Source organism: Cinclus cinclus, chromosome 19 (genome assembly GCF_963662255.1).
Source record: "Cinclus cinclus chromosome 19, bCinCin1.1, whole genome shotgun sequence".
Lineage (NCBI taxonomy): Eukaryota > Metazoa > Chordata > Aves > Passeriformes > Cinclidae > Cinclus > Cinclus cinclus.
In genome coordinates this window covers 1616819-1682265 of record NC_085064.1, presented here as the reverse complement: position 1 = coordinate 1682265, position 65447 = coordinate 1616819, and the positions used below count along the sequence as shown (strand labels likewise).

The 65447-nt window shown below is 43.1% G+C and overlaps 1 protein-coding gene across 7 annotated transcripts; it reads right to left on the bottom strand.

Annotated features, from left to right (window-relative positions):
* Positions 1–8418: 8418 nt before the first annotated feature.
* On the bottom strand, positions 8419–59966 carry STRBP (spermatid perinuclear RNA binding protein). Of its 7 annotated transcripts, none has more exons than XM_062505633.1 (19): positions 59905–59935; positions 40117–40237; positions 37912–38087; positions 35542–35759; positions 34637–34802; positions 32812–32956; positions 27437–27531; positions 26927–27022; positions 26117–26228; positions 25439–25536; positions 24868–24979; positions 24076–24168; positions 23038–23237; positions 20124–20285; positions 19231–19365; positions 18554–18694; positions 17889–18012; positions 15932–15976; positions 8419–9506 (listed from the first exon to the last, which is right to left on the bottom strand). In XM_062505633.1, exons 3-19 carry the CDS (start codon positions 37912–37914, stop codon positions 9502–9504), a joined length of 1950 nt encoding a protein of 649 aa, XP_062361617.1. In that variant the 5' UTR covers positions 37915–38087; positions 40117–40237; positions 59905–59935; the 3' UTR covers positions 8419–9501. The 7 variants fall into 7 exon arrangements, with proteins under 7 accessions (XP_062361617.1, XP_062361616.1, XP_062361613.1 ...); XM_062505632.1 differs by lacking the exon at positions 8419–9506 and adding an exon at positions 9846–12092; XM_062505629.1 differs by lacking the exon at positions 8419–9506 and adding an exon at positions 12992–13440.
* Between the last annotated feature and the right edge of the window lie 5481 nt (positions 59967–65447).

Below are 65447 nucleotides of genomic sequence, written 5' to 3'. Positions count from 1 at the left end.
TTTATGTGTGTAATTTATCTTTTAAGAAAATAAACATCCAGTTTTTCTAATTAGCTAAATACTGGAAATTGTCCAGATTTCTTTTTGGAGTGAAACTTGCCTTCTCTGGGCTTTTTTGGTACTGCTTCCAAGGCAAACCCCCAGAGGTACTTGTGTGCAGCAGCCCTCGTAAGCTGCAATCAGGTAATGCTCTATTCACTTTCACCTCTGTGAAGGAATGCATTCTGCTTGTTCCAGCATAAATGTGCTTTCTGTTTGCATCTCCAAGTCATCTCTGCTGACACTGCAGCCTCCAGGAGCCTGTCTCTCCTTTCTGCTGAGCCTGTTACCTGACTCAGGTGCAATGGACCTCTGTGGTTTGGCATCCCAGGCTTCCGGAACCCCTTGGAAGGCACTTTGTTCCCTGTAACCAACCCCCCCAACCAATCATTAGGCCATAATTCCTGTTTACAGAGATAAGTCTTTATTGGAGCTATTGGAAGCAAATGGGACATGGTTCTGGTTTTATATACAGAGAAGTCTGTAGCGTTGGGTTACAACCAGTGGCAATGACCCGAGGTTACAGTGCAGATCGTGTTGTGTACAGTCAGTAACAGTGGCTGGCGTACAAACCACAGCACAGAAGCCAAATGAAGCCGAGTGTACGGGGTACAGCAGCACAGGAGGAAGCAACTGAAGGTACAAAGAGCGTTCCCTTTACATTTGCAGGCTTTTTTGGCTAGTGAGTAGATACAGCTCAATTCAAAATTCACTGTGCAGTTATTTTTCTTCCCACTCAACTGCTACCAAATTTAGAAAATTCGAATGTTCAAGTTACACTTTTGGTGCTATAAATAGCCACGGTTGTTGCCAAATTACTTTATTTGAAATTGCTTTATTTATAGTTGGGAATGGTTCAGTCATCATTGTTCTCTACTGATTACAGATTGGGAGAAAACTGAAGTATTTTGAAAGTAGTCTGTAATTAGACCACAAGGATCTCTTGTACTTGATTTGGAAGTTCAATTCTGGGTAACATCTTTGAGAGAGATTTATTGGGAAGAAAGGTGGAATCGTCCACCATATTACTCATTTGTGGAATTCGTTCATTGTATTTAAGGTTTAGCTAGTTTAAAGGTCATACTTCTTTTTATTCAATGCCATATCCAATCTTAGTTCAAAAATAAACACTCCATCCTCTGTGGATAAATAAATCCATCTCTTGGCTGCAGGTCAGACCTCTATTGGTGAAAGAGATTTAGAAAAATAGACCTTTCTTTAACGTTTAATACGCTGACTCACAAAGGAAAAGTGAAATTCATTCAAGTCTAGAAACAAATACAGTACAAGTGATTTAGAGAATTGCATTCCTTCCCTTTACAAACTTGCTGAGCATGAAACACTGCCCCAAAGCGCTGCCTCTGTATTTTCCTTGTCTTGGAGAAGTAATTATCATCAGAAAAGTCACATCAGACTGCACTGCCAGATCTCCTGTCAGAAGGGCTCTGCCTCCTGAGGAGTCTTTGCGTAGACATTCTTTAGATGCATGGATGGTGGTAGTTTGGGTTACACAAAGGTGATATTTTAGCCCAAATTAGCAGCAATTTTAATTGATTTGGTTGATGGTGATTTTTGGTGGGTGGAAATTCAACCATTAAAAAAAAAGCCTGTGAGTTGGCCTTGGAAAGCACCAGCGTTCCCTCAAAATCTCCACTTCTGAGACTGCTTCCCACTGATGCCCTACTCGGCAAGGAGCTGGTACATTTGGCAGTACAGGTTTCATGCTCAACTTTGTCATTAAGAACTGGACAGAACTTTAAAAAGCATACAGCCCACTGGGACTTGCTCTGCTGTAGTACTTCAGTGCTTTGGAGAGCCCCCACCCCAGCAGTGTTGCTCTCTGAGAAGTGCAAGTGTCCCAGCCTGGCTCTGGGGCAGCTGGAGGACGGTGACATTCCGGAGCAGAAGCAGTAGTTAAGCACCAGTTACTGGCCCCTGCAGAGGCTCAAGAGAACAGAATTGCTTCGTAGAGAGCTGGTTGGCCTAAAAAGCTTAGTCAGTTTGATCAATAAATATTGACTTAGGGTTAGGATGAGAAATAAGACACTGCACCTTGGAACTGGAAGACAGAGTCAACTTCCTCCTTTTTCTGTCCAAAAGGAGACTGGCTCCAAAACATTTGTCCTTAAGGACCTCTGTGATGCCTGACAGGTAACTCAATATGCGTGTATGAATGTACCTGTCCCCTTTTGCAGGGAGGGGTAAATGTATGAGTGGACAAAGCTTGGAGGCTTTTTTCTGTAAATTTTTTTTTCAACCATCTGCTCTGTGTCATGTTGTCCCTGAAGGCATAGTTACCCACTCCTAAATTATGCAGCATTGCCCAGAGAATGGCTCTGTAGTTGAATATGCCCTCTGCAGTACAGCCTCCCTTTTCTTCCAGTGTATGTGGATTTCCACACAATAGATGTTATTAGAAAACTACACTTGTCTTTTATCTGTTATTTTGAGCAGGGAAACAGTGATATGAGTTTAAAAACACAGGAAAGAATCTGTACTGCAAATCAGAATTTTCATAATTAAATTCATAGGATTGCTAACTTTTCAAAAGCTGTACTGCTCTGAATGTTCCCTAGCCCACCGTTATTCTCCTTTGAGCAGAATGACTTTCCATCTGCTTAGAAACAGTTCTTTGTGAAAATAATGACAGAAGAATAAATACTGTCTCTCCTACCCTGACTGTTACTTTACAGGACACCCTTACAAGACTCACATTCTGTTGGGAGTGCAGCAATACACACATTTCGGTATGCATAGATCATTAAATTGTAGCAGTGCCAGTAGTAAAGCAAAACTTGCCAAGATGGCCTGTTTCTCTTAATTAAGCTTGAGTTATGTGTGCCTGTTGACTTAAGATGCAGTTAGTGTCCACTGCAGAGATGATGCAGTACCCTGAGTAACTTTGTATTGATTACGCTTACGCAAGCTTGTGCTTTTGCAAGAACACAGAAATGAAGCTCGAAGAAAATAAAGTACATCAGGTTGTTTCCATGGAACACTGTTAATCTATTCATAGCAGCTTCAAAGTATGAAGTTAAAACTTACCTTCTGCTCTACGCCCTTCAAAACAGATGAGTGCTATGATTAACTCCCTTTTAGCTTAAGAAATAGAAGTGGATAGACTGTCAAAATACACTTTGCTGGTAAGATGAACCTACTTTGTCATAAGGAGTTACGCCAATATTGGTGACCTGAAATGTGTACATTACCCAGGTCACTGTGGGAGCAGCATCTGCTTTCCCTTGTTGCCATGCTCCACTGTGAAAAGGCAGCTTGTCTAGAATACTGTGGGCATTGCAGAAATAACTAACTACTATTCCTTCTAAGCAAATTACTGTTATTCCTTTCCCTCCCAGAATTCAACTGCATGGCTTGTACACTGCCTGGAACTATCTCCCTGTTTTAGGTAGGGCTGCAGGAGGAAACAAAATCTGTCCATGGGATTTCTTGCTCTCCTCCTCTGGAAAACCAGCAATCCTGGACTTGTTTACTGAACAGAAAAAATAAATTCATCTCCTGTATCAACATCATTAACGGCTTTTATCCTGTTGTATGGATGGCTTAAACCTCTTGGCTGATTTCTCACTAACTATTGAAAAAGCAATCCCATCTCTCCCTGCTCATAGTACACAAGGCTGCTGGCTTTCCCCAGCACACATAAACCTCCTGGTTTTACCACAGACTCTTAGTGGACTTGGAAAGGCAGTGCAGCTTTCCCTCCGACTTGTATCTATGATGCTGTACTTCTAAAACTGCAGGACATTCACTTCTGTTGTTATCTTCTCTCTCTCGCCTCAGTGTATTCTGCCAGAACCAGAAGTGTTCAGAAATCCTGTGTTCAAGCTGATGCTGCACTACACCTCATGAACTGCAAAGCAGCATAAGGCAGCTGGAGCTTCTAGATCCTGGTCAGAGGTATGAATGAGGCTTAAGTTTAATTAATTAAAAATTAACTGCAGCTCTTACTCATTCCAACTCTCTTGTACTAACCAATGAAGGATAGTCATTTACATTCAATTAATGCCTTTTAAAATTAAGTGCTGTTTATTCTGGTGGAAATAACAGTCCAAAGGTTTTCACAAACATGCAATTCTGGCTGGTGAGAAAACATTTTGAAGTTGTTTACTTATACAGCATAGAAGTGACTGCAGCTTTAATTATCTTACTACCCCAAACCTTTGAAGTTAGAAATCAGATAAATTCAGTCTCAGATTAATTCAGTCTCTGCAGTTAAAATTTTTAAATGCTCTTTACGTTCTTATAACTCTCACTTCTTGGTGGATTATTAATTAAACATGGAAGAGTACTCCCCCTGAGAAGGCTTCAGTCTGTACAAGAATTTTTATCGACTAAGCTTGATGGGTTCTTTTCAAGTACACAACTACTAAACTACCTGTGGTACAGTATATATGACTTTAAATTGTACAGAGTTAAGGCACCAAATACAAGATAAAACAACATCCAAAATAAGAGATATGCTTTAGAACTGCACATCTCCCCATACCACTTTTGGACATTGAGCTCCTCAAAAACATCAAGGTAAACAATGTGGTCTGAATGGTTCATGCAATCATCTCAGGATCTGGAGAAAAAATCCTCTTTACTGAATTTAAACTTTACTGGCTGATGAACTTTTCTCTTACCTAACTCACAGCACTCACAGTAAAGCCTTGCCTATGCAGCATCAGATGGGTCTGGGAGGGAGAGCTCCCTTTCTCCTAGGAAACTCCAGAGGGAAGAGAGACAGATGTGTTCTACTTGTGCTTTTGTATTATGTCACATATCAGTTACAAACCAACAAGTGAATCCCATATCTATAAGCAGAAATAGCAAGCACTCTAATACCTGGACATAAATAGGTATGGATTCAGATGACACAATTAAAGCTAAGGAGACATCACTATGGGGTTAAGTAATAAAACAGTTTAGTGATGACAATTCTCCTAATGCCAAAAGCTTAACCACTAGCTTAAGTGGTTTATGTTCAGAAGAAGGTGCACGTGAAACTGCTGCTGTGGTCCATAGGCACAGGACCTCAGTGCTGGGTTTCTCTGGTGAAGTGCTCTAAAATGACTTCAGCAGAATTTCCACTTCCAGTGGAATTAAACCAACAAGCCCTTAGACAAGCTGTCTCCTGTACTAGGACAGCAGATTCAGCTACCCTGTCTCTTGGCTCTGCTTTAAGCAAGTCAATAAAATATCTCATTTTTCACTGGATTGTTCAGCAGGAAGCCCAGGAGGGTCTGTGTGCTGAACATTTGAGCTGAATTACTGTTTTTTGAGGCACAACAGCCATTCCTAACAGAGCTCCTCGGTGTGCCCAGCACAGAGCTCATTTTCATTCTTTTGATGCCGAAGAGGAGAGATCTTAGTCAGCTCCATGACTGAGAACAACAATCTGAATTTCATGTTTACACATCTCGTCCTGTATCCAAAGGAATCCCCAGCAGCAGAGCTCCCGTGCTGTTTCCCAGAGCCACTGGAAATAGGAGCTCTTTTTGTGAGCTGCTTTGTGGCTTGGAACTCAGTGAAGCTGGGACATAGTTTTCCTTTCATTAAGTAACAGGCATCTGTCTTAGAATTTAGCTGAAGGTAAGAAGTTCTAATACTGAGTGAGCATATCTTAGTAGACGAAGCACAAGAGGCAGAAGGAAACTTGTAATTATGTCTGAGTAAAGACTGAAATACTGTGTTGTCCTTTATACAGATCTGGAGAGATGTTCAGGAATCCCTCCTCTAGACTGGCTCAGAAGTACAGATGCAGAATTACAAATGAAGCAAGGGACTTTATTTCAGGGAGCTGGTGGCAGAAAAACCAGGGAGCGGCATGCGCACTCTCCAAGGGACATTGCCAGGACTGGATCAGAGATGGTATGTTAAAGCTGCTCACATTTATTACTGTCTTGGAGATAAAGAAGTGACAAGACAATGATGTCCCATAGCTAAACAGCCAACAAACACAAGAGATTTTTCTTAGACCACTTGAAAAATCTTCATGCCCCTCCTCCTGCATTTTCTACATCCTAATAATCTGAGGAACTTGTTGTCAGAGAAATTCTTCTCAATAGCTCAGTGAAAGCAAAAAGCCTCAAATAATTTTAGATTTGTGCACTTTCCCCCAGTTAAGTTCTTTCAGGGGCTTGAGGGCACAGTCTTTTATTAAGACACTCTTTAAATCTTTATTTCCTACCGGAAGGCAAGTGTTCTCAAAGAAAGAATCCTTGTCTCCAGAGATGAGAGATACTGGAGCAGTTTTCTGATCTTTGTTAATGAGTAGAAATAGTCCTCTGGCACATGAATAAGTTGAAATATTTGTAGGAAAACTAGTTTCTCTGAAGTGCTTCACAGTCTGATTAAAAGTTTTTAAGATTCTAGATGCTTACATGTAACAATTGCATAATTTGAGAGAATCAGTTATTTACTGGGATACTAGAAGATGATCAGAAAAGGCAGGGCAGGAGGACAGAATTCACAGAAGCAAAGGTATTTAACAGCAGTGAAAGTTGTGGCAGCAGCATTTACAGCACGTTAAGTGGGGAGCCATGACAATTGCTGAATCATCTAATTAGCTCACACTGGCTACACGACAGCAAATTAGACAGATTAGGAACCACCTAGCCAGGCAGTAAAATGCCTTTGTGAGGGTTGGATTGTGCACTGTGTCCAACAGAAATTGCTTGGGCAACCGAGGCCTCGTGTTCCACATTCCCTTCAGGAGCACAGGCTGGCCTCCCTCCATCCAACTGGCGAAACGCCCAGCAATAAGGTCACCGTGTTCCAGCTCCTGCATGTGTGCTTAAGGAAGACAGCAAGCACTGGCAGAGAGAGAACACGATGGCAGGAAGCACCATAAACCATGCTTTGAGCTAGCCAAGCCCTCCAACCCAGCCTGGTTACTCTAAACCCTTCTCTAGGTAGAGCATGCCTGAAGGAAACTCATGTGGCTGGCAAAGTAGGACTGAAGCAGACCTGAAAAGCTCACGGGTGCTATTCCAAAGTCAATGATGATGCCATTCATTTCCAGTATAGAGAACACATTAAACACGTTAGTTCTTCATTGTAAATCTCTGGCTTTTAATCCTTTAAGTGCCAGACACCATCTCCCAAAATACACACGATCATCTGGTTAGCTAAAACTAGCGTTAAGGTGGGTAGTGTATAAGCACAGACTTTCCCTGGTCTGCTATTTATAAATGTACTAATTGAAAGGAACTTTTTCAGAATTCTCTTCCATGAACCAGAAATTCAAACTGTAAAATACCATTTCTGCTCCACTGAAAAGGTACTCCAGAATTGGTAACGCTACGGACAGCTGCACAGAGCATACAGAACCAGACTTATGTGTTTGGCTCTTGGGCACGTGCAGAAAGACAAAGCTCAGTGCTGTAACACAGACCTCCAACCTCACAGAAAAGGCAATTCAGACCAAGGTCCTGTGAGGAGGCTTTTAAAAGGAAACCTACAAGAAGAAATGAGTTTCTAGTTCTGCCTTAGCAAAACTGTGCTTATTGAAACACTGATGAAACAGATGTTACCCAAATTACTCATCAGATAATGGCCTGATATTAGGCTAAAACCTACTGATAGAATTGGCTGCTCTCTCAAATGTGAATACATCAGGCACTTCAGATCCTATTCTGTGACCCTTCCATACATGGGGCTATTTTGCTTAAGTTCCAGATCAATGAGAGGGGTTCCCAGGCAATCGTGCCACCTTAGGGTCTTATCTCTGATTCCAAGTGCCTGCAGAACCCAGGATTTAGGAGTCTTAAGTACACTGTGTGTTTCACATACCAGAAAATGGTTCTCTCCTACCAAAAAAGGGGGCAGCGAAGGCAAGGGACCATCTCAGACACAAACACTGCAATGCTTTACTGCATTAAAAACAGCAGGGTATTAGAGAAATCTAGAAAAAAAATACAACGAAGTTGAGATCATTAAAAAAAAAAACAGCAGGAGAGTGGAAAGCTTAGATTTTAAGAGTTAAAAAGAGAGATGACAGAAAAATACAGAAATTCACAGTTAAAGCAATTCTGCTGGAAAGAAATACAGATGGATTAAGCTGCCAAGCACAGTCCATAATGAAGCAGATCAAATGAGAGTCAGCAAGATGTTTATTATCAGTCCTTGAAGTGGACAGTGCTTGTCAGGCTGACAGCAGTGAAGCTTAGGAGAGGAATATTCAGGAGAGGTTCATTATTATGCACCTTGATGCATATAATATCCTGTCTGAAGGAGCAGAGCAGCCTGCTGCTCCAGGATCAGCACTGCTGGGCCTGCCAGGCTCAAAAAGGAACTGGACTATAGGTGAGCTGCAGATCCAGCCCTGAGTTTGCACCTTGAAGATAACAGCAGATGGAAACCTGCCCCCTGAACAGGCAGGACGTTCTGATTGCTCATCAGTTGTCCTGCAGATGTCATGGAAGGATTATGTGTTTCCAGGGCCAGGCCCTGGAACAGCTCCTCAGTTCCAGGTGCAAGTTCCTGCCCACAGGAGCAAAGTTGACACTACTGAACAGCTCTTTTCCTCTTACCAGCCTATGAATTACATCCAGAACTGTCCTGAGGAATGGATAACTTACACATGCGCTTACTTAGTCAGTTTGATGATTGAATATTAAAATCAAATATATTTTATATTTGCTGTTAGTGTTCTGATGCAGACCTTAGGGCTTGATGCACTACTACGTATTCTGTAGCAAGTGGTTTTCTGTTTGACACCAGTGTCAGCTGTTACTGCTCAGGGGTTGTTCATGTTTTCATCTCTGAATTGAGACCCTAAAATGCTAATACATCAGCATTTTTCTTGTTCCCTTTTGCTTTTTTATTTTTTAACCATTTTTATATAAAAAGAGTTGTTTCCAGCAACTTCAAGTACTGCAAGTACTGCACTTCTGGAGTACTGTACTGTGCAACTTTGCATAACACAAGGTTTAAAAGACAAATAAAAAAATAGTACTTTAAAACTACACATATCATGTGCACCAGTACGTCATAATCCAAACCCATTTTAATCTAAGTAAAGTATTGTTAAAACAGCTACTACAGAACTAAAAACAATTATTTATGGATGGCTGTATCCTAATTTCCAGCTGTAGGAAACCAAGGCTAAGCAAAGGATTCACACAGAGATAAATCCCTGCCTGTCTGCCCTCCCATCCTGCACAGCACTCACAGGAGGGAAGCAAACCTGGCTGCTTCCTGAATTAATTTGGCCTAATGTAATTTGATCTCTGCCCTTTTTAACTGCAGTATCATCAAATTTGTTCATTCATCATTTGGAGTTTCGCTTTAATAATTCAGGGAAATAATTTCTCTGGTTATTGTGTCACCCATTGCACACAGCCAGAACCAAGGTGTGGCATTCAGAGCAGGCCATGGCCTGGCTTTGGTACCTACCCAAACGTGTCCACAGGGATGCAAGGAATGCAGTGCCTGACACAGCAGTATCAACACAGCTTTTTATGCTACACAGGAGAAAAATCACAGTCTGTTGATAAAACCAAACAATTTCTTAAGTGTTAGTTAATATTTTCTTTTTTAACTGAAACTGGAGTATTTGAATTGGCCTTAAGAATACAAAGTTGGTATTCAGACCTATGTATTAGCTCTTCAAACACTGAGTTAACAAGACATAATAAAAATGTGCCATATACAAGATTGTCACAGGTATATGAGATTTTTAGAAAAAAAGCAATAAAAATATTCTTTAAGCTGAAAATAAAATCTCTTACCTTTTATATCACGATCTCAGCTTAGAGTCACTACATTTCTGCTTATTTTATACAAGTGCATATGGCTATGAAGGTCCGGAGAGAATGAGAATAAAGTGGAATTAACCTGCTGAAAACTGCTTAGAAGTCTTAAGCTGCAACATATAGATGTTCCAATACCATTTAAAAAAACATTCACCTTTCAGTTATTGCTGATTGACAATCTCAAAATATCAACATACAAATATTCAAGAGGGGAAAAAACTCAGTAAATTTAGAGCAGCAAAGGGTTTTGAACTGGATGTTTCCCAAATACTGTTTTCCTATCATTTGGTGATGATTTTAAGAGACACAAAAGCAATCTACTTGATTTTCAAGTTCAGGCCTACCATTTTTGTGCCTCATATCAATGATGTGGAGAAGAGAGAGAGAGAATATAGACTTCAGTTACATTTTGGAAAAAAAATAATATGTTCTACTTTTTTTCTTCTGCCACTTTGCTACATTTCATGTCTGCTGACATGCACAATGGTACAAAGCACTGCTGCTTCAGGAGTGACCATTGCACACCTCTGTAGCAACTTTTATAGGAAACATGCAAATACAGTGAAATACTAAAATTCTGAAGGACTTCAATTGTGAAAGTAAAGGCAGATCTCAGTGCTTGAAGCAGCACTCGACCCGGGTTGTGCCTTGGTTTGGTGTTTGGTTCCCCCCTCAACACACCAGTCCTTCCCCTTCTAGTGTAAAGAAATAACCAGGAGTATATACACATCTATTGCTATGTACCCAAAGAGAGGACTGTGGCTTGGACTAAGTATTGCTTTTCTTTTCATGGAGTAAAGTTCAAGAAGTGAAAAAAACACTTTAAAAAAAAAAAGGAAAAAAAGCTCAGATTCCATGTCTGAAGTTGAGAAACCTCAAAACAAGCCATGTTTTTCTTGCTTTTAAGACATATACAAAATGCCATTTGAAGCCACACAACCTGATGGTTCTAGAAGTCAGAGAAGAAATCTTGAGGGCCCAAGTGAATAATAAAAGGTGCGATGCTGAGAGGCTGGCAATAGGGACTGTCAATGAAAAAACCACCTACAGTGGGAGAAGAGCAGAGAAGCAAAAACCTCACGTTAATTTCTGAGACTGGCTGAAGCTAAAGCTCCATTTAAATTTCTCTGCTCTTTCAGCTGCAAGTGGAATTTTCATTGTAAAATGGGCACTTCGAATTCTTTGAAGGTATTGAAACATCTAATACTTCCAAGGTTACCACTTTCTAAACAAAGAACTGACAGCTCATTCATATTTTCAGTAAAGCAGAGAAATGTAAAATATGCAGCAAGGGGGCAAGTTTACAATGTGGTTAGTAACTCCCAACAAATGACAAAAAATAAAAAATGACTTCTATAAATCATCTGAAATGACTGCCATCATGTTGGAAAAGAGCATAGCGCCCTTCTTGTCTTTGAAATAAGAACAAGTTTTTGGCTTACAAATGTTCATTGTATAGAATTGGTTCAAGGAATATTTTGTTTGGAATTTTACAAAACTGGGGATTCAGAAAAAAAAAGAAAAAAGGAAACTACAAACAGTTGCCAATCAGGGGAACTCCAAAAGAGACGGGGGGGGGGGGGGGGGTAAAAAAAATGTGTGCAGAGGAAAGATTCCTTTAATGAATATTTGATTAACAAAAATGGGCTCTGATCAGCCATGCTTTTTCTGCTCCGTGATGGCTTCCTTTCATCCATAGGCCAGCAAAACAGGTCAGTGATTTCTGAGCACCTCAATTTGGCTCCATCCCCGGCCCCTGCTCTGTGTTCCCTGGGTGACACCAGGCTCACCCTCCACGTTTTATTAAAGTACCACCAACACCAAACGGAAGCAAGAGCTACGGCCGAAGAGAACTGTGGAAATGTAAACACATTCCTAAGCACAAATACTTAGCTTAAGAAAAACAGCTGCAGTTAATCCCAGAGAAAGCAGCTTGTTCTATAAGCCACCCCTTATTCAGCTTTTCTGATATTTCTCTCCCTCTAAGGGGGCTGTGGGGAGGAGGAACTTTACGTTGCTTTAAGCACCCGCTCTTAGAACACCCTGAACACAGATACAGCTCCCCTTGCCTCAGCAGCGTCTGTTAGAGAACAGGGGATAAAGGCAAATCTTTGGAACAGCAGCAACTAAAGCCAGCCTATGGAAAAGCAACGGGCGAGGGCTGAGGAGAGAGTGCAACCAACAATGCTGCTTATTTGTGGGGTGATACCTTAATAAAGACCACTGGAATCCCTTGTTAGAGCCCACAGAAGTCCACAATCCATGGAGACTCCAGTCGTGGAGCTGGGGCCTCTCCTGGAATTTCAGACAGGTGCACACACCCTCATCAAAAAGAGGACTCTGGGTTTGAGCACCGACTCTTGAAAAAGTACTGGCCTATGGCTGAAGTGTGTCACTTTTCACAGCAGCACTCAACAAGAACTGGGACAATTAAATAGCAAGTTTTCATGGGGACCTTGTTGCTGCTTTAGATTCTTATAAATGTAAGGGGGAAAAGGAGAACCTTTGGTTTAATATACAATTGACAAATAAAATGCTTTCTGTAGAAATGGTGGATGGAAAATCAAGGGTGGGCAGACAATCTTAAAAGTGAAGAAGGCCACAAGAACAAGTGGAATTTTTTTTTCTTTTTCTTTTTTTTGTAAAAACAGAAAAGAAAGGAAAATATGTAGTTTTTGAGTTCTAAAGAACCTGGTTGTAACATTATTGTTGTCCTTTCTCTGGGCAATACAGGTGTAAGGTGTATCCCTGGAATTGCATCTTTCTGTGGGAACTTCCTTTAATACTTGTTTAATACTTGTTTCACAGAATGCAGCCTTATACAGAGACAGACTAATTCCCTTTGTTTCATCTGTTTTTCAGCATTTTGTGTATGAGTGAAAAGTCTTCTTGGATAATTAAGACTGTGTCTAAAATCACAGTTACAGTATGCTGATCTATAAGGAAACTCAGGTACTGATGCTTAACTATAAAAAATAAGATAAAACAATATTTTAACCCATATTTTACTAAGTTTATTACACACCATAATATTTACAAAGTTAAATGTTAACTGTAAAGTTTCTATCGTGTGGGGTTTTTTTAAATTTTTCTTTTTCTTTTTTAAAGAACTATGCCCTGCATTTAATAACCCTACAGCAAATACAGGTCATTAACTGAGTCTGTGTGACTGCATTAGGAAACAGGCAGTACTCTTGTGTTACAACAAAACAGTTTATTTGTGATCAGTGTTTTATATTCTATACATCCTTCACAAATTTAATTTTACATAATCGGATACTTCATTTAAAACGTTAAGATTTAAGCTTCTACTTCTTCCCTATAACAGAAGGCTGGTATAAGTTATTTGAAAATGAGGTAACATTTCACAGAACATTTTTTTTTCAAGTTTTAGAGAACTAAATTTGCATTTTGTTAAAATCAAAAAGTAGGAAAAAGATGTTTCTTTACAAATGACCTTGCTCAAGTATGTGTTCAAAGAAAACAGGATAAAAAGGCTTTTTTTCTTCTAACATTCTGTACTGTACTGTGTTGTTCAATCAATAGGAATTAGCTTCTGCCATGTGCTAAAAGAATGAGTAGTGGGGAACGGGGTAAGTTGGGAATTTCATAACTGGTAACAGAACCATTCTCTTGGGTAAACCTACAGAGAGAAGAAAGGGAGAGGACTCCAAATAAGTTCAGCAAGCCAAGAAAGTCAGATAAGAGCTTTACAGTAGTGTTCTCATTAACCTTTTCCAGATCAGTCAGTCAATGTGATGTCAGGGTGCAGAGTCCCATAAACAGTAACACTTCACCACTTTGCACTATTTCAGACAGATGGCTATAGCTTAAAGTCTGCTTTATTTTTGTCCTGGTGTTTGATAGAATTCAAGGAAGTGATAGTCTCAAAAGCAGAGTGTGTATTTAGACTTGAAGCTCTATTTCATAATCTTAATTAATCTCTACTAGCTTGTTCTATGTTGAGGTAATTTCACAGGCCAGTTGCAATTGCAGATATTCTAGACAGGCACTGCTGTGCATAAAATACAACTCACAGGGAAACTGTTCAGCAGTTTTGGTCAGCATCCAGGTAGGTCAGCCAAAAAATCAAGCACCTACAGTAAATTCTGCATCTGCTTCCTTATTCTGCATTTCCTCTCCTGTGTTGAAGGAGTAAATCTGGAAAGATTGACATCTGCCTGATTTCATTATTATTTTAGAGTTCTTGTGGCCTCACAAACTTCTGCACAATTAAACGTTTGTTTGGTTTTTTCATCTTGCCTATTTAAATTCTAGTATTTAACCTATGTATCCATTTAGAAATCACAAAGCAGCAACAGCAGGTATTCCAGAGCACCAGATGATCAAAGTGAAGTTTCCCAACATGCAACAGCTTACAAAGGCAAAGAGACATGTTTACCTTACAGCCAAAAAGCATTATCCCAGAACTTTGCATCACAATCATAAGACATTAAGAACAGAAACTCTTTATGTGAAAAATGGGGGCAATCCAATTACACAATGCTTTGAAGTCAGTGATATGTCATATATACAGCTAAGTGCTTAAAATCCAGCTCTCAAAATAGGTATAATGAGAAAAAAAAAAAACAAACCAAAGAAAAAAAAGTCCCAGAGGAATGAATGAAAAAAGCAAGAAAAGCTGCAAGGAAACTTGGTAACAGTTGTATTCCTGCCTTCAGCAGGGAAAGGATTCCTCATGTTACACTATGTCACTGCTTGTAAAAACACAGACATGCAGATACCAGTAATCCTAGTTGCACTCTGAGACTGATGCTTGAAAAGAACCAAGGGGTTTTAAAAAAAATCTATACCCCAAACTAAATTTCCTCTCATTTTTCTCTGAGAAAACGTGTTGCTGTTCCTTGTGTGGTGCACCACAAAGGACAACACTCCATGGGACAGCCCTGCTGTCAGAGCACGGGGCCAGTCAGCAGGTGTAAAACCAGAGAGGTTATTCCAGTTCTGGGGGCAGAATTCCACACTGAGCACAGCCCGTGGGCCCATTCTCCCTCTCGGGACAGAACTGGACCAGCTGGTCCCAGTCAGGCAAAGCAAACTTTTCCCATAAAGCAGCAGCATTTTTGCCCTGCTGGAGGCTCATACCTCTAGAAAAGTCAGGTAATTGACATTTCAAAATATTTTTAACTTTTATAATGATACCAGGGGAGTTGGTATTGCCCAAGTTAGACAGATTTGGGAGGAATGACTTATTACAAATGCTAAAAAGCAGAAGTTTCCCATATGAAAAATGCCAGGCCTTGAAACATGGCGGTGATTTGAGCAGCAGACTCACCGGTCCTTGCCACAGCAGAGGCTGGGGGGACTTGTCTTGGTGGGCTCACACTGTGTGTGCCAGGACATATCACTGACTCCAAAGTACCCTGCTCCCATTGCCACATAAACCTCATTCAAAGTAACCAAAAGGGCCGGTTAGAGGAATGCATTGTTAGTCCAGCGTAAAACAAGCCAGTGGGGAGGGAGAAGCTGAGTTAAGAAAAACCCTTCCAATACAGCTCTCTGGTTATCAGCTCATTTAACAATCTCCATGAAACCAGTGCTTTGCCAGCCTAATAGAACATGTTTCATAGTGAAGAGCATTGTGGCAAATGACCGTGTCCTGGCTGCCTCACAGACTGATTGCTACCAGTACCAACTACCCAACCCCATCCTGGTGTCCCAAGCAGTGGTGGAGGTATTTGCCCATAGACTTCAAAGAGTTGACAGCATTAAGGGAGCTTTGTCCACAAGTCACTTACACTTGGGGACAAACATTTCACCAATGCCACTGTAATGCCATTTAGCTAAATCTGGGTCAGAGATGCTGAAATAGGCCCTTCGGTAGTCTTTGAATGGAGCACAGACTGGCTGTAAAAAGTAAGGGAACTACTTTGACTGGGTTCCAGTATGAAGGGAACAGGCAATTAGAACAAGCAGTCCTTCCACAGACCAGGCAAAGCAGAGGCAAAAAGCTACTCCAACCAAAAAAGAACCACAAGGTTATGGCATAAAAGTGGTGTTGTCATGGTTTAAGAGCTTAAATCTCTTTGAATTTCTCCTCAGACTGCCACATTTGGACTGCCACAACAGTTTCTGCATAATTTCAAACATGTTAATTACAGGGCTGTACGTACCGTAGGCTGGTGCCGCTGTGCTGTATCCATAGGGTGCTCCATAGCCTGCAGGGAAACAGAGGAGGGAGGGGGTCATTCCCTGCCCTGCCTGTCAGTGTTTGCACACCTGCACATGGGCAGGGACCCTGTGCCTCAAGCAGGAGCACAGCAAAGCCAAACTCACACCAATACATACAAGTATTGCTGAAAGCACTGAAATGTTCCTATGGGGTGGCCTGAAGAATAAGCTGCCAGGGACCTTCTCAAGCCTCAGCATCAAGGAGTTAAAATTCCCTATTTCATTTCCTCAGCATTTTCTTTTCCACCAAATCCCTCAAGTCTGCACTGTCAGAGCATGGAGTTGGTGTGACACAGACATGCCACATTTGCTTATGTTCTTAAAACACAGATGCAGTCTATGCAGAGAACAGTCGTTTTCCTATATTCCCTTTAAAAACTCTGGATGCCTGTGGCAGATGCCACGTCCCCCTCAGCAAAGCTCCTGTGCATTCTGCTTTCTCTTCCATTTCTAACAGACAGAGTTCCACAGAAGGCATGCGAACACCTCCACACAAACAGATAGTTTTTCCCCAGAGAGCAGAGGGTGATTCTGAAGTAATTGAGAGAAAAAGTACCACAGGTAACACCAGCAATGGTTTCTACATGTCAGTAGTTCATGAAGGCTTTACAGTTGTTGTTTGTTTTTTTTTCTGGAGAGACTGCTGGTGTCACTCCAAAAAGTAAGAGATTTCTGAGAAGAATAGGGGATGGAGAGAAATAACCTGCGAAGGCCAAGGCAAATAAAAGCTTAACTACAGCAACTGGGAAATTAAACTTATTTCTGGAATAATTCCACACTGGCAAGAAGCATGCCCCTGGCAGATTAAAGTGTCTCTTAAATGGCTCCTCAGGCAGACAGACAGTTCCAAAAACAATGTTAACAGCCATTAAAAATGAATTACTGGGTTTTAATATTTAAAATGACATGACCATACAGGGACAATGAAGATGACATGCTGCCAGTGGTGCCAGGGAGGAAGGCTCCCAAACAACAGGGCTGCACTATTAGCACGTGTGAGCTGCTGGAGGGTGTAATTAGAGCTCATGCTGTAATCTGAAAACCTGAGCATGAGGACTGGAAGTGTTATTTTTTGGAAGCTACTACTGGATTTGCTTTGACTAAGGCATCTCCAGCATCCCATTCTTAAAAATCTGTGGTTCTTGTAACAAGTGAAAACAATGTCTGGATTCCTTTCACATGTCACCCGCAAACCTCAGACATGCTATAGAGTCACAAAGAAAACACACTTTGAAAAGTAATTTGAGGATGGAGAAAGTGACCATTTAATGAACATTTTCTTGTGAAAATGTGAAATGGGAACCAAGAAGCCCTTGGATTTCAGAAGCTTTCTGTTAGTTTCTGCTAATCAGAACAATGCAGTGTGTATGATGACTTCCCATCAGCCAGAGTATGGAAAGGAATTATTTTATTTCTGGCCACCACAGAAGCTACTACTAGATGCTTCCAGGTGGAATTCATGTAGAGGGGTTTTGGGAGCTCAGAATTCATGTAGAGGGCTTTTTTTTTTGAGCCTGCTGACTCCATGTTCACAGAGGATTCTTGGAAAAGGCTCTCCTAATGCTAACCAGCACATGATCCAGAAGGTTCTTAGGTAGGAAAAGAGTTTTGGGAATTGTGCCATGGCAGTGAACTATGAAGACAAATCATAAAATAATAAAGCCAGGAAAGCCATTATGCCCATAACTGTGTGCTCTGAGAGGAGAGCTTTGAGCTCTACATTCATAAAGGATACACTCTGCCAGCTTTCCAGCTCTCTGATTTATTTAAACCTCCAAGAAGCCTTCTGCTCCATCTCAGATGTTTAAAGAAATCCCTTGCACAGGTGAATAACACACATGAAAAAGAACACCCCAGCAGACAAATACTCAACTATCTGCTACAAGTGTGGTGCCTTACCTGGTGTTATGTATCCAGTAGCAGCAGCTGCCCCAACAAATGCCCCTCGTGTTAAAGCACCTCGTCCTCTGCCTCGAACAGCCTGGACTGCTGCAGAAACAGCTGTATTGACAACCCCTTTAGTCTGCCCAGAGTGACAAAAAATAGCAGTTCAGAGAGTGAAAGTCTTGCTGGAATACAAGGCCACCTGCATTAAATCACCCCCTTTGAGAGGGCTCTGTAAACATGTCTGATGTGCCAGGGTGGCTGAGCACAGACCAGAGCGTGCTGTGCCAAGGGATGTGAGTGACAGGGACACAGTGAGTCCCTGGCCCTGTCACTGCCTGCAGAGCCCAGCACATTCCCTGTGCCCAGCCCTGGCAGTCCCTTCCCGCAGACTCTGCCTTATTTACCTCGGATTTGGACATGATTGAACACTGCTGGCTTCTGAGCCTCTCTCTGCTCCCACGTCCTTACAACTTTCCTCGACCTGCAGCACTGGTTTTACATCTCCCTTACCCTCCTGAACCCACAAAACTGCAGCAGGGCTAGGATTTCAACCCCAGACAACCAGCTCACAGCAACACCAGCCTGTGCTAACCTCACTTTACTAGAATGCTGCCTTCTGTATCAAAAACCAACCCAGAGATGGGATAATGGTCCAAAAAGCAAGTGGCAGTTCTTACCTGAGGAAGAATCTTCTTTTTCTTGTTATTTGCTGCATTAGGCCCAGAAAACAGTTTTTCAAGTGCTGCTAGTGCAGCACTTGCTTTTGCTACTTTCTTGTTTGGGCCTGCACCTCTGAACTTCTGCCCATCTACTTCTACCTGAAAATTAAGACATAAGTTTATGCCTAGTATTAATCCACAGGAACACCACGCTGCACCCACTCAGCTGATGAGCCACCCATAAGGAACTTAAGGAGGAAAAAAACATCCTTAGTGTTTTATGGGACAAATTTTTATTGATTCTAGATTTGAAACTGCAGGAGGATACTAAGGTGATCCTGGGAACCAGTGTGTCACAGATACTGGGAATCTGGGAACTACAAGTACAACTCAAAGAGGACCAGCATATCTGTTGGATTTAGCCCATATCCTGTAGTATTCCTTGTCATGAAGTTTGGGGCTTTCCAAGGAATTCCCAAGGAGTCCAGTTTTAATTCTCACTGTATTTTCCTAAAGTAGAAAGGCTATTCCTTTCCCCAGCTCAGTCATCACAACAGCAATGAGATACATAACCTGAGAAATCACTACCACAGATGTGCATTGCAAAAGGCAGAACAGACAAAATGTGAGCTGCAGCAGCAAGTGATTGCTACACCATTGTTAACCCCTCAGCAGCTGCACCTCGCTCCACTCACCTCCATCACAAAGCGCTTGTCATGGCTTCCCCCTGTCTCGGAGATGAGCTCATACTTCAGACCTCTTCTCTTCTCATTGAGCTCCATCACCGGGTTTTTGCCACTTGCTGTGAGTATGGGACCCTGAGTTCTTACCTAGAGAGACATGCAGGGTTACTTCAGAGCCTTTCTTCAAAAGGCAGCCAAACCTCTGCACACCTGTGGCGGTGGCACAGCAAAGGGCAAGGCTCTGAAGAAGGGCAGGAGGACAAACAATGGTGTCACAGAAGTCACACCCATTTATTTCTGTTGGTGAGGGCTGCTGTCCTTTTGGCTGGTCTGGTGCCTGCACAAACTAAACATGACACTAGCTGCACTCGGAATTGCAACCCTGAGAGAATCCAGATCTGAAGGTGGGGCCATGGTGTCCAGTTCCTTGAAGTAGAAGGCTTTCACACCAAAAGGAGACACTGGCCTTCCCAGCCTTGCACACATCCTTGCTGTTCCATCTAATTATGGCACTACCTGGCACTACCAAGCTAGACTGAAGAAATCTCATGCCCCGAGTCACATGTTTCAGTAGAAATGTCTGTAACTCTTTGGAAAGCAAGGTAAAGCTGAGGTCTCAGCACATCAGATGAGGCTGCAATAGAATTCTCTCAGCCATGGATAAAAACAGGGCAGTTCCATTAAAAATACTCAATTTCCATGTTATGGAAATTTCTCAGTGGGTTCCACATGTATGTGGTTTGAGTTATCCATGATTACACACTGGAAATTGTCTCCCAACTGAAGAAATTTATGTTTTACCATTCTGACAAGTAGAACAGAAAAAAAAACCAAAACACCAAAACCCAATGAAAAGTGAAACCCCAACCCCCACACCTGTTTTTTACTTTCAGTGCAATCCTCACCTCTAGGGTAGTGGAGGTGTCAGCTGTGGAATTGCCTGTATTATTATTGCTTGAGATTGAAGACGTTGTTTCATTTTTACCTTCAGTATCTGATTTTTCATCAGAACTTACACACTCCACATCTGCATCGAAACCTGTTGGATACCCCATTGCTTGTAAAACCTACAACAAAGCCCCATGAAATGAACTGTGACAGAGGCAGCAGAACAGGAACAAATACAAAGCTGATCACAACACAACAAATATTCCATCACACTCTTAAAAAAAGGCAGATTGTTTAGAATATTAGTTTTCTCCTATTTGAAATGGAGATAATCCATTTCAGTGGTTATCAGTAGGGAATACAATATCAATGGAGAAAATAACTTCTGGTTTCCAAAAGTGGAATCCACACTAAGCAGAATTTTAATCTCAAAGATACTCATGAGCATCATTCATCATCTCAGTAATTCCTTGTAAAGCAAGAAATCAAGGACACTGTTTAATGGCCTTATAAAGAAACCGTTTCATGCATGATTTCCCCCCCTCTCTGTGTCTATGGACAGATCAAGAGATGGACTGTGGGGCAAACATGACAAACAGTCTTGTGAGAATTAAAGCCTTGTACAAGATGGTACTTCTGGAGCTCAGTTCCTTCAAAAACATCCTCCATGAGCAAGGCCAGCCTCTCCCTTAACCAGCTTCCTGATCCAGCTGCACAGAGCTACCACACATAGGGCAAAGGAAACTGAAAGGAACCTGAAGCTCTGCTGAAAATTTACGGCCAAGAACAAAGTCTGCAGAAATGACTGTGTTTTAACCCTGACCTGAGAACTGCCTGGGTAACCCCCAGCTCAGCTCCCATGCAGTTGTTTCCAGGGCTTCTGCATTTTAAAAAGGGCCAGATTAGAATGTGAAATCTCACATTATTCCCTCTTACAAGACTGAGAATGCAGAGTCTGGGTCTGCTGAGAAGGGAAAGGAAGGAAGGAAGGGAAAGACAGAAAGACAGACAGAAAGAAAGACAGAAAGACAGAAAGACAGACAGACAGACAGACAGACAGACAGACAGACAGACAGAAAGACAGACAGACAGAAAGAAAGACAGACAGAAAGAAAGACAGACAGAAAGAAAGACAGACAGAAAGAAAGACAGACAGAAAGAAAGACAGACAGAAAGAAAGACAGACAGAAAGAAAGACAGACAGAAAGAAAGACAGACAGAAAGAAAGACAGACAGAAAGACAGACAGACAGAAAGACAGACAGACAGAAAGACAGACAGACAGAAAGACAGACAGACAGAAAGACAGACAGACAGAAAGACAGACAGAAAGAAAGACAGACAGAAAGAAAGACAGACAGAAAGAAAGACAGACAGAAAGAAAGACAGACAGAAAGACAGACAGAAAGAAAGACAGACAGACAGACAGAAAGAAAGACAGACAGAAAGAAAGACAGACAGAAAGAAAGAAAGACAGACAGAAAGACAGACAGACAGAAAGACAGACAGAAAGAAAGACAGACAGAAAGAAAGACAGACAGAAAGACAGACAGAAAGAAAGACAGACAGAAAGAAAGACAGACAGAAAGAAAGACAGACAGAAAGAAAGACAGACAGAAAGAAAGACAGACAGAAAGAAAGACAGACAGAAAGAAAGACAGACAGAAAGAAAGACAGAAAGAAAGACAGAAAGAAAGAAAGACAGAAAGAAAGACAGACAGAAAGAAAGACAGACAGAAAGAAAGACAGACAGAAAGAAAGAAAGAAAGAAGCAAGTCTCAACCACACCACCCATTTCCTCTTGGCTTGAATCACGGATGTTTTGATGTGTAAATTTAGAGAAAACAGAGCTGGGTTGGCACCAGCTCAAATCTGGCTGATGCAGAGAAGTTCAAGGGCAGAGCAGTCACAGTTTTTCAGGACAAGTGACTTTTCTGGGCTTTTTTTTTTGTTGTTGTTTTATAAACTGCAGGGAGGAAGGCAAAATAAAAGAATGAGGCAGAAGGTCTGGAAGGACACACATGCAGAGAGCTACTTTTCCTGGAGGAATAACACATGCCCTCAGATACTTCTGGACACTTTGAACTTGAAAGCACATAGGACAATGGGATTTTCAAAACTGAAATCAAAGGAAAGCAGAAAGTTGCCAGATGAAGATTCTAAAAAGGAAATTCTTGTTCAAAACAAAACGAGGCACAGAGTGACAGATGGGCCGGTTCCTATCAGAAGAGCATTTCTATTAACAGATGTTCTTTCATGGACTCGTTTAGGTTGGGAAAGACCTTTAAGATCATTGAGTCCAAGCAGCCATTACCCCAGCCCTGCCACGCCCACCACTAATAAGCCATGTCCCCAAGCTCCACATCTGGTGGATGCTCACCCTGGGCATTCCAGTCTGTCCTGCTGTTGTGTAGAGAACCTACAGGAAGCAACAGCAGCTTGACCAGTCTCTGAACGACACCAGTGTCGTACTGGAAATTTCACTGGATATATCATTGACATGGTTTGCCCAGTACACAGAGGGGCTCTTGAGGTACCAAGGACAGAACTCTGTTTCCAGGAGCTCACAAGAGCCAGGAATGGACACAAAGGAGGAGGGGGAAAAAGAAGCAGCCAACAACATGCCATTTCCAAACCAACAGGAGGAAGGAGTGGAATAGAACACAACTAAACCCCTCCCATCCAGAATTTGACCACCATATTCAGTCCACTGCAACAGGAGCTGACCTGTAGAGCCCTGAGAAATTCTTTCCCCCGCTAGCACAAAACCAGTGATGCTCTTTGAACCATGGCCAGCTGTCTTTAGAGCACACAGCAAGCAACTCAGCTTAAATATTTTTTTTTTTTAATTTTGAGCTTGCTACTACTTCTAAGCACATTTCATACTCCATCCCAAGATCTGGGGTTAGCAGATTACTTCAGGCTGCCTTACCTTCACTGCCACATGGAGCTTGGCTGTTTTCTTAGAAGGTCCTGATGCTTCATAAGTCGTACCATCAACATCTACAGACATTGTGAAGACTGGGGCATGGACTGGACCAGACTGTGACAGCAGCTTATACTGAAGCCCTGGCCTGATTTGGTTCAGCCTCATCAGAGCATTCATGAGATCTATTGCTTTACTATCTAGTACTAGTACAAGATAGTAGAAGGGGTGGGGGAAGGAGGGGAAAGGAAAATTAACAAAACAAGATGAACAGAAAAATGAAACAGTTTGCATTTCAGTGCCTTCTGTCTGTATCAAGGAGTAAAACCACCCCTCAGCCTCTCAAGAGGGTGAGGAAAGCCATAATGCTGTTAAGTCTTCAATAAGCCATTCTAATTTGGGGTAACAATTATAATGACCTGGTTTTATATTAACACCATTCTGTTGCAGCTAGCTGTATTCCTCCTGGCTGCTATAAAAGGAGTAACAAGTTTTATAGCTAATGGGGAGCCAGATCCAGAACTGGCATCCAAGCAGCACAATGAGAATAGCCCCCAGAATGACTGGATGCCAGCAATGCCAAGAGACTTCTCATCTGTGCGTATTGCAACCTTAATGGTTTGCAGATTGCACATTTTATTTTCCTTGTGGGAGATCTTGAGAGACCAACACCTAACTCAGGAAGGGGAAGAGTGAAGAGAGTGCAATCTTCACTCAGCAAAGTCACTGCAGTACTTTAAAAAGACCCCACAATACAGGGATGTTACCAATAAAATACCTCGGCTGCTTTGGCAGCTTCAGTTCTGGTGTAACTTGGTGGGTAATCCCATTTAAAAATGCAAATCATTCAGGTACTAAAGCATGTCAGGGGAAATTCAGATGCACAGATATGTATTTGACATTCTGAATGTGGGGTGATAGAGACAACAATTCTGTTCCAAAGACTTTTCACATGCTCTACCACACCAACACAGAGAAGCTTTTAAAGCAGCTCCCCCTGTACAACAGATCTTTGAAAACAGAATGGAGAAGTGCTGCACTTACTTTTCCTCAGATTACGCTTCATCTTTTTATTTGGATCTTTATCATCCCCAACACTGTCTTCAAACGGTCTCTTCAGAGCAGATGAGCCTGTACCTAGGGTATAAAGTTCCTTGTAATAGGGATATGCCATTAGGAAAATACAATCCCACAGCAGGAGTCTGATTAGCCCCACGCTGTTCCTTGCTTGTTTATAGAGAAAAGAACTCATCCGTCAGTCACAGCTTTCTTATTGCTACACGAAAGCCAATACTGGTTTACTGCTCACTCTACCAGGCCAGACAGGATCTCTGAGTCCAGTACCAGGTGTGGGATAAGGACTACTGTTTTCCACATTCAGTCTAAGCAAGACTTCTAACAGTATTGCTTTTACAAAAAAAATACACATGGACATTTTTTAAAATTAGAAACATAGTTTTCTAGGAAGAATTATGGAGTAATTCATATTATGGACATTCATTATATGTCATGCTTTTTGACATGCTTGCAAGTCTCTCCTCACCAGCATAAGAATCAAACACTACTTCTGCTCTTCAGATACCAAGGGACTTTGGGCTTAAAGATAATCATCAGCTATATTGTGGCTGTTCTACCTCTCATCTCTTGGTATTTCTATAGAACAGAACCTCCAGATTTTATTCTCACAATGAAATATTTTTTTTAAAAATCACCTCACATATAACAAAGAAAAGCTTCTAATTCATGTTGACAACTCATAATTCACAACTTCACCCATTCTAAATTAACTCCTAGTTTACTGCCCAGTTAGTGACTTTTGGAACAAATAATACCTACCTTCTTTGTCAGTTACTGACCAGGAATATTTCTGAAATGATTTATTTGATGGGAGGGGATCCATTTCCAAAACTTTATAGATTTGCCCAAAGGCTGATAATCTGAGCGCGTGCTGAAAGGGACAATAGAAACACAAATTAATCACAGCAGGATCTCATCTCAGTTGCCCAAGTTTTTTAGTTTTTTAGTCTTTAGACACAAAACTACTGTGATTTTGACAGACAAGAAGACAGCTTTTACAGCTGGCCTCTGCAATAGCTGTGGAAAATGCTAATGTCTTAAAACATAAAACTCATGAATTTCTGTAACAGAGTTCAGGCACACTGACAGAGAGCCCACCCAGGGGCTCCGTGCTGGGAGCAGAGGTGGGTGCACAGATCCCACTGCCTCTGCCAGGGTAAGATTTTCCACACCTTTAACTCTTGCACTCCTGAACTATGGTTTAATCTTTCCAGGATAGCGCAGCACAAGAACCATCAGGACTGCCATGAAAACAAGGCATCCTGGCAGAGAATAAATGGTGCTAATGAGCTGAATTCCTCAGTGTTGCAGCACACACAGAGTTCCCTACCTGAGCACTGTGTGTAATGGCTTCTTTTTGCTGAACTGTCATGTAAGACAAAGCGTCCGTGGGCTCGCGCTCGCAGGGGTCGTGCAGCCCCGGGCCCCCTGGCAGGGAGAGGAACGGGGATTACTGAGGGGAACGAGCAGCAGTGTGCACACAGGGACTGACAGGGCAGCTGAGCCCAGCTGCTGCACAGTGGGCAGCACCCCTTCTCCAGCAGGGAGTCAGGCCTCACTCAGCTCCAGCTGACCCGAGGTTTTGTACCCTTGCAGTGGCCACAGACCTTATCAGGATAAACGCTGCACATGGGTGATAACATTAACTGAAATCAGTAGGTCTGGAAGAAAACATGATTTGGATAGATATGTAGATCTCAATGAATTTGTAGGAACCAGATAATCACTAAGTCTATTTACCTGCAACCCCTTAATGAGGTAGGGCTTAATTTATAACAAATCTAATATTCCCCGTTAACTTCTTCTGCAGCGGCAGTATCATTCACACAGTGGCCACTATGCAAAATGCTTTCTTTTCATTTTAATTTTAAAGAAAAAACATTTATTTCACTCCATGGCAGGTTCAGAGTTCACGGCAGGCATTTCTCATGTAATCCTACAGGAACAGCTAAATGTTAAGGTGGGCTGACCATCCCTTTGTGTTCCTGGAGTTCATTTGGCCCCTTACCAGGAAGCAGAATTCCAGATGCCAAACACTCCATCACTCGTCGCAATGCTTCCCCAGCGCCCAAAGGTCTATTACAAGTACCTATAGATTTTTCACATATAAGCTCGAGTGGCTAGAAGACATTAAATTACGATTAGTATGGACACAAGGGTAACTGTGACTGCAGTTAAAAATGAGGGGGCAGAGGGGATGAACATTCACACCAGGTCATTTTGTAATCCACTACAGGTCTAAGGGACAGAGATCTGCCCCAGAGGACGCCATGTCCTTGAGCAGGGCACATGTCTTTGTCTCCTGCTCTGAGTCACCTTTCAAGGATGCCAGCTGCTCTCCACTGTCTGCCCAAAAAGTCATAAAGGAGGGGTCTCTAAAGTCAAGTTAGATGAACGTTCTCCTCTCAGAGGGTTTTCAGGTCCACACATCACCTCTGCTGTCCTACAGTGTTCCTCTCCAGACATGCAGAGCAAACCTACCCCAGGAAAGGGCAACAGCCGCTGGCAGGAGTGGCATTGTCACAGGAGTGGGATAGTTTTGGAAGATTAAACAAGAGGGATGGAAGGCAACAAGTGGGAGTCCATTGCCAATCCTCCACGATGTGTGAGGCCCACAGCAGCGTGTCCCTTTCCATGGGATCAATGTGTCCCAGGCTCGAGGAGTTACTTACACAGGGAGTAGTTAATGGGGAGCAAAGGAACAGGGATGGAAGGACGAGTGTCATACAAGACTCTGCTTTCTCCAGTCCAGACACTGCTACAGCCCTCAGGAGATCTGAGACCTGACCTTGTGGCCTCCAGTTCTTTCTGTACTTACCCAGCCTTTCAGCGGTGCCCATGTGGGGACTCTGTTGCACAAATCCCGCAGAATACGAAGAACAATTACACATGATTTTAGTCCATTTGCCCTGGCCTAAAACAAACAAAATGATTCCAATACACCTGCAAAAGCCTGGTATTCCGTTTTGCTTTTCTTTTTAAATGCACAGAGTCCTGGGATAGATTTTGTTTTAAATTATTATTACTTAATACTTAATCAGCTTCATGCAAAATAAAAACACTTATATAAAAGTACACTTGAATTTAGAGAGATGTATAAAAAAGGCAGCGAAATGTCAAGATTGCTTTTGTAGCCTCATGACAACTCTGGACCAGCTGACTGTCTCCCTGCCACGTTTGCCCTCTCACAGTACAGCACTGGGTTGGAATTCTAGACCTTTGCTCTAGGAGGGACTAGTCAGAAATTAAAGAGGCATTAAAATTAAAACTGTCTCAAATTAAACCTTGCAAGGCTACAATAACAACAAGGTAAGAACAAAGAGCCAACCTGAAACCATTTGGCGTGCCGCAGAGACGCCAAGGCCTCCAGGCATTTCTGCCTGTCCAATAAGTCCGGAGGATCTTTCATCGCAACATTATCTACTGGTAAAAATGGGATAAAAAGAGACAGATACAATTTGACCAAGGGGTTTCTGTCACAATACAAAAAGAGCGGCAGCATCTCAATGAGATAATAAGACTCCCAGAATTTAAGTGCACCGTGTTATTTAATTTAAACAAGCCATTAAAGGTAGTAAATGTGCACGTGTGCAACAGAAGCAAAGGCATTCACTCCTTGTAAAATAATAGTAATAATAAAGATGGCCACTGCTACAGACAATCTGGGATCTTATTAAAAATGTAGAACACATTTCAGGGCAGAAAATAGCTCTATAGCACTTTTCCTTTTAATTTTTTTTCTGTTGGGATGTATTGGGCATTTTTTTCCTCTTCTTTGTGACTTATTCCACAAAGGTGGCACAGAATTTCAAAGCTTCTTGGGACAAGAGGAAGATACTCTCAGGGGTTAATAAAACAAAATGCAGTAGGTAGAAAATTAAATTACCTCCATGCAATTGTTGAGAATTCCAAAGGAAAACACGAAATATATTTTAAATATTATTGCATGAACAGTACTAGCCAGTATAATTCAATGGAAGAATATACAGGAACTGCTAGTACAATGCTTTAGTTAGATCAGTCTTTCATATAACCAGAGCATATGAAAGAGTGGGTTTGGTAAGTTCCAGGTCATTAATGTGTTTGAGAGGAAGTGCCCTCATGTAAATGCTTCCCAACAGCAACTGAAACCAACAGAGGAAATTCCAAGATGGATTTGAGAGACAAGACACTGGTATTTTCTGTCCAGGTTTACACCTTTTTGCCTTCCCCAGCCTCCCTTTCTCTTTATTAACCAACCTGTAACAAACTGCTTTTAGCAGCCACATCCAATTCTACATTAAGGGGAATTGTCTATCGGTTCTTTCTTTCATATTTATTTTATTTTAATCCAATGGAGTTTGTAACATCCAGATTCTCTGGAAACTCAGTATAAATGACAGATTCTACATTTCTGTGAAGTCACTTTATAAAGATACTGGTTTTAGCTGATGTTGAGAACAACTGAAATAACAAAATGAATCCATGGCTTAACTAAAACCTTGAATATGACATTTTCCTATGAATACATAGTTACTCTTGACTTAAAAATAAATAATTTGGAAATACACTCTTTTCATTATTCATAATGGTTAATTCTCCAGGTCTTTAGAGACCTTTGCAGAGCTGAATGAAATACCAAATCCATTCCAAACTGAAGACTCTGCTAGATGAGCAAAATTCAGAGAGACATCTAAAATACCAGGACAAGTTAGGAGGAAAAAGTACCATCAGTTTGTTAGTGCCATCTCCAAGGACATTTTCAGGGGCTCCTTTGGATGGGATTGGCTGCATAAGCAATTGCATCTTTAATGTTAAGGCTGCCTCTCCTAAGCCATTTCCTGGGAAGGTTACTCTGGTAAAAGCACTTGATGTTATGATGAATAAAAGAGCCCAAAGCAAAAAAAAATCCCACCGGTGTAACACTGAACAGAACCAGTGTCTTGTCTGACAGGTGATGGTTGCAGTTCACAGCTGCTGACTCAAGTGCTATAAGCTTATTTTCTAACCCCTGTGAACTTCACAGCAGATATTTGCATTGTTTGTTATTGCCCTCATCAACAGCATTCCAGGACTGGGATTAATCACTCCTCTTGTCTGTTTTCCAAATGAAAGCTGCAAAGTCTCAAAGCTCTGTCTTTCTTTGAGCACAAAAGGTCACTTTGGAACACAAGATTTGCTTCTAAATTTCTTTTGCAGTTTCGTTGTTTTCAGGAGTGACATCTGTAGCATGGGACTACTCAACATCCATCTGGGTAGTTGTCTGAGGAAACTTCACTGCAGACAATACAAACATCTGCTTAAAGCTCGGGTATTGTATCAAACAAGTACTGTCAATGAATGATCAGAATCTTATTTTAAAACGTTAGAAATGGCAAAGGTGACTGACTGCAAAATCATTAATTTTTTGCAATGAACTGGAGCTCAGTGTTGTATGAGGCTGTGTGTTGCAACCATTGATAAAGTAAATTAATTTTTCCTTTAAACTAAAAAAACAGACAATACATGTCACCTGTCATTCAGGTGAACCAAAAACGTCCTAAGAGTTGTTTCAACTATTTAGAACTGTACTTGTTCCAGGATTATGACCATTTTCCAAGGTCTAATTCACAAATACCTTGGAGAATTTTGCCAATTGCTTGTTTAGCCCCAGTGGCCTGATGTTGCAGTCTGCCAACTTTTGGGTGCAAGATTCTATTAAACAGAAAGATGAAGAGAACAGGCAGTGAAGAGGGCGAGCGGCTTGCAGCGGGCTCCCTTCAGACCCCCTCGGGAGAATGGCATGTTTCTTCATGCTCTGCCAGTCAGGAAAGTGAGACCAAATCAAAATTTTCCAACAGGATTCCAAAGCTTTCCTTTTTCCCCTTGTAGTTTTAACAAGGGCAGTGATCCAAGGAGTTTAGTAAAGAGTAAATTCTAAAGCCTTGATGTTAGCTCACACTATGCAACGCAGAACCAATCCCTCAGGAATTCTCTCCCCACTGCTGTAGCATTCTCTTCACACAGGAGCTGCCAACTCCATTCATTTGAGCCATACGAGGAGCCTTGTCTTCTCCAGAGAGGGGAGGGCAGTCTGGGGCTTGCTGCCCCTTCAGAGGCACTTGGCTCCTTGGGAACATCACTGGCCATGTCCTGCTCCAGGAGCAGCAGGACTTCAGCCCCACTTTGGGGAACCAGCTTGTTTGTAATTACATCTTTGTTGTTACTGTACGTTCAGTAACAACAACTGGTTTTCAGGATACAAGGTTCTGGTCTGGGAAGCCCAATTTATATTTGATGCTGTGACTAAAAACTCACTTTCTTAAAAATTTTAGAATTTCAACTGATGCAGAATGCAGGCAAATTTAGGTGCTTGACTTCTCAACATGAGAAAGCAGAGCTTTATGGGTAGCTGTTTGTGAGAAACACCAAAATGCACACACACACAGGGCCACTATTTATTTTTGCTAAGGAGCAGCAAAAACAAATAGGACAAACACCACATCTTAAACATGAACACTTTTCCAAAGAGGTGGGGACTGAAGAGAAATCCAGGAATGTTTTTCAATACATTCTGACATCAGGGCATGAAGGCACACACAGCATTCCTACAGAACAATGGGAGCACTGGTAACGAGGGCGTTGGCCTGACCTGGGTTGTTAGAGGACAGATTAGTGCTAATCCCACCACAGAAACCTTGGTCAGTTTTCCGCAGGCTCAGGAAAGCCTGGGCCTATCTTACATGGAAGATGAAAGGCAAGTTCAGCAGCACTTTGAGCTCCTTCAGTCCAAAGAGTGCATGGAGCCAACTGACAGGTTTGTAAAACTGCATAGGAAATGTGTTTACATTTGTCTGACACTATTCAGGGGTAGTGGAAAAATATGGCAGTGCTTTGGAGATCAAGGTGTTTTCACCATTTTCTCCAATTATTCTCCCTTGATACTAGACATGAAACTTTTTTGGTCTGATCTAAGTGATTCCAATCTAAATGGTTGGAAAGATTACAAAAATAATGTATCCCTCCCCTTTCAACTTAGTGACATCTGCATAATGCTCCATATACCTTGAAAAGGAATATGATAAATGTCTCTGTGATGAATCAGTGCCAAGGAACCTGGTAAAATGAGATCCATATCTATTCCCCATCCTCAGCAGCTGCACAGAATGACAGTGTATAACCAGTTCAGGTTAGGTGGTAAAACCATTTTAAATTTTAAAAATATAGTAGAGACTTTTAAAAACATTTAAGGATAGTAAATATTACTTAAAATATTTAAGGATGCTGAAAAACAATAGACCGCCTACATTTTAAGCATGAGAAAGCATAAAAATTCTAATCCTTCTTTAGTTTGAGATTAATTCAGAAATTCCTGGACTTTGCTGGCATAACAGCATCAATTTTTACAAGAAAATACTTGGGCAGAAGCCTTTGTGTAAAACTGTATCCCCTTGTGGGAATCTCAAATCCTTCACCATCAGTATTTGTCCTGTACTTTGTGCTCTCTCATGAACATGGATGAGCTGCAGCAGCTCCAGGGCTGGTCTCAGCATCTTGTGGGAAGCTGAACAACTAAAGCAATATGCAGTTTATTTTTAATGGTCTTGGAAACAGCATTGTTGCTAATTTGAGAATAAACAGCCAGTGTAATTAAGGGATCTTTGCCATTCATCTGTTCTGTAAGATTTTTCTGCATTCAGCTGCTGCCAAAGTGTTACATGTCACTTGGAAGGGGATCCTTCCTGCCATCCCTCCAACAAAACGAGGACAAACTGACCAACATTTCTCATCCCGTTGGAATTCCATGTGGGAGAGGGAGGAAGCAAAGGACTTGTGGCAAGTCTAGGAATGGGAAGAGAGCGACAGGAGTTCCCTAGCCCACACGGGCCCAGCTGCCTCAGTTGTCATGACAGAGAGTGGCCAGTTGGTCAAAGGTCTGACATCATCCAGTGGCAAAGTTTCTAGGGATAGGTTTGGGAAGCGGAAGCAGAAATTACTGAAAAGATTTTTAAAATACAACAAAGTATGGCTACATTTGCTCTTCTCTATTGCTCACAGTCTGTTTCCAGCCTCACTGGTACTACAGGCACCATTCCTGCAGCACGGGCACGGAGCTGTGTAGGACACCACGGTGAGGGAGAAGGAGTGGAAAGGACTAAGTGACAATTTTCTAGAACTATTTTGCTCTAAGGACATGAGGTACAACGTTCAATTCAGAAGCAAAAGTGCTGTATCACAGCACCATAACTTCAGCTGTATCCCAGTTAGGAAATTCTTAAAGCCAGAAACATACACATCATCAATCAATAAATACTGAGGGCCAGGATGATACTGGCGAGCTTTGCAGAGAAAGGCTTTTACACAAAGAGAAACATTTTTGTGAGTTTTTCAAGAAACTGTGAACCAATCCCACTTGACTGACTTAATTTGCAAACAAGACTGTGCAGCGCCAGGTGCTCAAGAATTAAATAGCAAGTCTGAAAGAAACAAGAACTAAGGTCTAATTGTATGTCAAAATTAACACTGTAGGAATATTGCTTGCAAAGGAAAGCTACACATATTTACACGAAAATTAAGTGACTGCTGTCTTTTTAAGGCCCAAATAATGCAACTTGTGATGGCAATAGCCAGTCTAGTCAGTACATGATGCACAGTTAAAAACCTACTTCCCAATTAACCCTGTGCTGCACAGTCAGGACATTTAGCTAGAACAGTCTTAAAACCAAGTTAAAACGCTCTGTGTACCTCCTTCCTTCTTCTCTGCTTCATCTCGGATGAGAGGGGATGTGAGTATCACCTTCAAAGTGAGCTTGGGCTCCTTTGTGTTATGGATAACAATAGCTGCCTCATTTACATGCTCCTCCACCAGATACTTCTCTTCTGTAAGTTTCTGAAAGTCACCAAGAAAGATTTCAAGACTCTCCCAATTGACTGAAAAAGTGAAGAATCTGTACTGCCTCAGCTAATGAGAAGGCTACAGGGCACTGCAATAACAAAGGCAGCCTCGCCTCCCTTGTTAAAAACAAAAACATTTCTTTTGCAGCCAGTTCTATAACTGCCTTACAGTTTGCTCCATTAATGTGCAGTGGATTGGAGTTCTCTACAGTGATCTCTCTGCAGGTCTTTCAGCAGCCCTCTGGGATCTCTCACCCTGCAGAAGCACAAGGGCAGCCACAGACAGCTCAGGGGCCTCCAGCCACTCCTGTGTGGAGTCTGGGTCAGCAGACTGGTGGTTAGGATGTCTGTTCTGCCCCCTTCCCTGCTGCAATCTGCTCTGCAGCTGCTTTACTGTTGGGATGAAAATGGCTGAGCATCTGCTCACCATAAGCCTTCCAAGCAGCAAAGCAGCAGCTCCTGAGTGTCTGTGCCTCACTTGCTCCTTTTGTCCACTAATGGGCCTAAACCCTCCTTTACCTCCAGCATCTGACCCTCTACAGCCTCTCCTTGTCTTCCATGCCCACAACAGTTAGAGCATTTCAGGAGTTACAGTCCTTCCCCACAGGATCTTACCTACCTGTCCCTTGAATTTACTCAGTCTTCACATATTTTAATTACATTTATTCTCTCATTCTATCTCACTTTATTTGAAGTACATAATAACTTCTCACTTTCAACCCTCCTCATTTCATGCCTCATTACAAGGTTTATTCTTTAATACTCAGTACATCCCTATCATTTTCAAACAAGTAAAATTTACTCTTTACTACTCAAAAGATCCTTTGCATTTTTAGCTATGGATAGGGCCACATCTCTAGGAACAACATTAGCTCATTAAAACAAGCCCTTTGTGTGAGAAAATGAATGGTGAGAACTAACAGCTGTCAAGAATGGTAAGACACGAGGAGAAAAGCACATCAGGAGAAAAGCAGATCGAGTTTGGTTGTGGTTTGGAAAGGGGCACTTGCAGTGGAACATTTGAGGGCAGTTCCTTGGCACCAGTGTTGGTGAGCCTGGAAGCTGGACTGATTCCTCAGCCTCAGAACTCTGTCACAGAGGTGGTATTCCTAAACAAGCTGCAATTTGGTGGATGCCACCATCGGAATTAAGTAGCCATAAATAAAAAAAATGTGAGCTCATGATTAACATGAACCCAAGTGAGTGACTAGCTAAAGTGACATGTTCTCACCTTGGCAGCACAGAGGGGTTTATGTGGGAACAGCCCAAGCAAAGCAGCTGAAATGGGGAACTGCAGGTTCAGGCAGGGGACAACAACAGGGACTGAGTGACACACTTGAGCAGGGAAGGTTTCTGCAGTTCAGCTCATGTTGGGTGGACCAGAGCATCCAAACCCACCCTGGGTTAGTTACACACGCAGAGATCCGCTGCCCTCCCAGGGAACTGACAGCACAGACAGGAGCAGGGCAGCAACAGCAGTAGGAGCTTGTGTTTTGTGAGTAAGGACTTCATGTCACCACGTTAAACATGTCACATGTCCCAGATGCTGTCCTAGATTCAGAGTATATTCCTTTATATCACTTGTCTTTCCTGCTGGAACAAATGCCAGCCTTTCCCCAAATAGCCCTTGCAGTGCTATCAGCCATTGTGGGAGGACTGCTCGAAATGAACTCACCTGAATTTGAGCTGGGAGATTGTCTTTAACAATACATAACAAGGACTTTGTGGGTTTTTCTTTGCACATGAGAACCAGCTCCAGATCCATATCATCTTTGATCAGCAAGCCCTTTGCAACCAAGCCAATTCTCATAACGCCACATAATGTCCGACCACCTTGATCCCTGGAAATGAAGCAATTTAGGGTAATTAAAATGGGATTTTACTCTCCAGCTACAGTTTAGGGGAACCTTTAAGAGCCACAGTAAAGAATTTTCAAAGCAACATAGGGACACTTAATTTTTTGAGTGCTGAGAAAAAAGACTGACAAAAGCCAGTTTTGTAGATTAGGATTGTTTAAAAGCATGAAGTAAGATACAAGAAATGCTTCTTTGACAGGCCAGCACCAGCTCTTGTCTCATCCAGTTGTCTCCAAAGCATTTACTGCACACTTGGTTAATTTTTTTATAAAAAATCAGCATCTATGTGGGGCTGAGTCGCCCGCTGGGGTTAAACTATAGCAATAATGGAAAGTAATGGAGGCTTAGGAAACTTTGCTGGATTATAAAAACTTTTGTGTATCAGACCTGCAGGAGCCCCCAAGCACATGGCTGTCAATTTGCACTGGTGTGTTCCAGGGAATTGTATTTGCTTAAAACCGCTGAAAGGTTTGTCTGCTAAATGCCATTTCACAACACCACAGTAAAACAAGCAAAGAAATGGAGAGCAGCTGCTGCCCACACTGGGCTCATTGCCATTCCCTGCACTCCCCCCACGTGCTCCCACCTCAAAAAGTCCAAATATATCCCCCTCCTTCTATGAACATTCATCTGCAGCAGACCCAGGTAACACTATGACTTATTCAGAGGAAAGGAGCCTTTGAGAGCTGCACAGGGACACGTTGTGAGCTGAGGCTTCACTCACTTGGCACTGCCTTCTGCAGCTTCCTCCTTGGCTTCCACATCACCCTCACACTTTGCAGACTTGTTCTTTTCATCCATCCAGTCAGAGACATGCTTAAGGGCACATTCTACTGTTGAGACCATGTTCTGGACAGCTTCAAGCTCCTCTGGAGATGGATAAATGGTTGAATGTTTCACCATTACGTGGCGGTCATCGTTAGCAAAAGATCGGATCGATCTCTGTTGTGGAGTGGGAAACAGGAAGAAAAGAGAACAAAGTTATTGGAATATTGATAGGACACAGGACATTGCCTGAATGGGAATCCTGCCTGCCAGGGAGGGTGCAGACTAGGCATAGCATGTGGAAAGGAGGGTGGGCAAGGAGACATGATTCTTATTTTGTAAAAGGCATCGATACTCTCCAAAGACAATTCTGTGTATTCTGGAAGTGCTGAGTGCAGCCACCCCTCTGTTTATGCCACAGACAAGAGCAGCACACCTTGGAACAGGCAGCCAAAGAGCCAATTCCTCCTGGGATTGCTGCTGCTGCAGATGAAGTCACGGGTAGTACAGAACTGTGAGAGGCTCAGGCACTGCGCAGGGATTTACAAAGGCGTGAATGAAGATGAGAATAAAGGGTAAGAGACTGAAATTTCTTTTTAAAAAAAAAGATTTAAATGAATAGGAAGATGTTAAAGTGCTAATTTTAAAAGTCTGCAGTGAAACTCAGAATCCTGACTGATGCTGCTGAGGGAGGTAAACTTCAGTGGTTGGGTGACCTGTGCTAGGAAGTTTAGAGTTGGCTGCAGACTGTTCAGGTGAGGCTTTTTTGATCTAAACAGTGCCCCAGACCAGCTGTGATCACAGCACAGACCTGTGGCAAAGGCAGCAATAAGTCTTGGTCTCTACAGACATATCAGTCACTGCTGAAAGCCTCCCAGAAGAGAATCACCAACCAAACCCCCTCTGTTCCTCCCATGCATTAAGCACCTTAATGAGGTGTCATTTCACCCCTACTTCATGGGTTTGTAGCTCTACCCACTCCTAAGGGCACAAAGGGCCTTTGAACAACCTCAGAGGCCTCTGAGTTGGGTCCTTATTAAGGAACTGTCCGTGATTTCCTGCTTTATTGCACTCCCTGTGTCATTTCCATTGAAGGTCATGACATCATTCCCTTCCTAATTTTTGTGTTCCTACCCATCTGGGTAATTTGGGCAGTAACAATTCATCCATCAGGGGCTGGTTTTATCCCCTGCAGTTTGATAGGCTGCAGAATGCTTCCAGGAGGTCCCTCTTGTGGTTATCCACAACATGGATACAGCCGAGCTGCATTTAACAATTCACCCACCATCTTCTACCTCAAGAAATCTCAGTACTACAAGGGAACAGACACAAATTGGTAATCCCTAATTATGAGACACATTTTCTTTTCTAATGAAGAGAGGCTGACAAGATAAACTCCTCATTACAATTCAGACCGAAAAGAATGACAGAGTGGGACACTATTTAAAATATATTAACAACTCTGCTTTGCAAAGTGTTCTTTCTCCCTTTCACTCTGTAACTGGTAAAAGTCTTGGTTTAGGTCTTTTTTTTTAAATACAAACACACAGCCTACCTGCAGCAAGCAGCCACACAAACATTAGCAACTGTATTTAAAATTTACTGCATTTATTCTCATTTCCATTCTCTCAGTAATAACCTTAGAGGGCTTGAAAATATAAAAATAGGTTTAAACTGCTCTCCACTCATATTGTTCAGGAGCTGAGTAGGTTTATTGCCTTTTTGTGAACACATTTCAGGATCTCACCATCACAATACTTCATACTCGCACATCTCCACAAATCCCACATCTCAGGCATTTCTATTTGCAGCCAAACCCAGGCAAATGAGAAGTGACTCCTCACTTAAACCAAACACACCGGGTATATTTGGCTACACCCATTTCATCCACTACATTTCACACTACTGTCACGAAGTGTGCACAGAGGCACCTTCAATCAATCACACACATGGACGTGAATAATCAAAACTTGCTTTTGTGAGGTAGAGGTGGAAGGGGAATGTGAGCATTTGGTAATGAAATCTGCAAGTTCAAGGTCACTGATGCTGTTTGCTACAGCCTGCTAATGCCAGTTTTATTAGAAAACCTTATGAGCATCCCCTTCGTTCGTAGTTAATAATTCATGTACTGCAGGCTCACAAGAACACTCTCTGGCTTTAAGAGGCTGACAATACATCAAACCTTGCTTGCTTTGCTCAGAGCACACGGTACCATCCCTCAGTTAGTGCATGGTCAGAAAATCCCCTCTCTGGTTTCATCAGGCCCCGTGCAAGCCTGGCAGCATAAAGCACTTTTAATGCACCCCTGTGAAGGACAACAAATACCTACCATGGTTTGTTAGTATTTCAGCTCTCTCTCCCTCCCTTTCTCCTTTTCCCTCCTCCTTGGTGTCTTTGCTAAGCACTGTTTTGCCTGACAGAACCTCTTCATAAGCCTCTCAGTCCCCTGACAGCTCAAGAGTTCATACAGCCAAGGTGCTCTGGGAGTCACTTTCTCTAATTCACCTGCAAAAAAAAGAGAAACAACTTGAAAGCAGCAGTGATGGCGTGTTAATTCCAGAAGTGCTGGATGTAGCACACGAGGCAAACCACTGATCAGAGCACCCCAGCTTCCAGATGGGGCACTTACTGATCCATTTATATATCTGAGCAAACAGATGTCACTGTGGAAAGCAACTTTTTGTGATGTGCCCACATGCATGTAACAACTTTGCCATGCCAGTCAGAGCTGATCCCAGCGATGTTTGCCAGGCCTTGCAATACCAGCTACTGGGATGAGGAAGACAGGAAATCCAACGTGGCAAACATGCTCTGTGTGAAACCAGCTCACAAAGTCTCTTTTTGTGGCAATGAAAGTTAGGAATCAAACACGCTACATTTATTTACCAAGAAGTAATTCTCTGTGGAAATCCTCAGTGCAGCCCTCAGTCTTGTCAGATGCTGCACAAAAACCAAGGCTTCAGGTTGCAATAACTGCAAGTTGTTATTTAAAGACAGACAAACACATTCTAACAAACTGCAGACGTCAGACTTGTGAGGAGCTGAAATCACTCACACCGCCTGTGCTGCCCATGCACTGCCTTTCCCAGCACACAGCATGGAAAAGATCCTGCAAGAGCAGCCTTCTTGTACTAAACTGGGAAACAACACCAGCACTGACAGCATAAAACTGCAAAGAAATGCTCTGTGAGAGAGAAGAGCAGAATAACAGAGCAGGTAATGTGAGAGAGGGAAGCATAAGCTCACTGCTCAGCAAGACACTCTAGTCCTTGCAGAAGATTCCTGTGTTCCTTCCACTACACATATTGTTGCATCAGCTCCCCAGTAACGTTCTGATGTAACTGGAAACCCAGTCAGTAAATTTCTGCAGATTGGCACACACACATAGAAAATGTTTTCTCCTGTATGCTGACCCCCCCTTCTCCAGCAATGCTTTCATATTGTGTGTCAGAGAAGCCTGACATTGTTAGAGATTAAAAGCATGTTTGGCAACAGCAGAGGGATAGGTGAGATGACTTGAAAGCTGAGGAGATACTTAAACCTGTGATGTGACAGGGAATAATTAAAATGTTGCATCCCACAGAGATTTGAATGTGACAGGCGAAAAGGTAACAGCAGATCCTACTTCCCTATTTCCCTGGTTAGGAACAAATAAAGCAGGTTTACAGGACCAGTAGCTTTGGCACCAAAGGCTTGATAGTTGTTTGTATGTCACACCACTGAACTGAGGATGTAGAACTGGGTGAAACAAAAGGCCAGACAAGAACACTGTGCAGGGACCTGTCTGTTCCAGCAGCTGAAAACTGCCCAGGAAGAAACCCCAAAAGAGTTAAATGCAGTCAGACTAAAAATACTTGGGAAAACCAAGCTAATGAAAACCCTGACTGACCCCACTTCTCATCACAGAGTCTTTGTGCCCACTAAGGTGCATGAACACTCTACCAAGCTGCTCCCCAGAAGAATCAACAAAGGGGATGTTCTTTCTCTTAAGAGATCCTGGAAGTCAGACAGGAGCAGCTGGGAGGAAAACTATGCAAAGATCACTGCTTTGGCAGTATTTATTTTGTGAACTAGTCATAAGCTCCTCCACACTCAACTGCCTTTCACTGTCTCCAGAACCAGCCAGACTCTTTACAAGGTCATTTCGCTTTTTAATAATATTAATAACTTGAGTCAGCAGATAGCAAACTAGAGAGACTTTTATGAGACACATTTCTAGATAATCTATTTCAAATTATTTCTCTCTCCAAACTGAATTCCAGCTATCTTCACCTACTCTTCTTCCCTGCTCCCACATTTCACATTTTCACTTTATCTTCTGTGGTAGCTGTAACTTGGCAATTCCAGGCAGAGAGAAGGGCACTGCAACGTGTTGCTGACTTCAGCATATGCCCAGTACAATGTCTCCAGACTCCAGCAACACTCCAGCCCAGCCTTCCTCCCAAGACTACTGCAAGCTGTTGCTTATCAGCTCACCCAGGCTGTGGCAAGCAGATGGACAGAGATAGCTGGCTGAGCAAGTTCTGGTGCTCACCGAGTGTTGAGCAGGCTGCTGAAGTCTGCGAGAGCCTCCCTGGGCTCTGCAAACACTCACTCCTGGGGCCAGTCCTGCCTGCTCCTGGTGCTTCTCAGGTCCTTGGAAAATCCAAACCAGGCTGGAAATGAATGGCACAGACACAATGGGGGTTAATCTCTGCAGGGCTGATGAAATGAAAACACCAACACCTCTCCATACTCTGCCTTAACAGTGCGTGGAGCAGTGACCTCTTTTCTTGTTTTCAAGACAGGTTTTCAGTGACAAGTAAAGGTTGTTGGATGAAGGTATTTATGAGCTCTTTACCTGCCCTTTTTTTCAGCAGTGCAGGCTGAAGTCAGGGCACAGACAGATGAATTACAAAGGGATCTTTATTATAAAATTCAGAAAGCTGGAAAAAATCCTGAAAATTGAGTGGAAGCTGAAACACGTCTTCTAAGTCATTAACATCCTACGAATATTTCAGAAACATGCATAGGAGTGAAACCCTAATTTAGTTCAGACTTTGAGAGAACGTTTTCAACAAAAGCACTAAACAGGAGGGAGTTTACTATAAAAGTGTAGACACAATATACAGAATAAAGTATATTTGACAGCACACAGAATTAAATTAAGGAAAACCAAAATCAAATCTGCTCCAACCATATGGACTAAAGCAGCATAACATAGCTCAGCACCAAATACATCAGAAAGCATTATGTGAAGTGAGCAGTAATTCCACAAATCAAACAGCCTCATTCCACTCCATTCCAGACTATAGCAGGATATTTGCTCCTGCATCCTCAGGGAAGTAACAGTTGATGCTCAGACTAAAAAGCACAATGTTTAAATGTGTGGCTGTCTTACCTAGAGGCAGCCACCCACACTTGCAAGGAAACTTGTACAGCAAGCTCCTTGCAATACTGAGACCCTGGTGACCTTGAAAAGTCACTTCTGCTGTGCATCATGTGCCCCTAAAGTGTAAAACACCAGTAAATAATCTCTGTCTCCAAACCAGGTCACAGTGGAGCCGCGCAGAGTCTGCAGTGTGGTTTAAAATCACTGGGGATTTGACACATTAGAAATGTTATTAAAACACCATGACAGTGTAGCAACGTTTCCATTAAACATCTCATCCTTCAGAGAGGAAGTTTATGCTTTGGCTCAAGACAAGTGAAAAGAATTTCAGATGAGGCTTTTGTAGCAGGAGATATTGCTGCATCTGCAGCTGCATTCCCAGGGGACACACAGTTAAACAGCCAGGGGTGATGAATATGCTCATACCTCCGAGTGCTTGTGAACAGGGAGGTGAAAAGGCAGGAGAAACAGGTACTTTCATTTCATGGAGACGGAAATACCAGAATTAGGGTGCTCTGAGCCTCTAGCAAGGAGACATGAGCTGTGTCTGGCACCCCAGTATCCCCTTGCAGCAGCACCTTGCACAGAAGCATTATTGGTGCAAGGGAGAAGAGGAAATCGGGGTCACTGGACACCACAGCTCCAAACCCCTCACTTCAGTGAGCTGCTCTCCAGGCTCCTGGCCAGACCAAGTAGAACACCATGAAAACTGGTTTTAAATGCTCCATCAAGAAGGCACATGCTAACAATATTCAGCTGAGGCATTAAAAACACCCTCCACCTTCTGAATCTACCCTGGCACCAGGATCTGCCCAGGAGAACTGCAGTTTGCAGCACCCCAAGAGCAGAGTTTATACTGACAGGGCAGCAAGCACAACAGAGGTTGCTAATAACAAAGCAATGAGTATCTAACACAGCCCGTGTGAGTATCTATCACACACAGTAATAGAAAATAACTGGGATTTATACCGGTTTTTGCCACCTTCAAAAGTCAGAATGAGAGGCTTGCAACTTCAAATTGGAAGTTTATTTTAGCCTCTGCTTTGCATTCAGGAGGCAGGTAATTTTTCATCACACCACACAAAGTGCTGCTGAAAATATGTTGTGTTTTTCTGCAGTATAATTTTATTGCTGGCCTTCTGCCAAGAGTCTTTCTGGCAGCATCTCCCACAGTTGGAAACTGTGTATCTGGGTCAGAAAAGACAAGCCGCTTTTCAGAACAGCTCAATACATTTGGCAGAGATGCTGATATTGTAATTGAACTCTTTCAGCAACTCTCTTTATGATGTACCCAGACACCAAACAAAACAAGATCTGCAGTGTTGATTAATGTCAAAATAACTGACAGAGAAATATCAAAATAGTTTTCCCTCATGTTAAAAGTATCAACAAACTGGGGGGAACAGATAAGAAATACAATTCATGAGGATTCAGAGAGGAACCCAGGGCAGAGAAATCTGCAAAATATGACTGACTTGTGCCTTGTGCAGATATTCACTATTTAAAATCCCAGCTCCTTGTATGGAACTTCCTCCTTTCCCACCACACAAAGAGAAATCCCGGCCACTCAGAGCCCCAGCAGCACTGTGGAAAGCAGTGCCCTGTAACACATATTTAATAAGGCTCAGACTGCTTCCAGCAGTATGCTCAGCATCCAATTTCACCTGGAGACTATGTATTCATAGGAGTTTCATTATTTTCCATGTAATGCATTTCCTGGCAAAGTTGCATCTGGGATAACCTTTAGAAGGCTGGAATTTTCCATCCAAATGAATAATTACAAAGCAACACTATAGTTAGAAGCTGAAAAGGTACTTCCTCTGGCAAACTCTCACACTTCACACAACAAATACTGGAGTCTGGGATTACTCCTGCCTGTTCAGGTCTCAGTATTTCAATAAAATATTTCTCCTGTGCTCAGAGATCTCTTGGGAGCAGCCCCTGCCAGGTGGCCCCCCCACACCCAGCTTTAAGTGCCAAAGACAAATACAGACTTGATAACCAGATCTGGAACCACAGCACATGTAAGCATCAGAACAGAGAAATCAAAGTCACCTTCCAGAGTCCAGAGCTCTGACAATGCTCACAGTGCAAGGAGCACAGCTGCCCACTTGTCAGCGTGCAGGAAGATACTGGAGAGCTCCTGGAGAGAATCCATCTGTGCCAAGGCAGGACCCTCGGGTCAGAGATGCAACTGAAAACCAGTGAACACATGGATTCCCCTCCACTGTGGAGTAAGGAATGAAAAAAGAGCCAAAAGAAAACACACTGGTACAGTAATTAAGGAAGTTGAAGAATCAAAGGCAAGCAATTGCCTAATCTAAATTAATGTATTAAGGTAAAGGAAACAGGGATGTGCAGAGGTAGCTCATATTTTTAGCTCCTGGAAAGAAGGTGAAAAGATGGTCTAAGGGGAAATCATTACCAGCCTAACAGGAAGGTTAAAAAAGGAACAACAGAGGCACTGTGTGAGCACATACGCAATCCTTTGAGGAAAAAAATGCTCTATTTTAGATAGAACCACACCATCCAGTCAGAAGGAAATAGACATTAGTAGAAATAACTGCAGCTATTGAATTGTAATGTGTAAGAAAGATAACAGTTTTGGAAAGAATATAAATCCCCCTGGGACTGAACCTACTACAGACTCCTGAGGACAGGAAGGTATTCACCACACTCACCAGGTGGTCTTCAGAGCAGCACACCAGCTGCACACCTCGAGGTGTTTTTCACATAGATTTTTTACATCTCCCTCTAGATTTTTGTCTGGATTCACATTCCCTTGAAACCTGCACAGCCTCCAGCAGAGCCAGGACTACAGAGGGTCTCTAATGAAATCATTCTGAAATTGCCTTCACCTCCTGGTACGGGTGTCAAGATGCGAGACTGACTAGAAACAGACCAAGTGCAAAGAGTTTTAAAAACTGGCTGCTGACACTTAGATAACAAATTGACACATGAACAGTTTAATGTTTTTCCTGTTCAAACAGTAAGAAATATACAGGCAAAAGTGAATTGCCTGTAAAGCTGAGCACTGCAGAAGACAAAATATCTTGAAGAGTGTGTTTCTTGGCAGGTGCCTTAAATAAAAAGTCACAGATTAGATAGTACATAAATAATAAATAGCAAAGTACTCATTTGAGACAAGGCAGAAACCACCACTGGATTCTCAGTGTCTGTGAAACACTGATTTGTGACTTGAGACACCCCAATGTTGCATTCCTGCTTTCCTGGCTAAACTGGTCAAAGGAAACATGAAGGTACTTTGCAGTCATAATGTGACATCCACACTCGAAATCATCTGAAATTCTTAACTCAGACTGCATTCATTTACAGTTGAAAAATTAACTAAATTAATAACAGGACTACATTACACTGAAATGACACTCACCATCTGCAATGTCATTTTCCCAGAGATAGAGCTGGTTTAAGCAAAATTCTGGATCTGTGCCTGAAATGACATCACATTCTCCAAAAGAGAATCACAGTTCTGCCTCTTCCACCCAGTTTGTGCCATGCTGGGTCCTCACCATGCCAGCCCTGTCCTGCATCACACCCAGCACTAAAGCCTTGCACATCTCCAAACTCCCAGAGACTCCCCAGTCCCTGGATTTGTGAGCACTGCCCTTTACCTGCAAGGCTTTCACTGGTCCAGAAACCACCACAGGAAGCAGCCACGATGCTGAGGAGATTCAGAACAGGGACATTCCTTCCCCAGCACCCTTCAGCTTCACTGAAATAGCTGCAGTGCCCCAGTTTCTTTGCTGCTGTGATTCATATCCCATAGAACTGGGATTCTGCAGGTGGACCCGAGCTGCAGCCCAGCGACTCAGCCACCAAGGAGGCAATAGCACACACATGGAAAAGGCTGGAAAGCATGGCATTCCCTCTGTGTTGGCAATAAATAAAATAGAATTCCAACAAAAAGAAGGAGGCTGGAGTCCAAACTGTCCTGCAGTAACACTGGATCTGCTCGTATTGGTGGTTTGCATTTGTCATCAGTTCCATGAGGCAACAGCTAAACTTTGGCTCCACTGTCTGTCCCCTGCTCTGCAGCCCAGGCTAATGCATATCCTGGGAATTAGTAAGAGGAAAGAGAAAAGCAACATGGATACTAAAGCTCTGGTTATAAACAAAGCAAATCAAGTAATTCTTACAAATAACACAATGCAAGTACATCTTTGAGAGTTGTGTTTTCCCAGTGTTTACATGAAGTGTCAAAGCATTAAGAAGTTTTTAAGAATAAATGCTCTCCTGACTAAAACTTCAGCAACCCTCAACGGTGAAGTTTAAGGAAGTTTCTCCCCAGAATTTCTTCCCTGATGTCAGTGATACAGACCCTGTGTTTTCAGTGTTGCAAACCCCCCTGGTTACTGTGCCTGGCTGCCTTTCAGCCAGTTTAAACATTCATGACTCTCCCCTGAAATGCATTTCCTAGTGTGTCAGTCTTGCTGCATCAGTGACTTTTTTTTTAATTAAAGAGAGAAGATTTAAAAGGATTTGCAATGGAAGATCACTAGACTCTGTGAGTGTTGTGTAAAAAGCTCTTGTGCTCCCAGCCAGTGCACATCCTCCTCCAGACTTTTCTCATGTTTTAGTTTCACTCTTACTCCTGAACAAGTTCAGTTTAATTTGTTACTTCCTGACTAATTGGCTGTTTTGTCAAAGAACACATTGTCAAAGTTTCTGGGTTACTAAAAGCTTAAGATTTTAAGTGTTTCCTCTTGCCATCTTTTGCCCATCCAACCACAGTGTTTTAAGTTTGTTTCAATGTCACAACGTGCAATGGCAGAGAAAGGTCTGAAACGGAATTTTTAACTAAAATCTTGGATTGTTTAGGGAACAAAATTGGCTCTTTTGAAACCCTTCAGAACCCAGTACCCCTTCAACAGAGAGCACTATCCATTTTCAGCCTCAGAACACAATTATTTACTTGAAATGCACTATAACCCTACCAAAAGATTTGAATTAGGTTACTTAGGCATGAAAGCTAGCAACGATGTCAATCAAAGAAAAACACCACACAGGCCTGAGAAGGCAGAGAAAGAACTGTCATTTGAGACCCAGGTCCACCATTTGCCTTGGACAGGATCTTGTAGTAAAAAGTCCCAGCTTAGCTAAGAGAAAGAACAAGAGCTACAAACATATTTAGAGATGTACAAAATTAGTAAATAAAAACAAAAGTCCTATTTCCCTGGAAAACCATGAGTCTAAAAATATTTTAGATGGGCTCAGTCCAGCATCCTCTTGCCTCAAGCAGATCTCCACTGCACGCATGTGCTGTCAGATCTGCCAACTTCACTTGAAAAACTCATCTATTATTCCTCTCTCCAGCTCACACGGCACATTACAGCCATGGAAGTGAAGAAAAGGATGACTTCAGCAAGGACCATCCCTGGTGGAAATGCTCAGTTTGTAGACCACAAGCCAGGTTACAAAATTAATTTCTCAGCCTAAGTTCTATCTATTAGTCTTATCCTTAGGAACATCCTGAGATGAGTAATTAATTCCACAGCCTTTTTTTGTTTGCTTATTTTAATAGGTCATTGAAATAAATTTTTTTTAATAAGTTAAATGAGGTGTAACACTATTCTCCAGTATATTTGGAGAACAGAACTTTGCTCAGTAATTGATCTTCAGCTTGAGAAACTACAGTTAATCTTTTTATATCTTTTGAATTTCAAAAAAAAATCTGGGGGGAGTTAAAGGAGCTCTCAGGATAAACACGTCAGTCCCAGGTGGATGATTTTTTTAAACCACAGACCAATTCTCTTGTTTGGCCTCCTCCTTTACATTTCCTGCAGGGCTATTAATTAGTTTAATTTCTCTTTATAGATAGTGATGTCATCTCCATTGTGCCACTCACAAGAGCACCAAAGACACTTCCAGCTCTTCATTTGCTAAAGAAACTTCCCCAACCTTTGCATTCCCCACCAGACAGCACATCTGTCCTCCCACCAGCATCAAGCAGCAAATCTCTGAACAGCAAAACAGGATGAACATCCTGGGAGGCCCCACACTTGCCAGGAGCCCCAGGAAGCTCCTCGGGCAGGTCAGTAACCCCTTGGGCAGGCTGGCACACACAGGGAGTGGGGCACAGCTGCTGCAGCCTTTCCACTCTCCGGGAGAAGTAAACAGCCTGGCCAATCAATACCAGCATTCCAAGTGCTCTCAGCCTTGCAGGGACATCAGCTCACAACAACAGATCTCTCTCTCCCCAAAGCTCCCTTCATACACTAGAGTTGCTAAAAGTAACACTTGGAATCACTGTCCAGGGAAAGACTAGTGAAAAACAATCAAAGTTAGTTTATTTTGGGCCATTAGCTGCAATTTGTGTCTGGTCACTTCAGTTCCCATGATAACAGGAAACCTGCTGTGCCTAAATGCAACACTGATGGGGTTTATTTTATTTTTCAAAAGGAGTTGCACTTGGGAAGCCACAACCTGTCAGGGTAGGAGAGCACACAGTTCCAGATGCACAGGCAGGATCAAAATCAGGATTAGACACCGGCTGCCACAGACTGAGGGTGTTCTCCTCAGGTGGGCAGTGAGATAGAAGCCCTTTCATCCCTCAGTCCAGATTAGACTGTAAATGCTTTTATTGCCTGCTTAGCTACCTGTGGAAACCTGTGTGCATGTCAACACCATCCTTATAACGAACTCCGCTCTTGTCAGCACAAAAAAACCTGCCTGGTTTTCAGTCCAAACTATACTTTTAGTGATATAAGAATGTCAGATTATAATGCCATCAATCTATCTTATTCCACAGTTAAGCAAAATTAATCTCTATAACCTGACACTTCTGCATTAGTGAAAAAAAAATAATTAAAAGCACATAAATACTTTGTGCACTGGAAGAGCACTTGGTCCTGGTGGTTTCTGAGTTTTCACTTTGCACAGCTCCTCTGTTGTGGAAACAAAAGTCCTTGCATTGTGCTTTCTCAGTGATATTTGCAAACTCCTACACTTGCTGTAACAGGGTGTTCAGACACAGTTCTTACTGGCCTGGGAAAGTTCGCTCATTATTTATTAACTGCAGAAATACGTTGAAGAAAACAATAACAAGGTAAAAGAGCATTCTTGCAAAGGCTTGCTGCTTGTTTTGACAGAAACAAAAAGTAATTAAACTTAGCTAACACCTTTTCACTGAGCATTTTGCTCTAAAGCACTTATAATTCACACATTGCAGGACCAGGAACAGAACAGCAGAATCACCAGTGCAACACTGTCAACACAAGGAAAGGCTGTCCCTGAAATTCAGTGGACAAATATTACCAGGCAATTTCATGCTTTATCAACACAAAATCCAGAAGTTAAATTTAGAAGCATGATTTCTGCAGACACACAGATGTTTCTGTTCTAAATTTTCTAGAAATTTCAAATTAGAACTTGGCAGACTTTAAAGTAACCCAGCACATGTTTTGTGCAATCCAAATCATGGCCTGCCCTATTACTCTGCAAAACTGTTAGGGGAAAAAACAAAGTCATGCCTTTTACCACGTGGTTTCAGACAAACGACAGAGACATTCCATTTATCTCTGTGCTAAGAACAAAACTTAAGTACTGTTTTTTCCTCTTGGAATATTGCCATGAAAGTTAAAAGCTAGCAGAGGAACCAACGTTCTCCCCACTGAAGGATAAGCAGTTTGGTGAATAACACCACTTACAGAGCTACAGTCCAAGTGGTTGTGGCCATTTTTTCCCATTTACCATGGGAAGACTATACTGCATTTCTAGGCTGATCTCATCCTAAATAATGCAGTAAGATATCAAAGCATGCAGGTGTCACCAAGGTGCTTTGTGGAACTGGCAAACCCTGCAAAGTTTCTGCAGCCACTCAAGAGATGAAATATGTTTTTCAACACCACCAAGAATAAAGTGAATGAAACAGCTCAGAGGTAACAAACCAAAGAAACCTTGGAAATTACTTCTCTGTCTCCCAGTAACCAGACAGTACTAGTACTGCCCACCTTCCCCTTGCTAACCTGGGGGAGATGGCAACTTCCATGCTGGATTTTACAAGAAACTGAAAGAACATTACTCAGTCTTATCTATTTTGATTGCAGTTACCAAGCTTCACTGTATTTTTATTAGCCAGAAAAAACCAAAATCAGACCTTAGACACACAAGAATTTCACAGCTCTTCAAACATCACTTCTCTAATTGCTGTGATAGGTGTAGATGTCGTGCTGTTAGCATGGGGAAGAGACCCCACTGCCCAAAAATTCAAGTGACTTGCCCAGGGCCACAGTAACTCAGTGGTAGCACTTGGAACAGGGTAAGTTTTTCATTTACTACACACACATGGAGCATCTTCTTCCCCTTTCTAGTTTTCCACCTCCTTAGACTTCAGTAGTTTAATATGAGCAGACACTTCATTCCTGGCTGCTTTTGTTATTCTATCTCTCTTGCAGGATCATGGGTTCCTCACAGGTCAGCTTGGCAAACTGTCACAGGAAACGCTTGACAACAATTACCTGTCCATTCATGAGAGTCAAATTAGCAATTCAATATCTGAGTATGGTATGATTAAACTCGGGAACCTAATTCACAATGTGTCCTACTTTCAGGCATCAAATTTTTTGAGCACTGTGCTCTTTTGAAAGTCAAACTGATGAGCACTCAGGAACCTTTTGTCTTTTTCAAAAGAGGTCAATGGAGCCCCCCTCTTTTGTCAGGTAGCAGGACACACACAGTCTGTTCTCAGGAAGAACAGGATCCAAAAAAACAAGAACACTTCAGAACACTATCGAGGGACCTGAGCCATTGTGCAAGATAAGGGGGAGCTTTGCAGGCAGCTCCTCAGCACTGAGCACTCTGCACAGCACATTCTAGCACATCGTAGGCTTTGAAAAAAAAAAAAAACAACCCAAAGGCTCTCTTTGCCACTTGGTTTTTCTAAACTGACATAGGAGCAAGCTGTGGAGGATAAGGGAGTTTCTTTTCTCTCTCTCTTAAAAAAAAACAACAAAATGATCAACTAGTCAAAACCCAGCTTTCACATTGCATACTGAGTAACCATCTAAAACAGCCAAAATCAGATGCAAAGGATGGAGAGGGTCTGAGAGCATCTCTCTTACAAACCAGAAAAAAACATTGGGAACTCCCAGATGACTAGGAATGCACATGGCTTCCACTGACTGCACCCAAACCACAGCCCTCAAACAAGATTCCTTCAAGCTCTGCTCCACACTGAGCTGCAGCCATCCAACAGCAGTTTATAACTCCTGTGAGTGCATTCAGGATGGCTGCTTTGATCTTTTCAGGAGATATTTCAAACTTTGTTAGAATATTGTCAGCTGGAAAGGACCTACATTGATCACCTAGTCCAGCTGTAACAAGAGGAGCACAAATAATGAAAGCAGAGCAAGGGAAAGAAAGGAGAGGGGAAGTGCAGTAAATCCTGAACTCCAGCTCTCCGCCAAAATTCAGTTTTCTATAGACTGTGCATGAGACTTGCTACTGTGCTGTGTGATGAGGGCAAAGAGAACTCATTGAGACAAGGTGCACCTGCTAAAACTGGCACTAAAACCAGGCAGCTACTGCAAATCAGTGGTGCCCAGCACCAACAGAAAGCAAGTCTTTGTTCTTCTGGCACAAGAGGACTCCTTTACTGTGAGTACCACATACAGATCAAACATTTATAAGCAAAAGAGAAGAGGCTAGCCAAGGGATTTGTATTAAAATAAAGATTGCAGATGGCAGTATGAAAGAAACGGGGAATGTACCAGGGAGTCCCATGCCCAGCCAAGCTCTCCCCGAGCACTCCTTCCTCTGAAGGAGAGCTGCAAGGAGGCAGCCTGAGCCAACACTTTCTACAGCAACTACAGAAGCACCAGTTCAGTGATATTCAAACCCTGCAGTAACTGCAGAAGCATCAGTAAAGGGATACTCCAGAAGGAGCATTTGACAGGTTCTCCTGGACTCCCTCTGCCTCTCTGGGTGATCCATTGATCCCAATCAGCTCAGTTCAACTCTGGAGTTGCCCATTTCTCTGCAAATGCTTCTGAATCCTCTTTACCCTTAATATTCTTGCAGCACACTTGCTCCCTTTCAAAACTTCATGGAGCAGCCACCAGAGAAGGTTTTGTAGAACAGTGCTGTAGCCACAGAACAATGTGTCCATGTGTAGTGCTGCTGCAACTCCTCACGGAGGGTGGAATGCTGTTATGACAGTGGCACTGGGCTGCTGCTGCACCACTAAAAGCACACTTGGAAGCATCTCAAGGGCAACCAAAACAGAGGCCAGTTACCACCCAACTGCACAGAAAGAGCAGATCCATTTGGAATGTGGCTATTTTAACACTAATGGAGAAGCCATATTAAGGAACACAAAATATTTCACCTATACACTTGGTAAGAACTGTCATTTACTGAAGGAAGTTTAGGGCAGGACAACTCCTGTTCCCCTTTTAAGAATCTGCTGTAATAAATCACAACACCTCAACAGTCACAGCTTCATCAGTTCCATAGCACAGAAGTTCTTCCCTAAGTCTGCAGTTTTACTTTGGATCAAAATGAAACTTGGCATGAAGCTCAGGCTCCTGACCCACAGCAAAAAGTTAAACAAAATTGCTCGTTTGTTTTTAAAAGGCTCAGAAGGTTTCCAGTTTCAGGTTCCTCAGTGGCTGGGGTGGAAGGGAACAGTATCAAGAGTCACAACTCAAGGACATTCAGTATTCAACCCCTCTGCAAAGAATGGGCTTGATCAGGGACCTGTCAAAGATGCACTTTGTAAGCTGCTCTCTTTTATTAGTTTATTACATAAGGCCACATCCACAAAACCAGGCTTCTGGTCAAGAGATCACTACCTATGTAGTACTGAATCCCAATTACCTGCTTTAAAAAATATCCTTCATCTCCTGAGCTAACAAAAGGAAAGCTACTGAATTCCCCCAAAAGATAAAGCAGACCATATGAATATATTCAATGTAAAAGACAATATCATTCCCACACTAATGGTAGGAGGAAAAAAAAAAAAAAACAAACATGAAAAGCAAAACACGAAAAAATTTTAAAGCAAAAATCTTTTGGTTTTATCTTCATGCCTTTTATACTGATTTATCCAGATCGCACCCTCACTATTGTGACTGTGACAGTTGTTATTTCTATGAAATCTGAAGTGGAAAAGCATCTTATAAGTTGCTAAATTATAAGCATACAAAGATGATTTCTGGATCAAATATATTCCCTAGCAGGCAAGTTTTGAAGGAATAAAGATCGCAGTTCCAGACAACCATCTTTTAACACAAATTAAAATTTTGAAAGTTATTCATTTAGCAACTATGAAGTGTCAGGTTCTACAAAATTTGCTAAGACTGAAAATTTGACCAATTTTTTTAAATTGTTGAAAACCCTCCAGTTACAGGAGGTTCTTATGTGCCTCCAAGGTGGGAGTCATGATTCTTTTCTCTTACACAAATTTAGACAACTGTGTTCTCTCTTCAGCCTTCTGGCCATCTGTAGAGATGAGGAGGTGTGTACAGATGTGGGCTCAGAGTAGAACAAGCTACTTCTCTGAGCTCATATTTTTGGCAGTCACCAATTTCACCCTCACCCACCAGAAGCAAAGAAGTTACCAGTTTTGTCTCCCCACCCTTTTCCCAGTATTTGCCTCTCTTCCTGGCTTTTCTAGAACACTTGTCACCATATTTACCAGAGTACATGCATTACTGGTTTTAAAATAACAGTTTTTGTGAGACAGGAAAACATTTCAGATCTTTATAGGGGAACCTTCAGACATTAAGAAATTGTGTGGTAAGTCAGCAGCAGAACCTCAAGAGAGGGCAAATGCTGCCCTAATCAATACTTGCAGGTTAATTGCCAGACATTCTTCAGTGGAACACAAAGTTGCTCAGAGCCTGCCGCTGAAGAGTTTTACCCATTTCCAGTTTTGGAAGCAGTGCTCCCAGTTCTCCTATGCCCCATCCCCGCTTACCACACACTGCACTTCAGCCCCAGTGATGCTCTTTAAGGTCACCCAAATGGCACAGCTGAGCACTTTAAGGGAGCAGATTAAGTCTCTGCATGATTGAAGACTTGGACAGCATGACTGGGTAACCAAAGAAGCCCTAATCTATTTGCCAAGTTCAATTACCTAGCCATCAAATCAAGAGATCATGAAGCATTAGGACATGGAATAACTGCTCACCAGTTTTACCTCTCTGAAAGGATGACAGTCACTGTGAGCCTGTGACATGGAAAAGGCATCCTTCAAAGCACAGGTGGGGAGAAATCAGTTCTTGGACATTTGTGTTTTCCCCTTATTTTCTGTTGAGCTATACCAGCTATTAGAGTAAAGGGAAGAGATTGGGATTGGAAGAGCAGTAGCAATCCAAATGTTCTGACTCTGTTTCCTTGAAATCCCATCAAGTATCCTACCTGGAGACCCATGCTTGCTACTTGTTTCATCATACCACAGCCCTCAGCTTTCCAGTGGCTGTGTCTGTTCTCCAGTACTTCACTCCCTGGAGTCAAAGGCTGTACACCTACGGCTTCCCCTTCTATTCCAGAATCTTTTCCATTAAAGCAAATCCCCCCACATTGTCACATCAGACATACAGCAATCAGGAAGAACAGAGAAAGAAAAGTAGAAGAGCAGCAGGAAAGGGTGACAGAGCAAACTCAGCCCCCATACCTGGAGAAAAAGAAGTTTCCATATGCAAAGAGCTGCCCCTTTCAGCACAGCTGTATCAAAAAATAGGAATAAATTACTTATCTGTCTCCTTGTCTTCCTACTGGGAAATGGCTGTCTTCAGCCAGCCCCAGCATCAGTCACACCTGTCAGAACATCACACAGCTTCCTCAGCTGGGAAAGCCAGCCACTCATGTTGGGCCACTGCCACCACTGCCAGGGAACGAACACCACACACCACACAAATAGCTGTTATGTGCATTCAGCTTCAAAACTGATCAAACCCTAACACACGTGAGCCAGCACTTCCACATTCATTGATGGGATTTGTTTTACAGTTAACAAAACACCTGCGGCCCAGTCCCACGGACCTTCCCCACACAAGGTGCCACCATTGGACCCTTGACGATGATGCTCCTGCTCTGTCAGAAACACAGCACCAGCTGCCTGCCATGGGACAGCCAAATCAAATGTTTTTTTATTTTCTTATTTAATACAGGCTGTAATTTATTTGTCAAATGGATCTATTTATACTGTCCTGACATGTAGTCTCCAGGTGATGTGTTTGGCCCAGCTGGTCAGTGTCTTGCTAAGCAGGCTGTAAAAAGACCTTGTAAATCAAACACCTTTATTCAGGTATATACCCACTGGCAGTTTAAAAAAAAAAAACAAACCTATTTCAACAATGGCAACTAAATTCAGTGGAGTACAGCATGTCAGCTTGTTTCCTTGCTGAATTTTGTACAGTTTCTTTAGTGAGCAAGATATCACATTTCTCATTTCATGTTAGTTCATCCTATGAAGAAAAATACCATGTTTGTGGAGAGAGCTAAATTGGGATCCATGATTTGGCTGTGACATCCCAACCAAAAAACAAAGCCCTGCAACATGTGAAGAAGCTTCCTTCAAGATCAACCATGACTTACCACAGTCTTGTTATGGGACCCATCCCCTGCAAAATACAGACTAAAGAAGATGTAATAATTGCACAATATCAGTAGAACTAGAGTAAACCATTTTTTGGGCAAAACCTTGCTGGAAGGAATCAGTTGCTGTGTGCCCAAAAAGCCCCTGCCCACAGCCTCAGGCCTCCTCAGCCTCTCAAGGGAGTGTTTTACCAAAGCTCATTTGTGGAAGCACAAACCAGAGCTTGTGGGGCTGGGCTTCCCACACACCTGTGGGCTGTGCTGGCCTTTCCACAAGGCACATCCTGCCAGATGAGAACTGGCATCAGGGAACATTTGGTTTAGGGTCATTATCAATGGAGGAACATTCCCCATGGAATACCATCCCTGTCTCAGGGAACCCTAAAGACTCTCGAGGGCCCAACACTTAAGACGCTGTGCCAACACTCCAATCTGCTGTGTTCCAAGTCAAACTAGAAATGTGTTCAAAGTGTCTTCCCTCCTAAGAATCAGGAAAAAGAGAACAGTACAAAGCCCTAAACTCAGCCTGCCCTTTTCTGCTCCTACTGGGGGGGGGGCAATTTCTATGGGGCAGCACCAGTTTCCCACCATTGAATTCATTTACTGCTAAGCCAAATGGCAAGTTCTACTTTAAAATCTAAATGAATTCTGGTTCATAAGATTTCTTCAAGCTTTGTGACATCTCACAGCTACCCACGAGTAAGACTGTTCTTCCCAACCAGACACTCAAACACAAAATTTTTCACTAAAGACAATTTAAACTAAATGCACAAAAAGAACAAGAAGCAGCAAAATTTAATTTACTGGCATAGCCATACACACCCCAATTTTATTTTCTTTTTAAGCATACAATTAAGGGTAATTTAATTCCCCTGTGTAGGCATTACATAAAAGAGAAACATTATTGTAAGAAGAGCTCAGTACTGTTGGTACACAAACCTTACGACAGATAAATTAGACCTTAGGAAAACAGCATATAATTTACATTTTGTTATGTCAATCACCAGGAGCATCTTAGGGCTCTTAAATAGCACGCCAAACCACAACATCAGGGAACTAATGTTAATCAACACATGTGGCAGGATCAATTGCGTTTCCACAATCCAAAAAATCCCTAAAATGGATTTCATAACATTATTCCTCTTCAACATCCACTTACACCTTTAAGTTGCCAGCAGGTTATGACAATATTTTACTACAGAAGAGTTACAAAATTTTGCACAGTTATAGAAAAATCAACTACGTAATACCACAAGGGTGGTCTTATTGATTATTAATACTAAGGGTTGACTAATTCAACCCTGGTCTTTATTACTGGAGAAGCCAATGGGCAGATGTGCAGGTGGCCCAGAGACACAGCAGCCTGGCTCAGGTGCACGGAAAAACCCAGCCTTGGGTTAGTCCCAGAGTTTGGTTTAGCAGCAGAGCAGGGACAGAGCAGTACAGGGTCATGCTTTACATACCCTTCACAAACACAGAACAAATTACATACCCTGCATTTGTTCTGGGCTTCCCCTCTAGCCAGCACCTCATCTACACTCTGACACCTCACAGGAAAGTAGCAGAAAGGTCAGGATGTGCATTGCACAGCAGAGCTAGGAGCACAGGCCAACAGACAACGTGGGGCAGGCTCCAAGAATTCTGTCCCCTCCTATTCCATGAGGACTAGAATAAGAGGACCAGAAACATTAGGTAATTTAGCTACTAAATAAAGTCCAAAAATCGGAAGCACAAGACATTCACTCGCTCATATCATTCACAGGAATTCCTCTGCAGGCTTTTCAAGGGGCATGAATTGAGGTTTTCAAAGAAGTGAAATAGGAACACTGTCCCTCTGTGAGCTGACACAGACACGAACTGTGACACTGTTTTCTGTCATCAGTGCTCAGCGAAAAACTTGCACATAAGAAGGAAAAACTATACAAATGCAATGAACTGCAGAAGTACAACTGGAAAAATTACTGTCTTTGGCCTTGTAGCTTGTATCAATTATTGCTTTTAATAAAATATACCAGCAATGCCTTTCAGGTAAGGTTTCTCCTTAAACATCAAGTACAAAGTTTCTGTTTATAAAATCACACTCCAAGTGCAACATAGTCAAACTATGGCTTCTACAGAAGGGTTTGAGACTTTCATTTTTCTGTTCTTTAAATCTCTTTAACGGTTTTTGCCTATTGCTTTAAACAGGAATTTTCCTTTTGATTTCCTCACTGCAGCATATTCAGCAGCAAAGCAACCTTCACTTGCCAATTCTGCTGGGCTACAGCAAATCCAGGACATCGAACCAGCCAAGTGCTCCTCATGTGGCTGTTGTCAGAAAAGTCCTCGCTCTCCCCAGCCCAACACAAAGTAAGGTACAGACCCCAAAAAGCTGAAATCTGCTGTCAACATGGTGAGCGATGCCATAAACCCAAACTCACCAAGAGCTGCAGGTGAGCCCAGAGAGGTGCACACTGACCCTCTGCATCCTCACTCCCCAGCATCTCCCTCAGCAGCCAGAGCATCCCAGCACCTTCGTCCCGCCTGCCCCGAGCTCTCTTCACCAGCCCGCTCTGTAAAATACACAAACTGCCACTGTTCTACTCTTTCCATATTGATACTTTGACACATTGGCCACTTCTGGGTGCAGGTACCCCAGCCCAGGACTGAGTTCCATGTTTTGACAGACACTTCACCAAGCCTGTTCACAGTGGCTTTTCACACACTCAGAAGCTTGTTAACCAGCCAGAGCCTTTCCCACTCCCCCTTTCCAGCCATGGATATGCTCTTCAAAGAGCTCTACAAAGCAGTGTGGAAAAACTGCAGCTTTTATGATTCTACGGTGGTTTTTGACAACATGAAGCAGCTTCTTAGACTACTTTTTTTTTTTTTTACTTTTTTTTTTATTTCCAAACAAGATTTCACAGTTCAGGAAAAAAAAAAATCTCAGTCCACCCACAGGCTTTTGAGGAACATTAACAGAGGGGCTTCAGAAGAAGAGAGCTCTGCGACCTTAAGCATTGCATTCTGAATGAACATCAATGGAAAAACTGTGTACAAGTCACAAAAAAAAAGAGTCACCAAAAACCCACATATCCACCAGAGTTTAAACTACTTATCCCATGTTTAGGTCTGGCATGGCTTGCCTTAATGCCATCTTCTGCTGTACCTTTCCAATTGCTTACTGTCTTCTCATTTACTTCTGAGCCTTTGGTTTGAAATCAGCTGTCTGAAATTCCTTCTAGGACAAGCCACAAAGCTGGATTTGGTCACTTCCTCAGCAACACTGACACCAGTTACTAACACACAAGTATTCCAATGTGGAATCTTTCTCCAGTTCCCCAAGAAATCAAGTCCTAGATTTCCACCTCATATGTAGCCTGTCAACCACACAGAGCAAGAACTGGCACTTTATCAGCATCTTCTTTGTGCAGAGATAAAAAATACTACTAATAAGTTCAGCAGAAAGAACGAGCCTGGATGAACAGCCCGTGCAAATAAAGCCCTTTATAAAACCAGGACTTAACCAAAGTCGCAAGACTAAAGATTCTCTTTGAACTACAAATGCCAAAGCAGCACATTGATCATCACCATCAATGATGAGATTCTGAGGAACAGAGCATTAATGAAAGCATTAAACCCTCACTGTCAGCAATCATACCCCCTTCTTCTCCACATTACTCCCTGCATTCTACACAGCATGAAGCAAAGGAAAATGGTTGGAAAGCTCCAGACAGAGGAAAATGATACATGCCAAGAACTTCCAGAGACAAGTCTAACTTCCTAAAAATGACCAGGAATTTAATAGAAGCTACAGCCAGCTGCAGTCTGCTGACACAGATTTCTCCTTCCTCTCGACACTGACAGGAAATAACTCCAACCCAGCTTGTACACCTTCCATGGAAGAGGTGGGCTGGCTAAATTCTTGGAAAAGGTTTTTGCTCTTCAGAGAGAGAACAACAACCTTGAGCAAACACTGGAGTACACTGGGGTACACGAACACAACCTCTCCAGACACTGCCAGGCCTTCCTCACTTCCCATTCCACAAGTTTTGATTTAAGGCCTCCCCTCCAAGTAGCCAGCACTGCCCCACACTCCTTCCTTCCTTCCTCTCTGCCACCATTGCTACTTCCTTTGGGTCTCAAAAATGGTTACCATGTCTTTAAAAATCATGGAAAACTGGACCAAGTTGCAAACGGCCCTTTCTTCTCCATTCTTTCTAAAGATGTTAAATTATTCTGCAGGAATGGAAGGATTAATTTTAATTTTCTTTCTTTACCCTAGAAGGCCAGACTTCAAATGCTTGCTAGAACACAAGTATTTTAATTTAAGTTAAATAGCCCAGCTATTTTAATTAACTTACTGTTTCATAAACATTTTTTGGAACTGGAGATCTGAAACCTCTGATGTCCTTCACAATAATCCCCACTTAAATCTTTCTTTGCTTTAACCACGCTTAGCATTTCTGAGTTGTCACAACAAAGTACAATAAAACTTTTAAAAACTGGTAACAAACTAGATGACACAGATATAGAAAAAAATTAATTCCAATGTATCTAGGACCCCTCGCGTTATAAATTTTCTCTTCTGCCATACCCTGTGCAGGAGCTGCTTGGAATGCTCACTGTCTTCTTTCTGTAAATCACAAGGCACCATTTTCAGAGCCATGTAAATAAATAATAAGACATTTAGCCAGATAATGCGTATTTCCACTTTGACTCAAAACTCAAGTTTTGCTCTACTCAGTGGCAGGCATGTGACTCCCCGGTTATCCCTTCACGCTCTCACTTCCAGAAGGAATAGTGGGTTAAGGATTGCAAAACCCAGTGCAAAGCAAATACAGCATGAAAGAGGCAAGAGAACCCAAACAAACCATGGACCATAACGCCGATGAGTGCGCTCGGAGCCAGGAGCCTGCCCGGGCCCGGAGAGACTCGGCTGCCGGGGCGAACTTCGGGCCGAGCCCCGGCGGGAGCCGCCCAGCCCGCACCTGGCCGGGACCGCGCGGGGACACCGCGCACAGCGGCCCGGCTGCGCCCCGGCCCCGCCGCCACCTGCGCGCTCCGCCGACAGGTGCGCACCCCGCGGACAGGTAACGCGCTCCACGAGCAGGTAACGCGCCCCGCAACCGGCGGAGGGGCGGCCGCCCGCGCACGGCTCCGCCGAGCCCCTCACCCTCCCCACCGCCCCCGCCCGCGGCCCCTCGGGGCGCGGAGCCTTCCCCCCCCCCCGCTCCACCGCGCCCCTCCGCGCGCGCAGCTGCGCCCCCCCCACCTCCCCTTCCCGCGCCGCCCCCCGCGCCGTGTCCTGCCCTTGCCTCCTGCCCGCAGTGCCCGGTGCAGTGGGAGGAGCGGTGCCCGGGGACGGGCCGCCCGCCGTCCCGACCCCTCCCCGCCGCCCGCCCGCCTCACCCCGCTCGGCGCCGGCCCCGGCGCTGCCCCGCGGCCCCGTCCCGGCTCCGCGGCCCCGTCCGGCTCCTCCGGCTCCGCAGCGCCGAGCGGGGCTGCGCACGTGACCGCGCCCCGCGCCCCCATAGGCTGCGGCTGCCGGGCAACGCGCGCCCGCCCCTTCCCTGCACCTGAGAGCGCCCTACGCCGACTGCGTACGGGGCGCCGCGCCGCCCTGCGCCAGCTCCGTAGCGCCGCGGACGCGGCCGTTTCCTGCAGGCCGGCGCAGCCTTACGGAATCGGCGTAGGGCGGCTCGGCCCGCCCGGCTCCCCACCTGCGGCCGCTGCTCCCCGCGCGGTCCCGCCCGCCGCCTGGGAAGCGGCGCTGCCGCGCGGAGCGGGAGCGGCCGAGCCGCACCTGGAAACGCCGCTTGCGTAGAGCCCCTCTGAGAGGTCGGTGTGTGTTACGGACTCTCCGTAATGTCGTCAGCGCGGGCGCCGCACCTGAGGGCTTCCGCTGCGCAAACGGCGTAGGCGCGAGCGTGCCGGGCGCAGAGTGCGCAGCGCTGAGGGCGCGGGCCGGGCAGGTGTGTGAGGGCAGGGCCGGCCCGGCCCCGGCCGCTCGCGGGACTCCGCGGCGGGCACCGGCAATGCTGCGGCACCGGCGCTATAGCGGCCTCTGCCCCGACCGCGAGCGCGAATAGTTCCGGCAGCCCCGGCTCCGCCGGCTGAGGGGGGCGCCGGGCGGGCCCGGGGGCAGGGCTTGAGGGGAGGGGGCCGGGGCCGGGGCGCGGCAGGGCCTCAGCCCCTCACGCAGCGCGCGACCTTTGTGGGGTTAATGCCCCGCTCCCAAATGCAAAACAGTGCAGGAACAACAGGTTCCTAATCGGAATTAAGGAATAGGGTTTCCATGTGAGCGGTTGAGCTCCTTGTGGGATCCTCAGTGGCTTGAGGAGAAATCAAGGCGCTTTCATGGTGAGTTTGGGCCGGTTCGGCTGCACAAGGAGTGCGGTGCTCAGTGATTTCCATCTTTCTCTTCTAGAGATCAAGACAAACAGGTTTAGTTTTCAGGTCCCTGCAATAATTGTTCCTAATCCCAGGCAGGTGGCTGTTCTAGAGCAGATGTGCACTGCAGTGGAGGTGGAGAGAGCTCCCAGAGTTTATGTTCGTCACACTCCAGAGCAGACCTGATGAGCAGAACCTTTAGGTATGAGGAGAGAGGGATGAGTCTGATGGGTCTGATGAGTCTTTCTTCTTTGTATGTTACATAGAACTGTTATAGAACTTCAGAATCCTTCAGCATTCCAGGTACTTCAGCACTCAAATGGCCAATGTAGTCACTTGAGTGCTTCAGAATTTCTGCCAGATTAAGTGCCTTTTCTAACTCAGCTTCCAATGTACAAGTGCATGGCAATTGTATTCGGTATCACTTTTTATACTGTTCAAAACCCATTTTATACAGGCTGTGAAGGTGAAAGATTGGGGAGGGCTATTCCAAAATAATCAGTACACAAGGTGCTGTGTCGAAGCAGTCCTGAGGGAGCTTTGGCCAAAGGCTGTAAGATCAGGAGATTTGTGATGCTGAAGTGAAACAGTAACTTTCATTCAAAAGGGTGATTTCAGCATTAAGAGTAGAAGGAGAAAGCACGTGTACATTAATAACTTTACATGCAGGGAGAGGTCCACCTTGTTCCAATTAGAGTTACATTTTGTGTGCTCCTATGATAGCCTGTGGCTGAAGTGTCACCCAGGTTCTGAGCAGACTCTGTTGCTCTGCCTTTATAACAGACTTTTATCTCGTCCTGTTTGAGGATTGAAAGAAGAAACAAATATGAGGAATCTCAGTTACTGCTTTCATGTCTTGGATCGAGAGATTTCAAAGTGATGAATGAATTTAGCCAAATCTCCTATGTGACCTTAAAATATTAGTGTGGGCCTTAAAAAGAGGCAGAAGATAATAGCTGGAAATCAAGGACTGGTCCAAGGACTTGAGAACAGTTTTATTTGAAATTGATTGCATCAAATAGAGACACAGCACAAATACAGCCTGGAGAAAGAATGCTGGGGAGATGGTGGGATGGGAAGGGGCAGCTGGAAATGTAGTGAGGAGGGGAAAATCTGCAATAAATGGCACCTCAGGTAGTGAAGTTATTGCAGGGGTGCAAGAAAGATGTGTTCAGCTGTGGTCTGAGTGAAATCTTGAATTTTTCTGTTGAGTTCTCCCTTGGGCTAATGATTTGCCAAGGGCAAAAGCACAGAGGAAAGGGGATTGATGGATTAATTTGGAATACAGGAGATTGGAAGAGCTTTGGCGCTGCAGTACAAGGATATACATTTAACAAGGAGAAGAACATCTGAGGCTTGGAAAAAAGTTAACATCTGTCTTTAGGCTTTGTGGAATAAAAAGGAAGAAAATTGAATTTATAGCTCTAAGTATAGTCAATAAAAGATGAGGATTGAATTGTACCAAAAGCAACATGGAATTAAGAGTTACCTTGGTGAAAGTTGGAGTAATTAACAATCATTATGCTCTTTCTTGGGACAAAATCCTGGGGATGCAGTGTCAGCCCCAAATCCTGTGCTGAGCACTAAGTGGCCATTAGCTACAGGACAGGGGAAACCTGTAAGTGAGCAAGCATGAAATTCAGCCTGTCAAATTTTAAGTGTTTAGTATTGTTTACAGACAAATGGGAATGCTCCTGTAGTGCCCGAGGGAAGAGGGATTTTTTTTCTTACTATAACTCAGAAATCTCTGTTTGAGACTCACCATTGTCTAGTGACCCAGTTCTTTATGGGTTTCAAATTCTGCCTTTAGACATATACTAAAGTTAATGGGATTTGTGCAAAGATAGCTGAGGACAGACTTTGAATTGCAAAAAATAACTGTATGTGCATGTCCTTTAAAAATCTTAATAGAAAAAGCTGTCATTACATGGGAAGTTAGTCTCATAAGATTGATATAGCAAAGAGTTTTATTTTGAAAAATCCTTACAGGATCTATATTAATTTTTATTTTAAAGTGTATCTCAGGCATAGAAGGGAGTGAATCAAGCAGGTAAGTATCTAGTGTAGAGGTTACTTAAAAGCTGAGCATTTGTGCTGCAAAACAAAAGATGATATGATTTATGCTGGCAGTGATTTGTGCACATAAGTCTTTACCAAGTTTTACACAGTACTTGCTAGTGTCTGTTGCAACCCTGGATGTTTCTCTGACTTTGAGCTAGAGCAAAGGAGATAAAATGGTACTGGTGGAAAATTAGACACCAGGAGAGGAGAAATCACACCACAAAATGTTGCACAGGGCTCCTCAAGTCCCAGAGCAGGCTCTGTGGGGTAACATTTCAGAGATGTTTTAAGCAATAGGGATGAGGATCAGCTTGAAAAGCAAGCAAAACTGGAACTAAGGACATGGGAAATACTTTCAGTTTATGACTAATGCAATTATTAGAGCGGCTACTGCAGGCACTGTGGTGGATTTAGCTTCAAATAAGAGCAGAAGTTATGCCATGTGTGATTGATTCCAGGTTGGGTTACAATTTAGAAGTGCAATTAATGAGTCATCTGTTACTTTATATCAATTATTAAAAACAACTAAGGTCTAGGTTAAAATAAAGAGCGCGTGTCTCAGTATGTGCTGTTCTACTTGTTAATTTTCTGATTCCACTTTCTTGCTGGAGGTGTCTCAGCTTTGCAGAGTTGTGGTACAGAGTGTTCTTTAAGCCAGCACATGAATTGCTCTTGTGCAAAGCAGGGCTCACCTGGCAGCCCCTGTGCTGTGACCCTGTCACCCCAGCCCACACTTACCTGCTTTGGCCAGAGCCAGCCTGAGGGCAGTGTCTGTGCTGACCTGCAGGCCAGCAGCTCCCTGAAACATTTGTAAATGCAAGTGCTTTAGTCATCTATTCCTAGGTGCTGTTAAGGGCAGAGTGCAGCACGCTCGGCGTTCCTGACAGCTCAGTTGTTGTGCAGGCTGTTACACTGCTGTTACAGTGCTGCCCTCAGTGCTCTGCTTGTGTTCTCACCCCATCTGGCCACAGCTGAATGTGTACAGCTTTTCTGGCGGCCGTGGCAAAACTCATAGCAGTAAACACAGCTTTGAGGGACAGTGCCAGGCTCCACGGGAGAATTGATCTGACCCAGCAGAGCATTCCTCATGAAATAAGAAGGCCTGGAAGCAAATTATATTACCAACCTTCAGTAGGCATTTAATTACACTTTCTAATTAAAGTGATGCCTTAAATGGTCCTGTGAAGTCTCCTGATCTGTTACATGGTGTAACATGACATATCAGCACGGGGTGTTGGTACTTCATCTGGACTTCAACGTTTTTGTTGTGAACGAAGGTGTGTGTGCCTGTTGTGCCCGTGGGAATGGAGACTGCAGCTGGGTGCAGGGCATCTCTGCTGGGTGGGCTGTGAGGGAAAAGGGGCAGAAAGAAGGTTCTAGGTCCTGTTGTCACTGAGCCTGTGGGGCTGGCAGTATCCACACTGCACCTTAAGGGTGTGAAGCTGCAAAGACTGAGCATTGGGCTGCAGCTCTGCTCTCTGGACACGCCTGGACCACGTGAACAGACATCCAAAGCAGGACTGAACTTCACAGAGCTTCACAGTTTTCAGTCCTGATACTTTGTAATACACATTTGAGATGTGATTCTGTGATCGCTGAGCCTTCCCAATGATTGTGTTGATATGGTTTGCACTTCTGTGTTACTGGCCTTGTAGACATACTGAACCAATCTGGAAATCGGCTGTTTTTTCCATATGTGGGTAGGACATGATATGTGTTTATCTCATATCAGTATGAGATAAGTATTTTCATTTATATCAGTGGCAAGTAGATAAATATTTGGGAGTATATGTACATTGTTTCTAGAAAAACAAAGATACAGTTGTAAGGATTGTTTTAGGGAAGAGTGTGATTGGGCCAGATAAGGGATGACAGGAGTTTGGTGCAGGTCCTCAGACAGATATATTAGGGTTGTTTTTCTCCTTTTCCTTTGAAGTTTAAGATTGAAAACCTGCCGTCGTTCCGAAGCAGAAACAACTTGGGTGGCCTTTTTATCACTAATAGGAAGAATAACTAGGCAGGACTGACTCCACTGAAAAGAGGCTCTGTCATGCAAGAGGTTTTCCAGGTCAAGATTAAAAGCAAAACATCTCTCATCACATGAGCCTTTGTACTGCACCCATATTTTCTAAATGCTGTTGGCTTATCTTTAATGTTTATGCTGCTATCAAAAATAAACCCAGCTTCTCTCTCCCTGGGTGTTGTATTTAACATCAACAGTGAATAGGCTTTTTCATTCTGAAATGCTAATTTCCTTTCCGTTTTCAATCTGTTTCTGGTACAAAAAGTTTTTGTTTTCAGTGGGCTTGATTTCTTTCCTCTTTGGTTTTTCAACTGCATGTTTTCTCCTTCCCATATCTGTTTTTGTCTTGGCAATCAGTTTTTTTTTTTTTTTTTTTTTTTTTTTTTTTTTTTTTTTTTTTTTTTGGTGGAAGCAGTAGCTGAGTGTCTATCAATGACCCTGAAGCCTAGGACTTGAATCAGAGTTTGAGTGCAGTTGG

What these genes read in the sequence shown, in the direction of transcription:
- STRBP (XM_062505628.1), bottom strand. An exon ending in GCTGCAGAAGGCAGTGCCAA is followed by an intron (nt 34,803 to 35,541) that starts GTGAGTGAAGCC and finishes CTTCATTTCCAG; the next exon opens with GGATCAAGGTGGTCGGACAT. An exon ending in ACAAGCGCTTTGTGATGGAG is followed by an intron (nt 18,695 to 19,230) that starts GTGAGTGGAGCG and finishes CTTAATTTTCAG; the next exon opens with GTAGAAGTAGATGGGCAGAA.